Source organism: Apodemus sylvaticus, chromosome 4 (genome assembly GCF_947179515.1).
Source record: "Apodemus sylvaticus chromosome 4, mApoSyl1.1, whole genome shotgun sequence".
Lineage (NCBI taxonomy): Eukaryota > Metazoa > Chordata > Mammalia > Rodentia > Muridae > Apodemus > Apodemus sylvaticus.
The window spans coordinates 64,419,165-64,491,253 of record NC_067475.1 but is presented as its reverse complement, the minus strand read 5'-3'; positions in this window follow the sequence as shown (position 1 = coordinate 64,491,253).

Here is a 72,089-nt window from a genome sequence, read left to right as displayed (position 1 = left end):
GCTGCTATGAACATAGTAGAGCATGTATCCTTATTACATGGTGGGGAATCCTCTGGGTATATGCCCAGGAGTGGTATAGCAGGATCTTCTGGAAGTGAGGTGCCCAGTTTTCGGGAGAACCGCCAGACTGATTTCCAGAGTGGTTGTACCAATTTGCAACCCCACCAGCAGTGGAGGAGTGTTCCTCTTTCTCCACACCCTCTCCAACACCTGCTGTCTCCTGAATTTTTAATCTTAGCCATTCTGACTGGTGTAAGATGAAATCTCAGGGTTGTTTTGATTTGCATTTCCCTAATGACTACTGAAGTTGAGCATTTTTTAAGATGCTTCTCCACCATCCGAAGTACTTCAAGTGAGAATTCTTTGTTTAACTCTGTACCCCATTTTTTAATAGGGTTGTTTGGTTTTCTCGAGTCTAACTTTTTGAGTTCTTTATATATATTGGATATTAGCCTTCTATCTGATGTAGGATTGGTGAAGATTTTTTCCCAATTTGTTGGTTGCCGATTTGTCCTTTTGATGGTGTCCTTTGCCTTACAGAAACTTTGTAATTTTATGAGGTCCCATTTGTCAATTCTTGATCTTAGAGCATACGCTATTGGTGTTCTGTTCAGAAACTTTCTCCCTGTACTGATGTCCTCAAGGGTCTTCCCCAGTTTCTTTTCTATTAGCTTCAGAGTGTCTAGATTTATGTGGAGGTCTTTGATCCATTTGGATTTGCGTACAAGGAGACAAGGATGGATCAATTCGCATTCTTCTGCATGCTGACCTCCAGTTGAACCAGCACCATTTGTTGAAAAGGCTATCTTTTTTCCATTGGATGTTTTCAGCCCCTTTGTCAAGGATCAAGTGGCCATAGGTGTGTGGGTTCATTTCTGGATCTTCAATCCTGTTCCATTCATTGATCTGCCTGCCTGTCACTGTACCAATACCATGCAGTTTTTAACACTATTGCTCTGTAGTATTGCTTGAGGTCAGGGATACTGATTCCCCCAGAATTTCTTTTGTTGCTGAGAATAGTTTTAGCTATCCTGGGTTTTTTGTTCCAGATGAATTTAATTGCTCTTTCTAACTCTGTGAAGAATTGAGTTGGGATTTTGATGGGTATTGCATTGAATCTGTATATTGCTTTTGGCAAAATGGCCATTTTAACTATATTGATTCTGCAGATCCATGAGCATGGAAGGTTTTCCCATTTTTTGAGGTCTTCTTCCACTTCCTTCTTAGTCCTGGAGTTCTTGTCATACAGATCTTTTACATGTTTGGTAAGAGTCACCCCAAGATACTTTATACTGTTTGTGGCTATTGTGAAGGGAGTCATTTCCCTAATTTCTTTCTCAGCCTGATTATCCTTTGTGTATAGGAAGGCCACTGATTTGCTTGAGTTGATTTTATAACCTGCCACTTTGCTGAAGTTGTTTATCAGCTGTAGGAGTTCTCTAGTGGAGTTTTTTGGGTCACTTAGGTAGACTATCATGTCATCTGCAAATAATGATAGTTTGACTTCTTCCTTTCCAATTTGTATCCCTTTGACCTCCTTATGTTGTCGAATTGCCCGAGCTAGTACCCCAAGTACAATATTGAAAAGATAAGGAGAAAGGGGACAGCCCTGTCTAGTCCCTGATTTCAGTGGGATTGCTTCAAGTTTCTCTCCATTTAGTTTGATGCTGGCTACCGGTTTGCTGTATATTGCTTTTACTATGTTTATGTATGGGCCTTGAATTCCTGTTCTTTCCAAAACTTTAAGCATGAAAGGTTGCTGAATTTTGTCAAATGCTTTTTCAGCATCCAATGAAATGACCATGTGGTTTTTTCTTTGAGTTTGTTTATGTAGTGGATTGCATTGATGGATTTCTGTATATTGAACCAACACTGCATCCCTGGGATAAAGCCTACTTGATCATGGTAGATGATCGTTTTGATGTGTTCTTGGATTCGGTTGGCAAGAATTTTATTGAGTATTTTTACATCGATGTTCATAAGGGAAATTGGTCTGAAGTTCTCTTTCTTTGTTGGATCTTTGTGTGGTTTTGGTATCAGCATAATTGTGGTTTCGTAGAAGGAATTGGGTAATGTTCCTTCTGTTTCTATTTTGTGGAATAGTTTGAAGAGTATTGGTTTTAAGTCTTCTTTGAAGGTCTGATAGAATTCTGCACTGAAACCATCTGGTCGTGTGCTTTTTTTGGTTGGAAGACTTTCTATGACTCCTATTTCTTTAGGCGTTATGGGACTGTTTAGATGATCTATTTGGTCCTGATTTAATTTTGGTATTTGGTATCTGTCAAGGAAATTGTCCATTTCCTCCAGATTCTCCAGTTGTGTTGAGTATAGGTTCTTGTAGTAGGATCTAATGATTTTTTGGATTTCCTCAGTTTGTCTTGTTATATCCCCCTTTTCATTTCTAAGTTTGTTAATTTGGATACTTTCTCTGTGCCCTTTGGTCAGTCTGGCTAAGGGTTTATCTATCTTGTTGATTTTCTCAAAGAACCAGCTCCTGGATTCATTGATTATTTGTATGGTTCTCTTTGTTTCCGCTTGATTGATTTCAGCCCTGAGTTTGATGATTTCCTGTCTTCTACTCCTCCTAGGTGAATTGGCTTCTTTTTGTTGCAGGACTTTCAGGTGTGTCATTAAGCTGCTAGTGTATGCTCTCTCATTTTCTTTTTGGAGGCACTCAGGGCTATGAGTTTTCCTCTTAGCACTGCTTTCATTGTGTCCCAAAGATTTGGGTATGTTTTGCCTTCATTTTCATTAAATTCTAAAAAGTCTCTGATTTCTTTCTTTATTTCTTCTTTGGCTAAGGTGTCATTGCGTAGGGTATTATTCAGCCTCCATATGTATGTGGGCTTTCTGTTGTTTTTGTTGCTATTGAAAACCACTCTTACACAATAGTGATCTGATAGGAGGCATGGGATTAGTTTGATCATCTTATATTTGTTGAGGTCTGCCTTGTGACCAATTATATGGTCGATTTTGGAGAAGGTACCATGAGGTGCTGAGAAAAAGGTATATTCTTTTGCTTTAGGGTGAAATGTTCTATAAATATCAGTCAAATCTAATTGGTCCAAAGCTTCAATTAGTTTTACTATGTCCCTGTTTAGTTTCTGTTTTCCTGTTCAGTCCATTGAGGAGAGTGGAGTGTTGAAGTCCCCCACAATTATTTTGTTAGGTGCAATGTGTGCTTTGAGCTTTAGTAAAGTTTCTTTTACGAATGAGGGTGACCTTGCATTTGGCACATAGATGTTCAGAATTGAAAGTTCTTCTTGGTGGATTTTTCCTTTGACCAGCAAGAAGTGTCCCTCAGTCTGTTTTGATGACTTTAGGTTGAAAGTCAATTTTATCTGATATTAGAATGGCTACTCCTGCTTGTTTCCTGTGACCATTGGCTTGTAAGATTGTCTTCCAGTCTTTTACTCTAAGGTAGTTTTTATCTTTGACACTGAGGTGTGTCTCCTGTATGCAGCAAATTGTAGGGTCCTGTTTCCTTATCCAGTCTGTTGGTCTATGTCTTATAATTGGGGAATTGAGACCATTGATGTTAAGAGATACTAAGGAATAGTGATTATCACTTCCTGTCATTTTTGATGTTCTTATTATATTTGAGTGGTTATCTTCTTTTGGGTTTGATGAAGGAAGGTAACTATTTGCTTTTTCCAGGGTGTAGTGTCCCTCCTTGTATTGGAGTTTTCCTCCTAATATTCTTTGCAGAGCTGGGTTTGTGAAAAGATATTGTGTAAATTTGGTTTTGTCATGGAATATCTTGGTTTCTCCATCTATGGTGAATGAGAGTTTTGCTGGGTATAGTAGTCTTGGCTGACATTTGTGTTCTCTTAGAGTCTGCATGAGATCTGCCCAGGATCTTCTAGCTTTCATGGTCTCTGGTGAGAAGTCTGGTGTGATTCTGATAGGTCTTCCTTTATATGTTACTTAGCCTTTTTCTCTTACTGCCTTTAATGTTCTTTCTTTGTTTAGTGCATTTGGGGTTTTGATTATTATGTGATGGGAGGTATTTCTGCTCAGGTCCAGTCTGTTCGGAGTTCTGTAGGCTTCTTGTATATTCATAGGTATCTCTCTCTTTAAGTTAGGAAAGTTTTCTTCCATAATTTTGTTGAAGATATTTGCTGGCCCTTTCTGTTGTAAATCTTCACTCTCATCTATACCAACAATCCTTAGGTTTGGTCTTCTCATTGTATCCTGGATTTTCTGGATGTTCTGGGATACAAGCTTTTTGCATTTTGCATTTTCTTTGACAGTTGAGTCAATGGTATCTTCAGCATCTGAGATTCTTTCTTCCATCTCTTGTATTCTGTTGTTTATATTTGCATCTATGGCCCCTGATTTCTTCTCAAGGTTTTCTATCTCCAAAGTTGTATCCCTTTGTCATTTCTTAGTTGTTTCTACTTCTGTTTTTAGATCCAGGATGGTTTTGCTCAGTTCCATCATTTGTTTGTTTGTGTTTTCCTGTAATTCTTTAAGAGATTTTTTTTTGTTTCCTCTTTCATGACTTCTGCCTCTTGACTCAAGTTCTCCTGCATTTCTTTAAGTTTTTTTTTCATCTTTATTGGCTTCTATCTCTTGAGCCTTATTCTCCTGCATTTTTAAAGTGATTTTTCTGTTTCCATTATACAGGTTTCTAGCTTATTCATGTTCCCCTGTATTTCTTTAAGAGATTCATTTATGTCCTTTTTGTGTTCTTCTAGCAGCATCATGATCAGTGATTTTAAATCCAAATCTTGTTTCTCTGGTGTGTTGGCATAACCAGGACTTGCTGATGTTGGAGAGTTTGGTTCAGATGCTGCCATATTGCCTAGATTTCTGTTAGTAGCGTTCCTGCATTTGCCCTTTGGCATCTTGTTCTCTGGAGCTAGATGGTCTTGTCTCTGGCTGGTGTTTCAGCCTCCTGAGAGGCTCTAGGGCTATTTCTGCAACACTGGATGGCAGGGTTTCCCCTGTTGCAGATTGCTGATGTGCTGTCCTCCTCTTGGGTGCCCTTGCAGCCCTAGGGTTCTTTGCCCCAGATTGTGTCTGTGAACCAGATGGTGCCCGTTTGCCCCTTCAGGGAGTGCTGAGGGTGTATGCTGCCGGGACCTTTTCTGTGTGTTGATCACTCTGCTGGGCAGCGGAACTCCCAACCGGGTTGGTGCACACAAGGCTAGCCTAGCTGCTCAGTCCCTGAGTCTAGGCAAAAGCCTGGCAGGCCAGTGTCTGAGCAAAGTTCCCCTCAGCTGTATGTGTTAATTGGGTCTGTCAGGTGGCCAGGATGGTGGTGTGCGTGTGCTCCCTGAGAGTGCTGGGAGAGTCTGCTGGGCTAACAACCTCCTGGCCTGGTCAGCACACAGATGGCCCACCGAGCAGCCCAGGGCCTGGGGGCAGTCCAGAGCCTGACTGTCTTAGACTCCAGCTATGTCGGCCTCGGGCTAGCCTGTTAGCAGGTTTTGCATGCTAGGACTCTCTGGCTTCCTGTAGGCAAAATGGCGCCAGCGCTCGCACTGGCCCGGGCAAACAACCTCCTGACCAGGTTTGCACACCGGTCGCCCTGAACAGCCCAGGGCCTGGGTGCAGGCCGACGCCCGTCGGGCTTAGACCCCCCGCGATGTTGGTCTCAGGTTGTATTTGCGTACCTCAGTCTGTCTGATGTCTCTGGCATCCGAGAACCAATATGGAGGCCTCGTAACTGACTGGCGTGAGGCAGAGTTCTGATGTGGCTTCTGTGTGGTGAAAGGCGCTGTAAGTCCTTCGCTGCTTGCAGCCTGGCTGGCCAGCGATGGCCAGTGGTCGTGGGCACAGGGTCTGCCTGGACCCTGTCAGCTTGGTTCTCCTGCTGATGGCCCTTCCTCTGGACCAGCTGCTGCTGCTGTTGCTGCTGTGGTCGCTCGCTGCTCCAGCCTCAATTCTTCATAGAGCTAGAAAGTGCAATTCACAAATTCATCTGGAATAACAACAATAACAACAACAACAACAATAACAACAACAAAACCAAGGATAGTAAAAACTATTCTCAACAATAAAAGAACTTTTGAGGGAATCACCATCCCTGACCTCAAACTGTACTACAGAGGAATTGTGATAAAAACTGCATGGCATTGGTACAGTGACAGGCAGGTAGATCAATGGAATAGAATTGAAGACCCAGAAATGAACCCACACACTTATGGTCACTTGATATTTGACAAAGGAGCTAGAACCATCCAGTGGAAAAAAGATAGCCTTTTCAACAAATGGTGCTGGTTCAACTGGCAGTTAGCATGTAGAAGAATGTGAATTGATCCATTCTTTTTTTTTTGTCTTTTTTTTTATTTGATATAATTTATTTACATTTCAAATGATTTCCCCTTTTCTAGCCCCCCCCCCCTCCCCGAAAGTCCCGTAAGCCCCCTTCTCTTCCCCTGTCCTCCCTCCCACCCCTTCCCAGTTCCCCGTTCTGGTTTTGCCAAATACTGTTTCACTGAGTCTTTCCAGAACCAGGGACCACTCCTGCTTTCTTCTTGTATCTCATTTGATGTGTGGATTATGTTTTGGGTATTCCAGTTTTCTAGGTTAATATCCACTTATTAGTGAGTGCATACCATGATTCACCTTTTGAGTCTGGGTTACCTCACTTAGTATGATGTTCTCTAGCTCCATCCATTTGCCTAAGAATTTCATGAATTCATTGTTTCTAATGGCTGAATAGTACTCCATTGTGTAGATATACCACATTTTTTGTATCCACTCTTCTGTTGAGGGATACCTGGGTTCTTTCCAGCATCTGGCAATTATAAATAGGGCTGCTATGAACATAGTAGAGCATGTATCCTTATTACATGGTGGGGAATCCTCTGGGTATATGCCCAGGAGTGGTATAGCAGGATCTTCTGGAAGTGAGGTGCCCAGTTTTCGGAGGAACCGCCAGACTGCTTTCCAGAGTGGTTGTACCAATTTGCAACCCCACCAGCAGTGGAGGAGTGTTCCTCTTTCTCCGCACCCTCTCCAACACCTGCTGTCTCCTGAATTTTTAATCTTAGCCATTCTGACTGGTGTAAGATGAAATCTTAGGGTTGTTTTGATTTGCATTTCCCTAATGACTAATGACGTGGAGCATTTTTTAAGATGCTTCTCCGCCATCCGAAGTTCTTCAGGTGAGAATTCTTTGTTTAACTCTGTACCCCATTTTTTAATAGGGTTGTTCGGTTTTCTGGAGTCTAACTTCTTGAGTTCTTTATATATATTGGATATTAGCCCTCTATCTGATGTAGGATTGGTGAAGATCTTTTCCCAATTTGTTGGTTGCCGAGAATTGATCCATTCTTATCCTCTGTACTAAGCTCAAGTCCAAGTAGATCAAGGACCTCTACATAAAACCAGATACTCTGAAAATAATAGGAAAAAACTGGGGAAGATCCTTAAGCACCTGGGCACAGGGGAAAAATTCCTGAACAGAACACCAATAACTTATGCTCTAAGATCAAGGTTTGACAAATGGGACCTCATAAAATTGCAAAGCTTCTGTAAGGCAAAGGACACTACTAGTAGGATAACCTGCAACCAACAGGTTGTGAAAAGATCTTTACCAATCCTACATCTGATAGAGGACTAATATCCAATATATACAAAGAACTCAAGAAGTTAGACTCCAGAGAATCAAATAACCCTATTAAAAAGTGGGATACATTTTGTAATCGTGGAGGGACAAAGAAGGATCCTTGAAAATCAGTGGGAAGTCAGCCTAGCTGAATCATAGAATTCCAGGTTTAATTGGAGATTCTGACTCAGTAAATAAGGTAGAGTACAGCTGAGGACAATCACTCACTCATAATATTATAATGTAATATAATATACCATTATACATTACTTATATTTCAATTTGCTGTATGTTCACTCAGCATAGCAGGCCATTGATGCCTATAGGCTGATGACCAGTAATTTCTCAGAGTATATGCAATCATAAGAAATCAGTAGAAAAATATAACAGTGATATTGCTGCCTATGGACAGCTTAAGAAATATGCCTGCTATCTGCCCTTCAAGGGTCAAAAACAGCTATTTACAATACAATGCAAAATAAAGCTGTAAAGGTTTCTTCCTCTTCCTGGTCTTCCTTGCTTTGTTTTTGAGACCTACTTTCAGTTAATAGGCATGTATCACTATGCTCAGTTTATGCTGGGAACTGAACCCACTACTGCCAGCACTCGCAGCCACTGCTCACCTGGTGACTCTAGGTGCTATAAGATAGAAGACTGCACACCAACAAGCAGCATTCCTTCATGGCTTCTGCATCAGTTACTACCTCCACATGGTTACTTCGAGTTCATGCCATGACATACCTGGATGACAGACTACTGGCTTTAAGATGAAATGAACGCTTCCTTCCCCAAGTTGGTTTGGGTTGTGGTTTTTAATGAATGTAGAAGTAATCATAACACTTGTCCATTGCTGGTGGGATTGCAAACTGGCACAACCACTCTAGAAATCAATCTGGAGGTTCCTCAGAAAAACTGGAAATAGATTAACCTGAGGACCCACCAATATCACTCTTGGGAATGTACCCAAAAGATGTACTACCATTCCACAGGGACATGTGTTCCATTATGTTCAAAGTAGCCTTGTTTGTGATATCCAGAAGCTGGAGACAACCCAGATGTCCCACAATAGAATAATGGATATTCATTATTCTAGAAAATGTGGTTCATTTGCACAATGGAATACTACTCAGCTATTAAGAATGAGGTCATACTGAGTTTTGCAGGCAAGTGGACATAACTAGAAAATATCCTGAGGTAAATCAGACCCCAAAGGACATGCATGGTAGGCACTCACTAATAAGTGGATATTAGCCAAAATAAGTACAGGATACTCACAGAACTAAAAAGGGTCAACAAGCTGAAGGGCTCAAGTATGAACACCTCAGACCCACTTTGGAGGGAGGGACCTGGGAGTGTGTGGCGAGGAAGTGGGGAACATGATCTGGTTTTGGGTAGTCGAAAAAGACTGAAGACCTGAGGACCAGCAGAATGAATGGAAACAGGGAACTTTAGGACATAAGAGGCCGGGGGGGGGGGGGGAGGGCGGCAGGGAGAGTAACCCTCCAGAATGTACCAGAGACCTGGGAGGTGAGAGACTCTCAGGATTCAAAGGGAGGGACCTTAGATGAAATGCCCTACAGTGAGCAGACAGATCTTGTAGAGCCCATCTCCAAGAGAAAGACAGGGATGTGGTTGACACTGTGGAGTCAAAACTCTGACCCATAATTGTTCCTTTCTTAAAAAACTACATGGATTGAAATGGTGAAGAGCCTGAGGAAAAGAAGGTTCAGGAAGAGGCATAAAGTGGAATTCAGCTCAAGGGGAGGCCTCAAGGCCTGACAATATTACTGAGGCTATGGAACACTCATTAAAATGGACCTATTGTGACTGCCCTCCAAAACACCCCAAAACTGACCGAGTCACATGCAGATATATGCACCCAACCAAAGAACAGAAGATACTGACCCCTGTGATTGAGTCAGGGAAAAGTTCAATGAAGCTGAGGAGGAGGGGGCCCCAAAATGAGGATCAGTATTCTCAATTACCTGGGACCCCCGTGGTCTCTCAGACTTTGGACAACCAACCAGGTAGCATACACCAGCTGATATGATACACCCCCAATGCATATATAACAAAGGGCTGCCTAGTCTGGGTTCACTAAGAGAAGATGCAACTGACCCTCAAGAGGCCCCAGGGAGTGGAGAGGTCTGGTGGGGCAGGGGATAGGGTGGAAACATCCTCATGGAGACAGGGGTGTGGGGAGGAGGTATGAGATGTGGATATTAGCCCAGAAGATTGGAATACCCAGGTAACAATTCACAAATCAAATAATGCCCAAGAAGAAGGAAGGAGGGGCCCCTGGTCCTAGAAAGGTTCAGTGCAACAGTGTAGGGGAATACCAGGATAGGGAAACAGGAAGGGGTTGATTGGGTAACTGGCAGAGGGAAGAGGGCATATGGGCATATAGAGGGGGGAATCCTGGAAAGAGGAAATCATTTGAAAATGTAAATAAAGAATATATCGAATCAAAAAAGAAAACAATTAGGACAGAAATTTATAGCTGTACAACAGAAAGAACTGTGTCCTGGCTAATTTCATGTTAACTCTGTACAAGCATGAGTTTCCTGAAAGGAAGGAACCTTTATTGAGAAAATGCCTCCAAATATCAGACTGTAGGCAAGCCTACAGGACATTTAATTAATTAGGGATTGATGGATGTTAGTCCCATCCCATTACAGGTAGTGTCTTCCCTGTGATGGTGATCCTGGATTTTATTAGAAGGCAGGTTGCTCAAGCCACAAGGCACAAACCAATAAGTAGCACTCCTCCATTGCCTCTGCATCAGCTCCTGACTCCAGGTCCCTACCCTGCTTGAGTCTCTGTTCTGGATTTCTTTGTTGAGGAAAAATATTGTGGAATCATAAGCTGAAATAACCCTTTTCTCCCCAAGATTATTTGCTCATTAAGTTTTATCACAACAATAGAAACCCTAACTAAGACAGTTGGTACCAGGATAATGGGGTATTGCTGTGACAGACAAGACCATGTTGTTTTGTGGAGGACTGTGGAAGAACTTTGGAACTTTGGGCTAGAAAAGCCATTGAGTGTTGAAAGCTCAGTGACCTGTTCTGTAAAAGCATGGAAGATAAAAATATTGAGAGTAATATAGATAACATAGACCTATGACATAGAAATGTAACCCTTCCTCCTCGAGTCTCTTTTGGCTGTGGTGTTCCATTGCAGCAATTGAATCCCTAATGAGGTCAAGATGTGATGAGGACAAATTCTTATCTCTGCAAGTGGCAGAGCAATATATCCAAATCAAAACTATAATAGTTATTAGATAAAAGATTCTTGCTTGTGGTATGTGCTAATGAGGTGATTCAACTGAGTAAAAATGATGTGATTCATATATATATATATATGTGTATAAAACATATGTATGTAATATATGTTAATGTATATTAATGTTAGTAGGGTGTAGGAGGTATGAATGGAAAATATTATAAGGGCCTTAATTTCACTTATCAGAGGAGAGAGAGTGAGCAAAGGAGACAGACTGACAGACAGACAGACAGACAGACATACAGATAGATAGATAATAGATGATAGGGATAAATATATATACATATATGCATATATACAGAGAGGAACAGAGAAAGAGAGGTATACACACACACACAGGCACACACACAGACACACACATACACACACACACACACACACCGAGAGAGAGAGAGAGAGAGAGAGAGAGAGAGAGAGAGAGAGAGAGAGAGAGAGAGAGAGAGAGACTGTATCAAGTAGAATAAGATAGCTGGGCAAGGAAAGCTTGTCTTTCTTATTGCTGAACCTAACACAAGAGAAGTGGAACTGTTTCTGACGAGTTATGTCCACTGTAAGGAAGCTCTAGGCCAGTGTGAGGAATGGCAGTGGCTTTATGACTTATCAAGTAAGAACCAATAACAATAGATATCACTGTGGTCTTAATAAGTTTGGCATACGTTTTACACATTTGCAATGTGTTTCATTAATTCGAAAAATTTATTGAAGATATGGCAATTTTTAAACTTTAATAGATGAAGAAACATGGCACATGAGGCTCCACTATTTTTCCCAAATCTCAGAACTGAGATATTTATTATAGTCAGATCTTGAATCTCAATTTTACTATGAAAAAAGGGAAATAAAAACAAATCACCAAACCAAACCAAGATTCAAACGTGCAAAAAGTAGAAATGAAGTTGTCAAAGATGGATGCTGAAAATTAGTTTGTCAGCCAATCACATTGACCTCACTCCAGTGACAAACTAGTTTACTAGATAATTCTCATGGCCTAGTATTCCCCATCTCTGGTCCCTCACACATATTTTGTTTTAATGCATTACCAGTTTACTAGTATTTCTTTCTGGTTATTTCATTTTTCCTTTCTCAAGAATCTTTAACAATTTAAATATGTTCTGTTTTTTCCCCCTGGGGTCATAGGAAGTAGGGTGGTAAAGGTAACAGGGTACTGTGAGGTTTGGAACCTGGCAGCCCCATACTTACATTATATTTGCCACTTACTAACCATTTAACTATTTAACAACCAAACACACACATAACTTGTGAATCATATTTGCCTTCTAGTGTTCTGTGACAATAAGATGACTTTCATTCAGTGGTGAAACACAGTGAGAATTTCTTTTCATATCTCATACTTTATTGATTCAAAATAATTATTTTGAATCCACAGTAAGAGACAGAACAAGTCAACTGGGCAGGGATAGTTCTTGTCTGTACACGCTGGGAACTTTTCATTTTGAAAACTATGAGGATTAATATTGATTATCAGCTTTACAGGGTCAAGAATTATCAAAGAGACAGGATGTTGGCATATCTTGATTAGGTTAAATGAGATGGGTAGACCGATTTCCAACAGGAATGGGTAACGCTACTCCCTGGATTTGGATTCTGGACTCAACCAAATGGAGAAAGATAGGCGAGTATCAGCATTCATCTCCCTCTGTTTCTAGACTGTGGATACAATGTGATCAGCTGTCTCAAGTTCCTGCTACAGAGACTTTCCTAACATTATATACTGTTAATTAGAACTATGATCCAAAATAAGCAAACAAATCACATATAGAATCAAAACACTTTTTACTTTAAGCTGTTTCTTTAAAATTATTTTATCACAGCAAATATACAATTAACTAAGAATAGTTATACCGAGAAGGTAAACTCGACCAGGTGGCTCTTGGGACATTGGAATTGGTTCATATGAGGGATGTGGAAGAATTTGGAACTTTAGGCAAGAAATACCTTCAGATACTGTTATGAGAGCTTTGAAGGTGACTATGATGGAATTCTGGTAGACCAGAAGGCTGAGAGAAGAGCAGACTATGTTCATCTGGCTTGTGAAGTCTCAAGAAAATAAGCATTCTATCAAGAACTGGACTAGGATGCATTTATAAGATATTTTGGCCAAGATTCAGGTTTTTAGCTCTGTCCATAATCTGAGACATTAAGAAAAATTAAATTTAAAGATGATGAACTAATTTACTTGGCAGAGGAAATTTCTATACAGGAGTGGATTCTTGATGTGACATGGTTACTTTTTACTATGTGCATCCAAGTCCATAGTGAAAAAGAGCAAAAGGCTATGCAGAAAGATAAAAAATGCAGTTTGTCTAGATGGGAAAAAAATCTCAAGCAAATTAAAAGTTGCACCCAAGGTACATGCTGGGAAATCTGGCACACATTTAAATGGAATATCTGGCCCTGCATTGGAACAGTAGGAAGGTGCCTTATGGGCAGGAACTTGACTATCAAAGGCTTTTACTTGTAAAACTTAAACTTATTTGAAAGGAGACCAAATAAACTGTGAAACTGAAAGGGGTTACATTCTCCTTGAAAGCAAAGCTTTAGGGAGGTGTTTCTTCAGGTCTACCACACAGACACTAATGAAACTATGGTCCAGTGAGGCTAGGGTCAACCCCACTGGCAACAGAATTTGCCATTCTCCTTCCTCTCCTCAAGGTATTGTTTTTGTAGGCATAAAAGATAAATGGTAGGGTCAATCCTGAAGTATTGTACTAAATATGCAGACAGGCACTGGGGCCACATAGTGTGTGGCCCTCTATGGAAGTCTTGAGAGACCATTGGGTAAAGCTGTGAAGGTGAAACATTGGAGATGTCATGATGCTAGATGCATGTTAGGTGATGTTAGAGATGCCAGCACTGTGGAAAATCCCTAAGGGATGCTGTGGGCATGGAGTGGAGCCTGTCTGAGAAGCTACAGGCATCAGAATTGGAAGAGCTGTGATACCCATGTCCTTTAGAGCACAGATGTCAATATATGAGTCCCAGATGACATGCAAGCAATTGCAGGATTTGATTTCTTCTCTTGTGGATTCCAGTCTAATCAATCATTACTATTGCTATCCTTTTCACTTGAAATGGAATCTTTACTTTGTGCTGTTGTGTAATAGTTGCTTTTAACTTGTAAACTTAATTTTACAGGACTCACAATTAAGAGATTGTCTTGAATGTCAAAGGGGACTTTGACCTTTTAAATAGTGTTGGAATTGTTAAAGGCTGGGGGGCTCTCGGTATTGGAAAGCGTATATTTTGTATTATGAAATGATTATGAGCTTATGGGGATGAAGGGTGAAAAGTTATGGTCTGAAAATGATACGTTTGGATATCAAGTTGACAAGAAGTGGGCTTGTGATGGTAATATTGTATGTCACCTTGACAGGACAGAATTTCTTGATTAGGTATGGGGCCACATAGAAAGCAGAAAGTCTTCAGCATTCACCTTTCCCTGCTTCCTGCTTGCAGCACAGTGTGACTGGCTGTCTCACGCTCCTGTTGACATGACTTTCTCACTATGATGGACACTATCTTGGAAATGTGAATTAGAAAAAAACATAGTTATGATTATATAGTGGAAGAAAACCCTGTTAATTTATTGAATAGCTTTTACAAATAAATCTGTTACTTGTGACTTCAAAGTTGTAAATCTTTTTTTTGGGGGGGGGGGTGTTCAAGACAGGGTTTCTCTGTGTAGCCATGCCTGTCCTGCAACTCACTCTGTAGACCAGGCTGGCCTCGAACTCAGAAATCTGCCTGCTTCTACCTCCCAAGTGCCTGGATTAAAGGCGTGTGCCACCATTGCCTGGCTTAAGTTGTGAATCTTAAAGAATATTTTCAGATCTCTGTGGCAACTATTATTTTACTTGAAAACACCCGTGTTTTTTGCTGGTGTGAAAGCTAGATGTGGTGGGTCTATGAGATTCCTAAGGCTTCCAATACACTACAGACATAGCAACTTAAAGTAAGATGATCATTTTCCCTCAGTCTTGGAAGCTGGAATTACAAACTCAAGATGTTAAGGATTGTGCTCCCTCCTTTCCCCCAAGCCTTTGCAAAGCATGCTTCCTGCCTCACCCAGATTCTGGTGTCCCTGTGACTTTTGTGACTCATGGCTATGATACTCCAATCTCTTCTATTATCTTCATATCTCTATACCTTTAATTACGATACACCTCAGGATGTCTTAAATGGTATATCCCCATCACAAAATGCTGCAACTGTGGATCTGTTAGGGCTAGGCTTTCCACAGAGAAAGATGCAGAGGAATCCATGCCAGTGACCATGTTGTAATCTCAGGGTTTCAATCTTTAAACGTCATATACAACACTAAAACAAATAACAGTGATTTTATTTTTTATATAATTATTTCTATTCCTTAGTCCTATTCCTTAGTCCTAAATTCCAAGGCAATCAACCATTTTCAGCCCCTTTCAGTAACATTTACCTCTACACTCATTCTTTATTGGTATTGGGTACTGCTGACTGTAGTAATAAGGGGTTTTAAATGCTTTGACTCTCTTCTAACCCATCATTCAAAGGTAGGGGAGAAAAGATGGTAAATAGGACAAGGGGATGTGAACCTGAGTGAAAGTAGTATTTTTAACCCAGATGTCCTTCAACAAAAGAATGGATACAGAAAATGTGGTACATTTACATAATAGATTACTACTCAGATATTAAAAACAATGACTTCATTAAATATGCAGGCAAATAGATGGAACTAGAAAATATCCTGAGTAAGGAAACCAGTCACAAAAGAACACACATGGTATGCAGTCACTGATAAGTGGATATTAGGCAAAAGTTCAGAATACTCACGATACAACTCACAGATCATATGAAGCTCAAGAAGAAGGAAGACCAAAGTGTGGAGGTTTCAGTCCTACTTAGAAGGGGGAAGAAAATAATCACCAAAGGTAGAGGAAGGGAGGGGCCTGTGAGTGAGAGGAGGGGAAGGGAAAGGGGGGGCAAGATAAGGTGTGGGAAGAGATGGGAGACGTACAGAAGGTCAGGAAATTGAACGGAGGTGTGTAGCAGGAGGGGATGGGGAACCAGGGGATAGCCACTAGAAAGTCCCAGATGCTAGGGTCCTAAGAGGTTCCCAGAACCCAACAGGGATGGCGTTAGTCAAAATACCCAATAAAGAGGAGATAAAATCTGAGGAGACAAAACCCAGTGGTTAGGCACAGCCCCTGGTTGAGGGAAGGGGCCACCCACTGATCTCAACAATTGCTCTAGTCTCAAGGAAATGCAGAGACAAAGAATGGAGCCTGGTAGATAGCTGTCTCCTAAGAGGCTCTGCCAGAGCCTGACCAACACAGATGTGGATGCTAGCAGCCGACCATCAGACTGAGCATGGGGACTCCAATAGAGGAGTTAGGAGAAGGACTGAAGGAACTGAAGGGGTTTGCAACCCTATAGGAAGGACAACAAAATCAATCAACCAGACCCTCCCAGAGCTCCCAGGGACCAAACCACCAACCAAAGAGTACACATGTAACAGAGGATTACCTTATCTGGCATGAATGGGAGGGTGGGCTCTTGGTCCTATGGAGGCTCAGTGCCCCAGCATAGGGGAATTCTAGGGCACTGAGGCAGGAGTGGGTGGGTGGGTGGTGGGTTGGTGGGAAAACACCCTCATAGAAGCAGGAGGAGGAAGGATGGGATAAGGGGTTTATGGAGGAGAAACCAAGAAGGAGGATAGCATTTTAAATGTAAATAAGTAAAATAACCAATAAAAGTAGTGTTTTGGGGGCGATTCTAATCTGTTTGTCCAGATATCAGCAGTCCAGTTCATTAGTGTCTGGATACAAAACATGAACCAGCAGTGGTGGTACAATCCAGCAGAAATTCCCAGGCCTCCACCAAATCAGCATGAGTCAGCAAAGCAGCGAGGTCCAGCTCACCACCAGAAATTCTGGGCCACGCCTCTCTCAACAAAGTTATTCAAGCGCCCCATCACTGTCAGTTGAGTCCTGTTTACACTCTCTCCAAACAACACTTGTCTTCCTATGGGTCTTGCTTCAGCAAAATACCTCATGAGTCTGCATCACATGACACTACCAGAAACTTCCAGTTCATATTGCCCTTTTATGTTTAAAAATTGTTCTTATAGCATTACAGTAGAAATAATTTTAAGAACCATAAAACTAGAGTTTTACACAGCTAGGTACTACTGATTTCTTTAGGTGAGTGGAAATAGAGGCCCTCTTCATACTCCTCCTTTCTTTTTATTCACTTACTACTGCTATACCACAGTTTTGAGCTAACTACCACTCCCTGTCTTTCTCCTGTGCTGGGAATTGAACCCATGACATACTAGGCAAGCCACTGAACTATACCTGCAGGCCTACACCACAATTTTTGGTTTAATTACATGCTTGCATGCATTATGGTCGCTATTATATGAATATTGTTTACTTAAGATCCAGGTAATGTTGCTGGCTTATACTTTTATATAAAAGCTTGGCTATAGTATACAGATACCTGAGTTAATGATTACTTCAAAAAGGATCTTTATTTTGGTAAGACTTTAGAGTTGCTGTAAAATATCAAGCAACTGGGGTTTTATGTACTCCTTACCCACTTTGCTCTAGTATTATCTAGTGCTATGTCTATACATTCCTAAAGCCAGGAAGACAGTGTTGACTCATGACTGTCTTGTCAAGGAAGGCCCTTACTCTTCTTCTCCAGAATTCTTTTTCTGCTGGAATCCTGTCCACTGTGCCACAATGTACTTCTTTGTCCTGCCTCCTTAGGCAGCTCTGGTCTGGAGAGAATGTTGTTTTCTTTCCTTGTTTAACATGATTTTGATAGTTTCCTGTTTATTTTTTATTTATGTTCTTATTTCTTTATTCATTTATTCTTCTCTCATACGATACATCCTGAATACAACTTTCCTCCTCCCCAGAGACACAGGGTCTCCATTTCTGAGGAGCAATCATCATCCTACCACGGTAATCTACAGAGCCTTTTTGACACATGACTTTTACATTTTAATGCTTAGACATTAATCTTAGAGTCAGCGTCTTAATAAGGTGTGGGATTGAAAGATAACATTTGAAATAAAACTTTAAATTTTATGTAGGTTTTGATGAAAACCTCTGTACCTTCCAGGGAAAAAAAATCAAGATGAGGTATTTAGTATTTAAAAAGACTCTGTTTAAACATCTAAGTGTCTCAGCCTAGGACTTCTGCTGCTTTCTCACAATCGCTATGGTGAAAAGGAAAGTGTGAGCAGCACCTTTGCTCTGCTTATGCTCAAATATTTTATTAATTTTTGAAAATTTATATGACTATACATTTACATAATACCCACTATCCTCTTTCCAATGACTCCCATTGTCCTCCTTCAAGCTCAATGCCACTTATTCTTTACCTATTATTATTATTTTTATTATTATTGTTATTATAATATCCATTCATAAATTTAACATGCTGAGTTCATTATTTAGGGCCTATAACTTGGGATCACCTATCAGGGGGCTCATTGATAGTGCAAACTGCTTCTCCTCCTCTCAGCAGTTATCAGTCATCTGTAGGTCCTCACCTGGGAGTGGGGCCTTGTGAGATTTCTCCCACCTACGCTGGCATGTCACTTGGTGCTGTAATTCTTCAGGTCTTATATAGACAACCATATTGTTGACATTTCATGGGTGGAGCCTCCCTGTCCTGCACTGAAAACACCACCTCACAGCTTGTCTTCGTTTTCTGTAGAAAATAATTTTTTAAAAACAATACATTGTGATCATGGTTCCCTGTCCCCAAACTTCTCCCAGATCCTCTCCACCTCCAACTGGCATGTCTTGCTTCTTACTCAAGCCATCTGTGGTTGCTCAGAAGGGTCATGCCAGCAAAAAAATAGCCACTGAAGGGAGATCCCGATATTTACTGAGACTTTTCAGGGGTGTGCTAGAGTCATTGGTTGATGTCAAAAATCTTGTAGAGTGGGGAACTGGGAGAAAGAGTGGAAAGCAAACGGGCTCTGTCAAGTCTGACATACATTTAATAACTTGTCCTCCAATTGGAGTGACTAGACGTCCCGAGGAAAGTGTTTTGAGCGTGAGTAAAAATGAGAAGGGAGTTAACAGCTCTTCTGAATTATCCAACATAAGCATTTACACACAGGCACTTAATTCTGAGTAATTAATGTCTGTCTGAATAACGCAGCGGCTTAATGAGGTGGGGTGCAGCAGAGGCACACTGAGTCACTGGAGAACCCCTTAGGGCTGGCTGTGAACACAGCCCCTCAGCTTGCCAGGACTTTTGGTAATAGCTGGAGCATTTTTATAGGCGCATCATTACAGAGTTCCAGTGAAGGCGTACACGCTGTAGGCAAGGTTTCATGTCCCCTATTAGACTGCACATGTTTAGCTTCATCACGACAATCATCTCCTTCAGTCTTTGTACAGGAGTTTTGAAAGGCTAATGATCTGCAGTAGACAGGCTGGGCTGAGGGAGAGACTTAGCCTCAAGATCAGTCATCAGCTGTATAACTTGTCTTGCCTAGCTTTATGGGTTATTTCTTCCACCTTCAAGAAAATCCTAGGACATATTCTCCAGTCTCCAACATTTTTATCTGATCCAGGTTCTTTTTAAAAGACACACTTTAATAGAGTTTTGGTAATAATTACTGATCGTTACAGGTTTCCACCAGAGAGAATTTCTATTGAAAGTGCTTCTTAGCAAAGGCATTCAACATACACACACGTAGAATCTCAGACATTAGGCTCATTCCTGGAATGTCAATGGATGCTCTGCTACACACATGCCAGTTGTTTGAGAAGTGAAAATGGGTAAGAGATTTTTCTAGATTTTGAGATATTTCACGAGAGGAGAAACATAAAAGCAGTTGAGTAATAGATCATGATCAGTTTCAGTCACAGAATCAAGGTGACCTGGGGATTTATTAGACATGGACCAATGAACTACAGTGGAGAAAATCACAAGCTTCATGGGGAACGTGTCAATAGTCTAGTAAGGTAATAATTATGTGATGTGTAAATGTAATGTGTCTGAAAGATGAGGCCTGACATTGTCTGGGAAAGGCAAGAATTCTGGGCCTTGGGATTCCCCTAAGCTCTTGGAAGATTCTAGAAGATGAAGGTCTTACTCTTTGAAGGTCTTCAAAGCAGCAAGGAGAGTGGCTAAACCAGAGGCAGAAGTGACTGAGAGCAGAATCTCTCACTTTACTTCACTTTCTCAAAGAGAAACAGCAATGTCCATAACATTGAAAATGCTGCACAGGCCCCTGCTCCTCAGTACTCCCCGCCCTCATAAGTCCAAATTTATTAAGTGCACTAAAGAGATGCTGCCAAAAAGGAAATAACTGGAGGACTTTCCGGAGCCAAGGCGGGCAGAATATGTAGTGATGAGAAGTTGGAAAGGCATCATTATCATTTTCCAGACTGAATTTCATTTTGTTCCATTTCGAGCAATGGCCACCTTGGTCCAACACAAAATTTAAAAAAGACCACAAGAGCCTTGGTTCCAAATGAGAAGATGGAAAAGTAACAAATACAATGGGAACAAGAAAACCCTTCTGCAAGCCTGTTGGCAGGGCAAAGTGCAGGCATGGGGAAAGGTAGAGAAGTGTGGGGCGGAGCCTGGCATTGGAGGCTGCAACATTTCACTACGTCAAGGTTTCAGTGAGATGTGTGATGGTTTGACTGTAATGGTGAAAGGCACAATAGCTGATTGTTCCTTCCCATGGGACTGATTTTGTTCTGGCCTATTTATGCTGGAGAACTGAAGTCTTCCTTCTGAGTGTGAGACAGCCAGCAGAGATGAAGACACGTGGCAAGAGTCTAGTGGGAGAAGGGTCTATGATTTTAAATTTTAGTTTGTGATATATGGATTGTATATTTTCAAAAGCCAATGAAGAATCCAAAATAGCTTATTCACCCTTTTCTATGTTTGGGAGTAATTTGCCAAGTAGTTGCCTTTTTGTGTGTGGGGACAGTCAATATCTTAGAGAAAAAGGTTTCTATAAAAAAAATGGACACATTTTTGCATGCCCTGTATGCCTACCTATGCTTTCTAAACCAAGCTAAGTCATTTTGTGTTAGTACAATTTTTGGTGCTTTTATTGTGTTTATTTTTGCCTGGATAGTTTCATTACATTTTTTTTTAAAAAGCTTGACTACATTTAAGCACTATCTTTGCCATGTAAGATACTATGAACAATTATCTGAGTTGGGCTGTGCTTTCAAGCTCCTTGGTGTCTAATAAAGAAGTAAGTGTAGAACAAGAGGGAAAGGGATATCTTTACATATGGCTATTCTGCAACATCAAATAGAAGAAGGTTCACTGCATTTATGGTGTTTGGGAGTAATTTTGTGGTTAAAGAAATACCTTAGTTTGTCATTAAAAATCTAAGTATGATATATGTTGATGGGCATTCTGTAGGAAATTCACTTCATTGAAGGCCAATATGACACAGTGCATGTGACAATGAGTAGACAGTGACATTGGAGGAGGGGTGTCCAATGGGGAACTAAGGACGCCAGTAAGGTGAGGAAGATTTTGAGTAGTAAGATCACAGGATTTCAAGCATGTGTTAGAACAAATAGGAAAAGTCAAGGGCTATAGCTCTGTTCACACTGCATGTAAGTGTATGGATGCACGGTAGAGAACATTTGTAAACTATGTGCCTGATTAGGGTTTGTAGTTTCTCATATATTGGATATATACATTTTTATTTCATTATGTAGGACCATCTTGACCTCTAATATTAATCAGTCTTTCTGCACTTAATATTGTTTCTTAAGCACGTTTGGTATACCAGATTTCTGAGCATTACTTATTTTGCATATCTGAAGTTTAATAGCTTTAAACTAAATAGCTCTGCTTCCTTCTGCCCAGTTACCCAATGAACACATTCTACACAGACACTGTTTCTATGGCACTATCTGCTTTATTGACCTACTTAATTTTTTACATGTGTATCTATGTCCATGGGTGCATGGGTGTAGGGAGAGACTAAGGGTCAGCCTCCCATATCCTTCCTTAGCACTCTCTGCTTCATATTTTAGTTTATTTTTTGAGACTGGCTCTGCCCCTGACCTGGAGATTGGCACGTAGGCTAGGTTAGCTGGGCAGCAAGCCCCAGGGCTCTGCCTATCTTTGCCTCTGTAGCAGTGGTACTGTAAATATATGCCATCATGCCTAAGTCTTTTTCAAAGTGTGGGTTTTGGGGCCCAAACTGAGCCTCTTGCTTTCCGGTCAAGTGGCGTATGAGCAGGACACTTTCCCTGGCCTTGCACTGGTTATTTCAGACATCACAGTGTTGGTGACATATGCAGTGCTTTTGCATTGCTGGCTTATTTCACTCAGCAAAAATCTCTTCAGGTTCATCCATGTTAGAATCCTTTTAAAGCACTGGTTCTCAACCTTCTAATGCTGTGACCCTTTCATGCAGTTCCTTATGTTGTGGTGACCTCCTATCATACAATTATTTTCATTGCTAAATCAAAACTGCATTTTTCAACCATTATGAATTATAATGTAAACACTTGTGCTTTCTGATAGTCTTAGGCAACCCCTGTGAACCATGGTGTATGTCCCAACCTTCTTTCCCCTACCCATTTACAGACATTACATGGTTTCTCCTTCTCAGCTGATGTGAATGTTGCTTCATAATAACATGAGATTCTAATTTCAGTCTTGGATAAAAAAAAGTATGAAGTGAATTTGCTAGAATTTTTGGGCGGGTTTTTTTGAATTTAAATCTTTGGGGATCTTCCTCTGTTCTTTTCACGATGGCTCTGTCAAGGTCCACTCTCACTAGCAGCATGGCAGAATCCCATTTTTTCCGCATCACCACAAACACTTGACTTCTGTTTCCTAACAGGTGTGACTAATTGGCTACATATCCCTGATGATTAGTGATATTGCACATTATTTTGTATATGTATGAGTCACTTGTATCCCTAGTTTTGAAAAATCTATCATGTTCTTAGCACAGTTGAATTGGATTATTTTAAATATATGTAAAATATTTTATGATTGAATCATAGTTTCCCATAGAGTTTAGAGATCAATCAGGTATATAGTTTGCAAATGTTCTCTATCATCTCATAGATTGTCTTTCACTCATCCACTGGAATATGGGCTTGAAACAATGGAAGGAGGCATACCCACAATAATTGCCCCCCCTGCCAGCTAATCCCTCTGTGCACAGAAGCGGCAATGGGCAGTCAGATCACAGACCACCAACATTTACAGGACAAGGTGGGGTTTGCCCACTCTGCTTCACCCATACTGTCTACAAACTTCTCTTGGAATAGCCATCATCACTTGAACGATTGCAGAGAACAAGCTGCTAAGACTATACTAAGAGATGAAATGTACTGAACTTACAGCTTTCTCTCTTAGCCTTTCCTGGGAAGATACAAGCCTTCAATAGGTGATAGTGCTTAACCTTTAACAAATTATTTCAGTGCAACTTTTATAGAGGTGAAGGAAATTATTCCTTCTACTTTCTATTCTACCACCTTGCCAGAATCTTCTACTTCTGTTTGTGTGTGAAAGTGTTCATCTTATTTTCATTCCGGAAGGATCATCTCCTGTGAACCTTATGGTAGGTTGAAATGTTTTGCATTGAATGCCTTTAATGTATCTTTTCCATGATATTCTGATGAGCTCCCCCCTGAGCATCATATGCTTCCTACTGCTGCTTTCAAAATTCTTGGTTTTTATTGTTGTTGCTGTTTTGTTGTGTTTTTTTTTTTTTTGTTTTTAATTTTGACAATTTGGTTATAGTCTGTCTCAAGAATCTTTAAGTTTATCTTATTTAAAGTCTTTAGGATTCCTGTATCTGAATTCCATTTCCATCTTCATTCTGGAATTTTCAGTTACTGACTCTTTGAATAAACTTCCCTGCCCTTTATCTCTCTTCTCTTTATTGAACTCATGGGGTGTGTTCATTTTCCTGCTTTATGTTATTTCCTAAGTCCCGCAGACTTTCTTCAGTTATTTTCATTCTTATTTTGTCTGTTTTGTTCTCTTGGGTAGATTATTTAATGAGTCAATTATTTCTTTGTTTATGTGTTTATGTGTGAGAAAGAGAGACAGACAGAGATGGAGGGGAGAGGAGGAGTATGCATGAGTATATGAATGTGTGGAGGTTAAAGGTTGACTGTGAGTATCCTCTCTCTCCTCCCACCTACCTTCATTATACCTGGAACTTACCCTTTTGCTTTAGACTGCACTTTAGTTACAGGCAGCCACCACCATGTTGTCTTTTCATGGATTCCGGGGATTAAAATTAGGTGCTCATGTTTGTACCACTAGACCACCCGACTAGTCCCTTAAATAGATGTTGTAGATAACCCGTCTTGAGCTGGCTGTCTCCTACCTCTTCTGGCTCTAGCTTGTTGTCATTGCCACAGTCTTAGAAATGTCATGGTCTAGTGTTGCATTCCTCAGCTCCAAGATTCGTGTTTTGGACTTTTCAAAATGAGTTTTAAAAAAAAATCACATTTTTATTTTATTTGTTTTTGTGTATGGTATGTTTCTGTGTTAGTATATGTGTATGCACATATGTTTGAGTGTATGTGTGTATATATGTGTGTAGTTTAGAAATTGATGTGATGGATCTTTAGTCATTCCTTTCACACTTAGTTTTTGGGTCAGGGTCTCTCCCTGAACCTGCAACTCACCAATTTAGCATTTTGCATGGCTAGCTGTCCATGAGCTTCTGAGGACCACCTGTCTCTTTCTCTCTAGCACAGAGGCATCCATTCACATCTGGCTCCTTATGTTTGTGTTGGGGATACAAATTCAAGCCCTTATGCTCATGCGGCAAATACTTTACCACTGAGCCAGCTCTCTGGTACCCAACTTAATTCTTTAAAAGTTTTACAAAAATCTTTATTGAAACTCTTACTTTGTTTAAGGAACATCCTTATGAACTCATAGTTGTTTCCATTGATAAGTACTGTGAATTTTCTACCAGGTGACTTATGTATCTCCAGTTCCTTTAGGGCTGGTTCACACAGTTTTATTTTCTTCCTTTGTTTGCATATATTTCTTCATTTCCTCCATTGTGTGTGTGTGTGTGTGTGTGTGTGTGTGTGTGTATAAAAGGAGTAAAAACAAATTGCTGCCACTTCTCTTAGTCTTCAGAGATCAGATGCATGCAGAGGACGACCTTCACAGATCAATCTGTGGCCTCTAAACCCTCTTCTACAAACCATCTTCTTGTCTTTGGTACTGTTGACCTTCAGCTGTGTGTACAGTGTGCTAAAAGTTTTAAAAGATTTACTTTATTTTTAAAATTTTGCATGCATGTTGGGTATTGATATGTGTATGACCACATTCAGCCAATCAGAACTCAGCTGATTCTCAATAAATGTAAGTGCTTCAGACACTTGTAGCAGGACAGGGAGTTCTCTGGAGATGGGCACTCTCAGCAGTTTCTAGAGCCTGAACCTCTTGCCTCTGGCAGGGAGCTCACCTGAGGTGGAGAAGTCTTCCCACACCTAAGGCTTCTTCTGCCCTGGGTAGGTTGTTTCTTGGAGTCAATTTTTAGGATTCAATCACTGGCTATAGGTAGAGACACATTCCTGCCTCAGCCAAAAGAGACGTGTTACTCCTATCTTTGAGGACTGTTCCTACTATAGCTGGCGACCTGCAGTGTTTCTCTATAAGGTACTTTTCTCAGCTGGCACCCCCAAACTGGCTGAGCACTTACAGCTGGAACACTTGTCCTCTTTCAATGGGTATCCTTTCATTACCAAAGTCTCTGAGTTAGTTTTCACTGAAATCATTATTCCCACACAACAAATAGAATTATCCTGTGTTCCTCTTTGTGCTCTTCCCACTCCATTCTTAGAGGAGGGCAAACATCTTCTGGGACAAAAGATCATCTCCAACCACCAACTGCTTCAATATGTGCACCAAAACCTTCCATTCTTTCCATTAAGGGAAGGTCATAGAAACTTTCAATTTTTAGGACATGCAAATTATGATTTGTATAATGTATTTAACTCTTTCTTCCTTCAAGCATATAATTATAAGTATAAATTCAAGTTTCCATATTCATCCATTTCAAATATTGTCTCATGGAAGTTAATGTTTTTTCACATATCCAATAAAACTAGCGGTATTGGCTCCAATTCCTTAAACATGTATATATGATGGCTGGAGTGTCAGCTCAGTAGTTGCTTTCCATCTAAGACTACTTACTGGCTACTTGTCCAGAGGATTAAAGATTTCATTCCGGGCACCCACATGGAGTCCCTCTTCTGCCTCTGAGTTCACCAGACTTGCTTATGGTGCACAAACATACCCATGGGAAAAACACCCAAACACCACAAAATAATGATGAAAATAAATGTAGAGTACAAGGCAGTTTATACATAGGAATGTAGAAATGTAGTCTTATGATTAAACTGCAGGTGAAAATAAAGTATCTAGTCAAAAGTTTGGTGGCTGGCAAGTTGGCTTGATGGTAAATCCTTTCTAAATAAGCCTGAATACAACCTGAATTATCTTAGCTGGATTCCTGGAATCCACATGAACGGGGAAAGAAAAAAATGATCCCCCAAATGGTCCATTCTTATCTCAACAAGCATGCACACAACAATAATAAGATTCTTTTTAAAAAGTTTTCTTTACTTACACTAGTTAATCATAAAATGAACAGGCAAACATTTGAATATTGGTAAGTCTAGATCTGTACCAAGAAAATTAATGCAATTTAGCTCTCAGACTCCATTTTAAAAAAGTAGGATTAAAAAATCAGACTGGAAGTCAAACATTGTGGCTTATCCCTATGATCCTACCCCTTGGGAGGCTGAGACTGGAGGATCACAATTTTCAGATCTGTCAGAGCTACATAACAAGACACTATGAAAAATCAAAATAGAAGAAATCAAATCAATACTTTGAAAGTATGGGGATTACAATGTTTAGTCAGCCCAGTTACTGCAGAATGATATTAGATTTTCTTCAAGTTTCCACTTTATAAATAACAAAACATTTAGGTACAGAAGTGATTTTAATCTGACTTTCTCTCTGGAAATAATCATGTCAGTCTGTTCCTCTGGAGGGGAGTAGGCTCACACTCCTTCTTGTAACCAGCCTCTAGCAGCCCCTTCAATATGACCAAGACCTTTACTGAAGTGTCCCTGGGCCTGTCTTTGTATCTATCACCATTTCTCCAGCATTCGCCTTCTGAAGACTGTCCTTTGATGATGATTTTTAACAGTTTTTAAGTACTCTTGACACCTATATTTATACCGCCAGTCTAAACATCTCAAAAATAGGATGTGTACAACCCTTTGTTTATTTGATTTCTTAGAGAAATTAAAAGATACTTCAGGTGTGACAGGTTCAGGTCTCCCCTAGAACCATGTATTTCATCAACTTCTTTATCACTTGGCCAGGACACAAGACAAAAATATTGTCATTACCTCCTCTGTTTCTGCTGCATTTAAATGGTCTAGCACATTCTTGAGTCCTAGTTTGGACTCTACCTAGAATTCCTTTTTCTTCTGTGACAACATCAGAGCTGCAGTCATTATCATGTCTTTTCAGGTTCCTGCAGTGCTGTGTCTTCCTGATCTCCATGTTTCTTTCCCACCCATATGTTTTTGAAGCAATTCCTAGGCAGAATGAATTGTCCATAGAGAGTGAAGGAGCAGGCTTCTCACTTGCTCTGCAGATGTGACCCACCACATTCAGTTCTGGTTGAAATGCTAGGTCTAGATTGGGTGGCTCGGTGCCCAGAACAGTCTGGATTTACTCACTAATAGCAGCTTACAGATCCATTTGTACTATCAGAAGAAAATGTACGGAATGCAATAGGTAAGGATTGTAGAATTCTTTCTAGAACCTTCCATGGGTGACCAGCTGGAATTTGCTAATTCTTTGAAGCTAGACTATGGAATGGGTAGAAGGCTTTAAGAGTCTGTGCCTGTTTGGTGCACTTACATTCTTAAAATGTTTTCATTATCTATTATCTGGTGTCTTATACCTGTGGCATAGGATTATTTTATATATATATATATATATATATATATATATATATATATATATATATATATATACACACATATATATATATGTTTATTTTCTATATTCTTTGTTTACACTCCAAAAGCTTTCCCCTTTCCCAGTTCCCCCCTCCCCATATGTCCCATAAGTCCTCTTCTCTCCATCCACTCTCCTATCTTTCCCCCTCCCTTTTCTCTATCCTGGTACTCCCCTACAATGCTGGACCAAGCCTTTCTAGGATTGGGGCCCTCTTCTTCCTTCTTCATGGGAATCATTTGATAAACTAATTGTATCTTCAGCATTCAGAGATTCAGGGCTAATTAATATCCACTTATCAATGATTGCATTCCATGTGTATTCTTTTGTGATTGCATTACCATGCTTAGGATGATATTTTTCAGTTCCAACCATTTGCCTAAAAAATTCATGAATTCATTGTTTTTAATTGCTGAATAGTACCCGACTGTGTATATATACACCACATTTTCTGTATCCATTCCTCCTTTGAGGGATACCTGGGTTCTTTCCCGTTTCTGGCTATTATAAATAAGGCTGCTATGAACATAGTGGAGCATGTGTCCTTACTGCATGCTGGTGAATCCTCTGGGTATATGCCCAGGAGAGGTACAGCAGGGTCCTCCGGAAGTGTCATGTCCAGTTTTCTTAGGAACAGCCAGACTGATTTCCATAGTGGTTGTACCATCTTACAATCCCACCAGCAGTGAAGGAGTGTTCCTCTTTCTCCACATCCTCACCAACACCTGCTATCTCCTGAGTTTTTAACCTTAGCCATTCTGATTGGTGTGAGGTGAAATCTCAGGGTTGTTTTGATTTGCATTTCCCTAATGACTAATGATGTTGAGCATTTCTTAAGGTGATTCTCGGCCATCCAAATTTCTTCAGGTGAAAATTCTTTGTTTAGATCTGTACCCCATTTTTTAATAAGGTTATTTGGTTCCCTGGGGTCTAACTTCTGGAGTTCTTTGTATATATTAGATATTAGTCCTCTATCAGATGTAGGGTTGGTGAAGATCTTTTCCCAATTTGTTGGTTGCCATTTTGTCCTTTTGACAGTGTACTTTGCCTTACAGAAACTTTGTAGTTTTATGAGATCCCATTTGTCAATTCTTGATCTTAGAGCATAAGCTATTGGTGTTCTGTTCAGGAACTTTTCCACTGTGCCCAAGTCCTCAAGGGTTTCCCCAGTTTCTTTTCTATTATTTTCAGTGTGTCTGGTTTTATGTGGAGGTCCTTGATCCACTTGGAGTTGAGCTTAGTACAAGGAGATAAGAATGGATCAATTCACATTCTCCTGCATGCTGACCTCCAATTGAACCAGCACCATTTGTTGAAAAGGCTATCTTTTTTCCACTGGATGTTTTCTGCTCCTTTGTCAAAGATCAAGTGACCATAGGTGTGTGGATTCATTTCTGGGTCTTCAATTCTATTCCATTGGTCCACTTGCCTGTCCCTGTGCCAATACCATGCAGTTTTTTAACAGTATTGCTCTGTAGTATTGCTTGAGGTCCGGGATACTAATTCCCCCAGAAGTTCTTTTACTGTGGAGAATAGTTTTAGCTATCCTGGGTTTTTTGTTATTCCAGATAAATTTGAGAATTGCTTTTTCTAACTCTGTGAAGAACTGAGTTGGGATTTTGATGGGGATTGCATTGAATCTGTAGATTGCTTTTGGCAAGATGGCCATTTTAACTATATTAATCCTGCCAATCCATGAGCATGGTAGATTTTTCCATTTTCTGAGGTCTTCTTCAATTTCCTTCTTCAGAGACCTGAAGTTCTTCTTGTATAGATCTTTCACTTCTTTGGTTAGAGTCACACCAAGATACTTTATATTGTTTGTGGCTATTGTGAAGGATGTCATTTCCCTAACTTCTTTCTCAGCCTGCTTATCCTTTGAGTATAGGAAAGCAACTGGTTTGCTTGAGTTGATTTTATAACCTGCCACTTTGCTGAAGTTGTTTATCAGCTGTAGGAGTTCTCTGGTGGAGGTTTTTGGGTCACTTAAATATACTATCATGTCATCTGCAAATAGTGATAATTTTATTTCTTCCTTTTCAATTTGTATCCCTTTGACCTCCTTTTGTTGTCTAATTGCTATAGCTAGAACTTCAAGTACTATATTGAAAAGATATGGAGAAGGCAGCCTTGTCTAGTCCCTGATTTTAGTGGGATTGTTTTAAGTTTCCTTCCATTTAGTTTGATATTGGCTACCGGTTTGCTGTATATTGCTTTAACTATGTTTAGGTATGGTCCTTGAATTCCTGTTCTTTCCAAGACTTTTAGCAGGAAAGGATGCTGAATTTTGTCAAATGCATTTTCAGGATCTAATGAAATGATCATATGTTTTTTTCTTTGAGTTTGTTTATGTAGTGGATTGCATTGATGGATTTCCTTATAATGAACCATCCCTGCATCCCTGGGATGAAGCCCACTTGATCTTGGTGGATGATTGTTTTGATGTGTTCTTGGATTCGGTTGGCAAGAATTTTATTGAGTATTTTTGCATTGATATTCATAAGGGAAATTCTCCTTAAGTTCTCTTTCTTTGTTGGATCTTAGCGTGGTTTTGGTATCAGTGTAATTGTGGCTTCATAGAACGAGTTGGGTAGTGCTCCTTCTGTTTCTATTTTGTGGAATAGTTTGAAGAGTATTGGTGTTAGGTCTTCTATGAAGGTCTGAGAGAACTGTGCACTGAAGCCATCTGGTCCCATGCTTTTTTTGGTTGGGAGACTTTCTATGACCCTTTTTATTTCTTCAGGTGTTATGGGACTGTTTAGTTGATCTATTTGATCCTGATTTAGTTTTGGTGTCAGATATCTGTCTAGGAAACTGTCCATTTCCTCCAGATTCTCCAGTTGTGTTGAGTACAGGCTTTTGTAGTAGGATCTAATGATTTTTTGAATTTCCTCGGTTTCTGTTGTTATATCTCCCTTTTCATTTCTAAGTTTGTTAATCTGGATACTGTCTCTGTGTCCTTTGGTTAGTCTGGCTAAGGGTTTATCTATCTTGTTGATTTTCTCAAAGAACCAGCTCCTGGATTCGTTGATTCTTTGTATGGTTCTCTTTGTTTCTACTTGATTGATTTCAGCCCTGAGTTTGATGATTTCCTGCCATCTACTCCTCCTGGGTGAATATGCTTCTTTTTGCTCCAGGGATTTCAGGTGTGTCATTAAGCTGCTAGTGTATGCTCTCTCCATTTTCTTTTTGGAGGCACTCAGGATTATGAGTTTTCCTCTTAGCACTGCTTTCATTGTGTCCCATAGATTTGGGTATGTTGTGTCTTCATTTTCATTGTGTTCTAAAAAGTCTTTGATTTTTTTCTTTATTTCTTCCTTGACCAAAATATCATTGGGTATTGTCTAGTTTCCATGTGTATGAGGGCTTTCTGTTGTTTTTGTTGCTGCTGAAGAACACTTTTACTCCAGAGTGGTAGGTGGTATGGGATTATTTCGATCTTCTTATTTTTGTTGATGTCTGTCTTGTGACCAATTATATGGTCGATTTTAGAGAAGATACCATGAGGTGCTGAGAAAAGGTATATTCTTTTGCTTTAGGGTTAAATGTTCTATATATATCTGTTAAATCTAATTGGTCCAAAGTTTCAGTTAGTTTCACTGTGTCCCTGTTTAGTTTCTCTTTTCCTGATTGGTCCATTGAGGAAAGTGCAGTGTTGAAGTCACCCACAATTATTGTGTTAGATGCAATGTGTACTTTGAGCTTTAGTAAAGTTTTTTTTTTTTTTTTTTTTTTTTTTTTTTTATGAATGAGGGTGCCTTTGCATTTGGAACATAGATGGTCAGGATTAAGAGTTTTTCTTGCTGTGTTTTTCCTTTGACCAGCAAGAAGTGTCCCTCAGTGTCTCTTTTGATGACTTTAGGTTGAAAGTCAATTTTATCTGAAATTAGAATGGCTACTCTGGCTTGTTTCCTGAGCCCATTTGCTTGTAAATTTGTCTTTCAGCCTTTTACTCTAAGGTAGTGTACACTGAGGTGTGTTGCCTGTATGCAGCAAAATGTAGGATCCTGTTTACATATCCAGTCAGTCTATGTCTTTTGATTGTGGAATTGAGTCCATTGATGTTAAGAGATATTAAGGAATAGTGATTATTACTTCCTGTCATTTTTGATGTTATCTTTTATATTTGATTGGCTATCTTCTTTTGGGTTTGATGAAAGAAGGTTACTATCTTGCATTTCCCAGGGTGAAGTTTCCCTCCTTGTATTGATGTTTTCCTCCTATTATCCTTTGTAGGGCTGGGTTTGTATTAAGATATTGGGTAATCTTGATTTTGTCATGGACTATCTTGGTTTCTCCATCTATGGTGATTGAGAGTTTTGCTGGGTATAGTAGTTTTGGCTGGCATTTGCATTCTCTTAGAGTCTCCATGAGATCTGCCCAGGATCTTCTAGCTTTCATAGTCTCTGGTGAGAAGTCTGGTGTGATTCTGATAGGTCTTCCTTTGTATGTTACTTGGCCTCTTTCTCTTACTGCCTTTAACATTCTTTCTTTGTTTAGTACATTTGGGGTTTTGATTATTATGTGACAGGAAGTATTTCTGTTCTGGTTCAGTCTGTTTGGAGTTCTGTAGGTTTCTTGTATATTCATGGACATCTCTCTCTTTAGGTTAGGGAAGTTTTCTTCCATAATTTTATTGAAGATATTTGCTGGCCCTTTAAGTTGTAAATCTTTACTCTCATCAATGCCTATAATCTTTAGGTTTGGCCTTCTCATTGTGTCCTGGATTTCCTGGATGTTCTGGGTTAAAAGCTTTTTGCATTTTGCATTTTCTTTGACAGTTGAGTCCATGGTTTCTATGGTATCTTTGGTATCTGAGATTCTTTCTTCTATCTCTTGTATTCTGTTGTTGACATTTGCATGTATGTCCCCTGATTTCTTCTCAAGGTTTTCTATCACCAAAGTTGTCTCCCTTTGTGATTTCTTAGTTGTTTCTACTTCTGTTTTTAGATCCTGGATGTTTTTGCTCAGTTCCTTCACTTGCTTGTTTGTGTTTTCCTGTAATTCTTTGAAAGATTTTTGTGTTTCCTCTTTCATGACTTCTGCCTGTTGATCAAAGTTCTCCTGTATTTCTTTAAGTGATTTTTGCATTTCTTCCTCATTGGCTACTATCTTTTTACCCATATTGTCCTGAATTTCTTTAAGTGATTTTTTTGTGTTTCCCTTGTAAGGGCTTCTAGATTTTGATCATTTTTCTCTTGAATTTCTTTAAGAGATTTATTTATGTCCTTTATCTGTTCTTGTAACAGCATCATGACCAGTGATTTTTAAATCCAACTCTTGTTTTTCTGTTGTGTTTGGGTATCCAGGACTTGCTGTTAATTGAGAATTGGGTTCAGATGCTGCCATATTGCCTTGATTTATGTTAATAACTTTCCTACATTTGCCTTTTGCCATTTAGATCTCACTGGTGTTAGTTGGTCTTGTGGTCAATGCAGGACTCACCCTTGCAAGCTGCCTCCCTCCAGCTGCCTCTGGATGCACTGCTGGCCCTCTGCACTGCCTGGGGATGGGGCGCGTGGCCCAGGCTGTTACTGATCCAGAGGTGGTGACTGAAAGGCTTCAGCCAGTGGCCCCTGGACTGGATCCTCTGCTCCACCGGGTAGGATGGACTCACAAGTGCAAACTGCCTCCTTGCAGCTGGCCTCCAGGTGCACCGCTGGCCCTCTGCACTGCCTGGAGACTGGGCGAGTGGGCCAGGCTGCTCCTGATCCAGAGGTGGAGACTGGAAAGCTCCTACCAGAGGCCTCCAGACTGGATCCTCAGCTCTGATGGGTCAGACGGACTCATCACTGCAAGCTTCCTCCCTGCAGCCGGCCATCCAATTGCACTGCTGGCCCTCTGCACTGCTTGTGGTATAGGATTATTAAAACTGCCTTTTATTTTTCTGAGCACAAACACCTATGCCAGTATATTCTCTTGATAAATATTCTCAGGACAGGGAAGATTATATTTATTTCTTATCCATCTCAATAAACTTGAAGTCTATGGGTATACTATGTTCACCTAGTTAGGGGCTGATGTATTAACCCTGGGATGATAACTGTGCCCTTCACCCTCAACAGGAGCAGTTTACTTTGCATAGCCCCTTTGAGGTGTGCTGTCAGGTGCTGGAAAGTGGATATCAATAAATCAAATATTTATTGAGTGCTTACTATGTGCCAGGCACTGTGCTAATCTGGATTTAATCAGAGTATTAAGAGGAGGCTAAGGGAAAGACGTTCTTCACTTAGAAGGTCTCTGAGGCTCAGTGACAGGGAAGGAGAAAGCCATGGGGAATAATACTCTTTCAAAGTCTGGAAAATTATGAAGTATGTATTTTCATCTCTGTGTATTCCTCAGTTCCTGTCTCACTATCTCTTTTAATCTCATTTCTTCCTCTTATATAAAACTCAAGCATTTTATAGTTTCCTCACCCTCACTGCCCAGAGCTAGCCTGGTTCCCTGAACCTGTATTTAGATTTTTAACTCCACTTACATTTATCAAATATCTCATTGTGTTAGTGCCATCTCTGAGTTACAGCTGACTCCGCAGGTCCATTTATATAAATCAATGCTCACAAGTTCTTAGTGCATTTATCTTCCAGGGCCATTGACATTTTAAGAGGCATCGTATACGCTGTAATGTTTTCTTTAAAGAAAAATTCAAGCTCTCGTGTTGGTGTTAAGAGTGCGTTAGCAGATTACTGAGGGAGATTTGGATTTTCAGTAAGTGGTCCTTCTGGAAACTCTCAGATCACACGTCTGCTGGCAGGCCCCTATTTTGTTCAGAGGTAAAAATCAACCCTATTCATGACTCATTTACTTTTCCCATGGATTCAATTTAAAAGGAACTTGCGACTGCTTAAATTACCTAATTTCCCCTTCACACTTTAATTTAGCAGGTTGCTGAAAAGGAAAATTTTGTGTTTTAGACTCCAGGATGAACATACATACATACTATATATGTATGTATGTATACACACACACACACACACACACACACACATATATATACATATATATATGTATATATATATATATATATATATATATATATATATATATATATATATATATATATATATATATATATTACATGTGCCCCAAATCAAAAGAATTCTTAGCTGAAGGCTATATTGAAATATTGGATAATTTTCTCAATATTGGCTTATGTTTAAATTTTCTTGTAGTTTTAGAAAAAGAAGAAAAAAAAGAAACAGCAAAGAAAGCACAAGTTAGCTCCCTGGATGAGGATGAAGTTTCAGGATAGCAGTAAGCCACCATCTGAGAGCACTGACATGCGCACTGCTCATCCACCTGTCTCCCACAAGATCTCTCTGTGCTTGAGGTCTGGGCCTGCTCCACTGCTGATTGAGGACTGAGCAGGGACAGAAACGGAGCACTCTTCTGACCAAACCACAGCACCAAGAGAGGCCAGCACAGCCTGGAATACAGAAAAAGCAATCAAGAGTTTTTTCCTTTCTTTCCTTTTTTTTTTAATTGGATATTTTTAGTTTACATTTCAAATGTTATCCACTTTCCTGGTTCCCCACTAGAACCCCCTATAACATGTTCCCTCCCCCTGCTTCTATGAGGGTGTTCCCCCACCCATCCACTCTCACCTCCCTGCCCTGGCATTCCCCTATACTGGTGTATCGAGCCTTCACAGGACCAAGGGCCTCTCTTCCCACTGATGGCCAACAAGGCTATCCTCTAGTACATATGTGGCTGAAGCCCTAGGTCCCTACATGTGTATCTTTGGTTGGTGGTTTAGTCCCTGAGAGATTTGAGGGGTTTGGATGGTTGATGTTGTAGTTCTTCCTATGGGGTTACAAATGCCTTTGGCTCCTTCAGTTCTTTCTCTAACTCCTCCATTGGAGACCCTATGCTTAGTCCAATAGTTAGCTATGAGCATCTGCCACTGTACTTGTCAGGCTCTGACAGAGCCTCTCAAGAGACAGCTATATCAGGCTCCTGTCAGTAAGCACTTCTTGGCATTCACAATAGTGTCTGGGTTTGGTGACTGTATATGTGATGGATTGAACATAGTATTACCTGAGGACCCAGCTGTACCACTCCTGGGCATTTACCCAAAAGATTCTCCAACATATAACAAGGACACATGCTCCACTATGTTTATAGCAGCCTTATTTATAATAGCCAGAAGCTGGAAAGGACCCAGATGTCCTTCAACAGAGGAATGGATACAGAAAATGTATATTTACACAATGGAGTACTCAGCTATTAAAAACAATGACTTCACGAAATTCTTAGGCAAATGGATAGAACATGAAAATATCCTGAGTGAAGTAACCCAGTCACAAAAGAACACACAAGGTATATACTCACTGATAAGTGGATATTAGTCTCAAAGCTTGGAATACCCAAAATATAAGAAGGAAAACCAAAGTGTGGATACTTAGGTCCTTCTTAGAAGGGAGAACAAAATACTCATGGGAGAAAATATGGAGACAAAGTGTAGAGCAGAGACTGAAGGAAAGGGCATCCAGAGACTGCCTCACATGGGGATCCATCCCAGATACAGTCACGGAACCCAGACACTATTGTGGAAGCAATCAAGTTTTAACTGAAAAAAAAAAAAAAAGAATGGAAGAAGGCTTGTTAAAACAGGTTTAAACTGTTGAATTTCCACAACTTCACTCTGTCTTTATCCTATAGCCAAAAATCCTCAAAGAAATCCAGAAATCTGGGGAGACATTGTGCCGGTCACACAGATGACATGTCCCTGAGAAGATGAGCCTAAACACTTTTAACACCAGTGCGAGAGCTTGAATTTTTCTGCAAAGAAAACATTATGGTGTATATGATGCCTCTTAAACGTCAATGGCCCTGGAAGATAAATGCACTAAGAATTTGTAAGCTAATATTAGCAATAAGAGACTGAGAACAAACAATGGAACACGACCGGGTACCCTGTTTGCTTTCAATCAGTCTGTTAGGAGTAAGCGCTTAAACACTGGCAACTTTATAAAAAACCTTGCAACCGCTGCATTTCTCTGCTTCACACATCACTATGATGTTGGACATAGACTCACAAACCACAGAACTTTTCCTTCCAGGCAGTTGAAGAATCAGAGGGAGGACAAGAGCACTCACTTTGAGATTCTAATTAGTAAGTAACAGTACACACTTTCCACTGAGCATCGCTAGAGGCAAAAATCCCTGCTGGACACATTTTAGGTACAAATTTGCAAAATGTAGAGCTTTCTTGTTAGACAGGAAAGCATCCTGGCAGCATGGTGCTTGTGGGTTTGCAGATGGTTGACACTGACAGTATTTGTTCTTGCAGGGGAGTTAAGACTAATGTCGTATGCATTAACATATGTGCTTTTAATTCCCTTCTCATAGTCTTTAGACCATGGGTCAGAAATCAGCACAGCCTTCATGATGGGTGTGCCACTGGCTTAGAGACATGCTCATTCTGAGCAGCCAGTTATTCTTGTGATTGAAGAAAGAAAGGATTAGCTGCATAGAGAAGAGCTTACTCCACAGCTGGATTTGTGGGCTCGTAGGTACAGTGCTTGTGGTAAGTAGTGGAGTTGATCCTGACTATCACCATCACCACCACCATCTACACAATTACTACCACCACCACCATTAAAACTACCACCATTACCACCACAACCATCACCACACAATCATCACAACAACAAAGCAACAACAACAACAACAACAACAAAGCAAACCAACTAACCAAAATAAACGAGGTCAAAACAAGAAGAAAATTAATTAAAACATGCTATTTACAAGTTCTTTATGTGATTAGTGAGTGCAAAGAATCTGCCCATGAAGTGGAAGATCCTTTATCCAGCAGGTTGTTTCAATTACAGAATATGATCAGAGTCAGCCTGGCACACTTCTTGCAGTGTAGTAGCTTCTCAATTATTACAACAAAACCAACCCATATTAGTCTTTCATTTTTAACCTTTCATATTGTCATATTAGAGTGTCCCATATCCCCACCTTTTCTTCAGTAATTATAGGCAAATCTTTGTTACTATTGTACTCCTGGTTTTAACTTTCCCCAACACCTAGAACATTCTTCCTATTTATTTTCTTGCTTCAAGAAACTGCTTAAGTTGCCTTCCACCAGAAAGACAAGGAAGGACAGTGAGTATCACAAGAAAAGCCTTTATGACCCTCCCAGTGTCACCTTGCAGGAGGAAACAGAACAGTAAAGAAACGGGTATTCCCATTGTTGAGGTTTTATTAATTGCATTGTTGATGTTTGGTTAAACCAGTAAGACTGAGAGAGATTGCAAACAATTATCGCTGTACTGTGTTCTTGAATAAAGGTGCTTTCAATATGAGCAAAACTGTGTTAATGCTAATATAGTATGCCAGAAGCCACTTGATTTCCATCTGAATATCCAGTCGGAAAATGCCTCCCTCCTTCCACTAAAGCAAACTGCTGGCGTAAGAGGAATACAATATGCGGGAGCTATTTTCTCTTGGCACACATTGTTTGCTTCATTCTCATATGTAGAACAGTCTCATATGTGCATGAACTTCTTATTCTGTGAACTCTGAAAAGACAAGAACTGTGAATGTTAACTTTGCAAATTTTCCTAACACAAAGTCGAAGACAGACAGACAGACAAACAGGGAAAGTATTTTGTTGAGATGCTCTCTGAATGGATGGTTTTCTTACTGTTATATTTACTATTGGCTATCACTAAACATCATCTCTGTTCTGTGGACATTTTCAAACTTAATTTATTCGACCAACATTTATCCAAGGGACTCAGAAAATCTTATTTCTGCCTTTGGTCATTGTCTTATTTTCATCAGGTGCCACCAAGAAGCACACAGGGGTCAAATGGAGGCACTTATGACCTCATAGGTCATAAGGAGAGAGCAGACGTCTCAAGTTAGTATTTGTGAACTAGAATCCACAAATTATATAGTAGCAATTCCCATTTTCTTTTTTATGATTATGACCTTTATAGAGTCAAGCAGAACTGGAAACATGAAGTTAGATAGATATAGCTTCATGTGTATAGCTTGCTCTGCCACCTAAGGCCATAGTGAAGTCCAGGTTCTTACTGCTGTTAAGGGTCATATTTGGGTCCATGGCCATGTAGTAGCAAGGTTTGTGTTGATGTCCATGGGTCCTATTACCACTAAAAGCCATGCAGGCATCCCTGATCTGGGATGTTGCCTAGGACAATGCTGATGTCTAAGGATTGTCGAGAGCTAGTCCCACCCCTTACTGGCTTAGAAGAGTGAGCCTTGCGGCTTGACCAGAGGGCATGAGAGAAGGAAACCTGGCCCTGCTTTATGCTGTGTGGCATTAGGTGAGCTAGCCAGAGCAGTGCTGATTAGCCAAATGATCCAGGGCTTTGAGTGAGCCCACTCCAATATCTTCCTCACCTATGAACTGCTGGATATATAAAAAGCCTGGTCTTGCAGCCCCAAAGCTACAAGATCTCTATGACACATTGCAATAAGAAGATATTTAAGAGTCCAGGTGAAAATCCAGTATTGATAGAATAGCAGAAGCCAGAGACCTGGAATCAGACCGATAACTCATTTCAATGAACATTTGTAGTAAAGAAGTATGAACAAAAGAGTATACTATTGGACACACTGTGACACGCTACAGCTTCCATGATGACACAGTTTGTTTGTTTGTTTGTTTGTTTGTTTGTTTGGGTGGGTGGCTTTGGTTTTATTCATTTTTAAACATTTTTTTTAAATTGCTTTTAATTTTTTGGGGATGAGAGATTACAAGGGTGAAGGGTGGATACAAAGGGATAGAGGGATGAGTGGGATTGGGATACATGCTGTAAAATTCAATAAAACATTAAAAAGGAAATGTTAAAAAGAATAAATAAATATACAAATAAGTAAACAAACAAACAAACAAATAAAATATGAGGTCCATTCTTTATTCTGTTTGGGCCTTAGTTTCTCCATGTGTTAAATGGAGAGTCAATGCTTAACTCACAGGACCACTGTAAAAATCATATGAGCTAATAGAGTTAGAATGCTTAGACAACTGGTTAATGTGTTTAAGTTCCAAGTAAGAGAGTGCCATTATCATTATATGGTGTATCAAATAATAGTAAAGAGTCTTCCAATAGTCATTGCTGTCTAGCTTTGGAAGAAAGAGCCCCTGATAATGTGTAGTAGTTAGCTCTGTCTCTTTAAAGCAAGTGCTCATTTCCAAATGGTAGAGGATGACAGTCCTTTTTGCCCATCATTATAGACTGTCATTAGAAGAATATTTACAAAGAAATACACTCTAATGAGTTCAGATTTCAAGAGTTTGAATAGAAGTTGAAAACCACTTTATTACTAACATTAAAAAAATCACTCAAAATAAAAGCCATGGAGAAATTATTCAGACACAGAGAATTCATATATATATTGATATTGCAGGATATTTGATCATACTGTGAACCCCAAGATTGTTTTATTTTCTGGAAAATCCTGTTTCTAGTTGTGGTGTGGATCAGCCTTAGCACACACCTTTAATCCCAAACAATGAAGATAAAGTTGGTTGTGAAAGAAAGCACCATGTTTGAACACAACGTCTAATTGAGTGGCAGACAAAGTGATAAATGAGAGAAAGATTTAACAGAATAGCATATGCCCAACTTTTACAAGAACAAATTGAAAAGAGAGGCTACTGAAGGGAGAGCAGTTGTAGAGAGAGGAGACAGTTTTACTGGGAAAGTTGTACAGAGACAGGTTGCAGAGAGAGAATAAGCTAGACACAGATAAAGACAGAATGAGTCTGAGAATGAGAAGAAGCTAGAAGATTAGAATATATTGCCAAAGTTAATATGAGGCCAAGCAGGAGACGCTTAGAGAATTAAGATTGACTCAGTCAGCATGAAGAGGAGTTTGAGCAAAAAACAACTGAGTTGACCAGGAGCCAGAGTTCAGAAAAAGCTATAAAGGGTAAGCTTATTCAGCAGTAAGTCTCAAAGGCTGAAAACATTCTAGGATAGATATGATTATACAGAGGCCAGAAGCTTCCAGGATGAAGCCTAGGTTGGCAGACAGAAGCAGTAGGCCTCCGAGATGACAATTATATCTGGTGAATAAGTAATAGTTTTACATGCTAATACTTTTTTTGATAAATCTAGTTATAAAAACAAGTTAGCAATAATCTGAGGATATTTTGTCAAAAACTCACTTCGAAGGAAGAAGAAATAAAACACAACAACTTAAATTAGTGTTTACAGAATGATTTTTCTTAGGTGAAAGTATGTGGGATTGGAGAAATGGCTCAGCCTTTGAGACCATGCACTTTTGCAGAAGACCTGAGTCTGATTCCCAACACCCACAGTGTGTGGCTCATGTCGTACCTCTATTTCCAGGATTAATGGTGCCTTCCTCTGGCCTCCAGAGGTACCTGCACTCTCTGCACAAATTCATTTCTATACATACACACACACACACACACACACACACACAGATATATATATATATGTATGTATATATATATATATATATATATATATATATATATATATATATATATATATATATATATATATATATATAATTTTGTGTTCTAGATGTAGACTGGAAACAGCTATCTTCTAACTCTTTTCAACAATGTATTCTACGTTGGCTTTATGAGAACTGAGAAATCATATATCATAGATAGAAATAAATGCCTTAAGGCAGAGGCACAGTGAGGACTCATGGGGACTGAGGAGAAGCTAGCAGACATTGGAAATCACTGCACAGTAAGTCTAAACTGCCTGTTTGAGCTTCCTAAACACCCCAAACAACTCATAGTTGCAATGTTCTTTTTGAATAAGTAGAGCACAAAGACCCTCAAAAGGCAAGGATTCCTACCCTTGACATCATAGGAAAATTCCCCCAGTGGGTTCTCACAAAAGGGATATGAGATAAGGCAGTGGACAATGTTTACAGTATCATAGCAACCCTAAACTAAGTAGCAAATGTTATAAAGGTCATAAACAAACTCACTTTAATAGATACAACTCTGCAAGAGACCAAAGGAAGCTGACTGGGGTGCATGTGATACTCTGCCTGGGTGTCCTGAATGCTCCAGCTTGCAGCCGACCTTGGGCATGGTGTCTGTCCTTCTACCTAAGTGGAGATGTGTTTATATGATGGCACGCACTCTTCTCATCCAGGTCTCCCTAGAAGCCAGCTGCTGCACTCAGACTCTAGAGTAAATGAACTATGAGGCTTCTGATGTTTGGCAAAGGTTAACAAGGAGCTTAGGAGGAGGTCAGGAAATAGACAGAAGAAGCCAGTGATGTTCATGGACCTGTGTTGCTGGCAGATCTCAGTTTGGGGCTTTAGGCTCCAATTGCCTGTGTCTGGAAAGAGCTAACCCAGTTTAAAGGGCCGTGAGCCTTGTGTCACTAACCCTCCATTCTCGTTAAATGTGCCTGGAAGCTTAAGGTTCTGTCACCTTTGACTTTCACTGTCAACTAAGAAAGAAGATGGGAGGAGGTGAAAAAAATTCAATCCATGTTTGTTCAGTTTGCATTACGACAAAAAGGCTTATTTGTTTATTGTGTATCTCCAACCATAAGACCAGAAGTTTAATCCTTGACCACATATAGATTATGACTGTGGGCAACTGACTACATCAGGCTTTAGCCATGTGTGTATTAAAAAAGCAGAGTATCTACTCTAGTTATTTGTTCTTAGGATTCAATGAAACATTCTGCATATAGTGTTTGGAACAATAGTTTCCCAACACTGTGACAGTCAACATCAGTCTCATGTGGGAAGAGTTTTGATACCAAGGGAACCCTGGGAGATATCCTCCACAGATAATGTTTATAAAAGTAAGCAAAAGTAAGAGTACATCTGAATGTTCTGGTGAATTATTTATTTTGACTGCTACTTTTCTATTGCTGTTACAAAACACTATGACCAAAACAATTTATATATATAAAAAAAAACCTTAAAATTATTGGGCAAAGATTTTTAAAAATAGAAACATTAAATAATTAGATTATCAAATTTCCAGTAAATTTTAATAACCTAAGCTAACTAAAGAGCATTTAACTGGGCTTATGGTTTTAAAGGATTAGAGTCCATGGTTCTGGAGCAAAGCCACGGCAGCAAGAACAGCTGAGAGTTCACATCTTCATCTGCAAGTAGGAGAGAACAATGGGATGGATGGCTTTGGAAACCTCAAAACCTACCCTCAATGACATACCTCCTCCCACAAGGCCACACAGCCAAATCCCACCCAAACCATTTCACCAACTGAGGACCAGGTACATATAAGCCTATAGAAGCCATTCTTTAATTCAAGGAGACACACTGCACCAAAAGAAATCTTTATTTTCTAGAGTCCAAATTCCACCTTAGTTAAAATTAAAATTTATATATTTTTAAAAACATCTACTCAATACTATTCAGCCATTAGAAACAATGAATTCATGAAATTCGTAGGCAAATGGATGGAGCTAGAGAACATCATACTAAGTGAGGTAACCCAGACTCAAAAGGTGAATCATGGTATGCACTCACTAATAAGTGGATATTAACCTAGAAAACTGGAATACCCAAAACATAACCCACACATCAAATGTGGTACAAGAAGAAAGGAGGAGTGGCCCCTGGTTCTGGAAAGACTCAGTGAAGCAGTATTCGGCAAAACCAGAACGGGGAAGTGGGAAGGGGTGGGTGGGAGGACAGGGGAAGAGAAAGGGGCTTATGGGACTTTCGGGGAGTGGGGGGGCTAGAAAAGGGGAAATCATTTGAAATGTAAATAAAAAATTATATCGAATTAAAAAAAACATCTACTCAAGATGAAACTGCAAAGTAAAATAGCTATCATATATACTGTACTATGGAAAATAGCAAATCATTATAGCAGTTTATTATACTAAATGGGAAAGGTGGATCAACTTACTAAAAGAAAGAAATAATTCATTTAAGTTAAAAATTAGAACTTGATTATAATTTATCTACAAGCAATAATTATTACTAAGGGAAAAATGTAATCTCCAAATATCTGAGGCACTACTTTAGTATGTATGAAGAAATGAATACCTTTAAAGTATTAATTAGGATACAAGAAGTATTGAAAACAAATGAGTGAGTCACCCAAGTTGAAATTCTAGAAGAAGTCCTAGAAGACAAATGAATAAATGTGCAGCACTCAGCCTTGGATTATAAAAGTTGTGCAGCTGAGACACACGAGTCTGTGCAGAAATGAGGGAGAAGTAGGGGGATAAATTCCAGACAGGACATGAATGATCAGAGAGAAACATGAAGAGGTGTTGAGAGGGCAGCTGCTACAGCCTGTGGATCTGATGCCCCTCATTGCTGGTGGGTGTAAGGATGAGGGTTGGATGAGGTTTCCTATATAATAAGCATGTAGGTCTTCCCCATATACAGCAGATACCATGTAATTTTTTCTCATATGTGGGTACTAAATCGAAAGGAAGAAGTGTGTCAAAAAGAATGTTTAAATACTGGGGATATAGAAGGAAATGGGAAGAAAAGCAGACAAGAAAGAGAACAGAATGGGTGGATACAAAAAACATGCTTATATGGACTCTGTATGATTGGCACACACTAGAACAGCACTTACAACAATATTAACACATTATAAAAATAATGCATTCTTAGTATCAAACATGGTAACAACCATAAATAAATACAGGGGAAATATTATTACAAAGAATACAATAACTACAACTGCATTTACTTGGGGGACATTTAAATTAGAGCTAAACCATTTTATTGAAGGGTATTAGTTGTGCATTAAATCATTTGTCATAGTCCATTTTTGGAGGTGGAGAAATTAGATGGTTCAGTGGGCAAGGCACTTGTCAAGCCTGATGACCTGAGTTTGATCTCTGGGACCCAAAGAGTAGGAGATAGCCAACTTATACAAGTTGTCCTCTCATTTTAATGCTTGCACATTTGTGAACACATGTGCACACACATGTGCGCATACATGTGCACACACACACACTGTTAATAAGACAAAATTATAGAAATATAATGATCTAGAGAGTGGATCTGTCCATCACCACCATGGTGAATCATAGCTACAGGGCCATATGTTCATGACTGGACACAAGTAAATTTGGTCATTAAACTATAGATTTCTGACTCCTGATTTTAATGAATGACATGGCATATCACATCATTGGGTAAATAAAACGGACAACATACAAATGCAACTTCTATAAAATAGTGATTAAGAGCAGAGATAATGGTAATGGAAATGCATAGAAATAGCTTCTTTTTTGGAAATAAAAAATTCAGAACAACTGAAGAGAAAGCCCAGACATAATTTCTATTTTGAAGGGGATGGGTTTTTATTTCTTAGTTTCATTCTCCAAGATCCTATTATGAACATTAAATTGTTTATAATTTGTTTTTAAGCTACTCAGCATTTAGTGCTATATTTAGAGCTATATTTCATATACATTTACTAGGGAAAATGCAGCTTTTCTATTTTGTTTATGGACAGGGAAAGAGAGCCAGATGAGAAAACTGAGTATCAATAGCTAGTATTTTTAAATAGCTAATATTTGTCCATATTAGTATTGAAGATCTCAGAAAAAAACATCTAGTCCTGCTTCAAAAGGAGACTCCTCTATGTTTCAAAGGCGACTATTTATGTCTTTTCAAAGTTGTTGTGTCATCTCCAGAGGCTGACTGTGATGTTAATTGGTTAGAAGCATTTTCCCATGGTGAATAAACTTACTTTTGCTTTGTTTCTGACTTTGGTGGTCCCTTCCTCATTATTTGTGCACCCAGTTACCCCAACAGGTATATTTTTGTTACTTACTAGTTTTATATACTATTGAGTTGGTATTTCATTTTATAAGGTGATGTCTTTATTTATCTATGGAGGAATACATTTTTATATAACCTTTTGAGGATACAAAGTTCTAAAAGTCTTAGATGCAAAGAATGTAGATAAACTATCAGTGGATTAGTAGACAAACTATATGTGGATTATGCCCATCAGAAAACACATATTTCTGATGATCTTAGGAAAGGAGCTCAGTTATAAAATTACAGCTATTAAGCAGCAACAAAAATAATTTTATGGTTGGGGTCACCATACTCCAAGGAACTCTATTAAATGGTTGCAGCATTAGGAAGGTTGAGAATCACTGAGCTGGGGAGGGGGGTGCTCAGCAGTTAAAAGTACTTGCTGCTCTTGTGTTAGACCAGAGTTAGGTTCCTAGGACCCATCTTGTGTCCTGCCACTCTCTATAACTCCAGTTCCAGGGAATCTGATACCCTTTTCTGGATGGGTACCAGGCATGCATGTGGTACATGTACATATACACAGACATTCACACATACACACAAAATAAAAATAAGAACATCTTTAAGAAAGATGGGTATTTATATATAAATTACTTAGCCACAAAAACTGCAGGACACAATTACTTGGAAGGCTGTGGATGCAGAGAGATGGAAGGACATTAGGTACAGGCTCACACATATTCTGTAAGGAGAAAAGTATTCATAATAAAAACATCTCACTTATGTAAAAGTTTATTTATACACCTAGAGGTGTCATTAAAAATATTTAACATTCAATATGACACAGGTACAGACCAATCACAATGGACACTGGCTGACACATAGCACAGGTATGTATTAACTGAGCTGGTGACATTTCCTTACATACTCATGTTGTTTCCTCAGGATAGATGCCTCAGCCTGTGATAGCTGTCTCACAGTGAGCGCTTTTCTAATTTTAATAGAAATCACCAGTCGTTGTCCAATAAGACTGTAATAACATAACTTTTCCAGTGAGGCATAAAAGCTTTCACTTTTCCCACATCCCAGGGACAGCAAAAAGCACACCTCCCAACCCCCTTGTGCTGGAAGATGTATAAGATGTCTCTCAGCTGGAAGTCTCAGCTGTTGAAAGAAGTGAAAGGGGCTTGTGGTTTCCAGGAAGGTCCCAGGCATTCTAATCTTAAACTCTGAATGCTTGAGGTAGAATGTTGTCCAGCTGCTGCTGCCTTCCCCTGGGGTAATCCATACCAGCTCCAATTTAGACATTGTCCCTTCTTCCTAGGCCGAGGTGATAATTTTATTGCAGCGGATGTTCCTAGCTTTGAGGTATGTGTTGCCATTTAAAGCCTTTATCACTAACCCTGGAATTCCATGGTCTCTTTAACAAATGGATGCCATTATAACTTACTATATTTAATAAACCCAAGCTCAAATCAGAAGACTGCTAGCGTGAGCACACTGATGAGGGTAACATTGATTGGTGGTGAACTTGTATGAAAACAGCAAAGAAGAGAATCATCTCTCATGGGATATGAACATTCAAAACTCTTTTGTGAATTCAAGATGCTGAAAAGTGGGGACAGATGCGGAAGAATCAGCTATGAGAACTCTCATCATGATCAAAGGCATGAATAATTGTATACTTAGTGCAGAATGATGATTTATTCCTTTTTCAATAAAAGAAAAAATACGTTAATCTCAATTGCGAGCAATGGGTTTCACCTCTTGAGAATTCACTGTATTCTGTGTTCTAAGGGTGATTACAGAAATATCACAGTCCTGGCACTGAAGCTACATCGTTTAGAGCTTTACACAGACAGTCCAATATGTTGCATGTACTTAAATTATACACTGATGCATAAGAAAGGGGATAAAGATGCTGCTTATCATGAAGGGTCTCAGGACTCTTGCAGGTAGTGGCAATACTGAGTTTAGTCAATGTGAGTGCAGATAGGTTGAAGGAAGGGCTATTCTATACAGAAGGAAAACTGCACAAAGGCAGGACAAGTAGGGCAGGTGTGGGAAACACCTTAGGGATCCTTGGAGTGTGAAGTGAATACAGTCACGATCAGTGGGGGACAACCTAGGTCATGCTTAGGAATCTTGGGGTTTATCTTGTGGCAGAGGTGAGGACTCATTAGTGATAAAGTAGACAGAGTGGTGATAACATTTGTCTTCAAAATGTATCAAAGGCTTCTGGAGGGGAGGTAGATGTGAGGAGTATTGGGCTGGAGACAGAGGCTCTGGTCAGTATATCTGGAAGCACCAGAAACATCTCAGCGAGGCAGGAAAGAGATCCTTCAGATAGAAGTTAACATTAGACCACAGGGACATGGTGGCACTTGGGTACCTGTATGTCAATCCTGGTCACCTCATTTGGCTCATTGCGTTTACTCTCCAGGTTGCCCTTCCTTATCTCTTCATGTTTCTACCCAGCAAAGCCTGTCTTCACTAGACGTTGGAGCAAGCAACCAATTTTACAGTAAGGGTAAATGACTTGCAACTTCTTGATAAGAAGCATTTAATTCTAAATTCTAAATTAAGGCATATCAGTAAAGTATTTAGTTTAACGGCACACCTTTGAACTAAGTGAGGGTGCTATTCATGTTTTATAACTAGATACCTTCTCTGCCTTCTCCTAAAACCAACCTTGTGAGGTCAGAAGGAACAAGTAAGGTTTTCTTCCCCAACTTTTGTGAACTAAAAGGAAATGGTTAACTGAAGAGAAAATGAAGCTGTTCAGGACCAGATGGGGCAAGCTTCTGGGAAAACCATGTGACATCTTCCAGAGTCAAAGAAAAGTTGAGTAAATAGCCTAGAGGAGTCAGCAGCTACAGCAATCTTTGAGAAAGAGCAGATGAGTTGCCCTTTTGGGATGCTCCCCTTTTGGGATGCTGCCCTGGAGGTGACTTAACTGGGCTCTCCCTTTAGGTTCCAGAGGGAAAACAGTCAATTGGCTTTGCTTGCTTAATATCCCCATTCCTTGGCAAGGCCCAGGGGAACAGGAAAGGGAAAGCTGTGACTGTCACCAGAAGAGGAGTGTGACAGAGGCTGAGCAGACACGCTAGCATCTTGCTGATGCATAAATGAAGGAGAAAAGGAGGCTTTAAGTCTCTCTCCTTTGAACTATGGAATTAGCAATGAAAAGCACAGTTCTCATCTCAATGGAGAAGATGAGAAAATTTTTCTGTAGCCAAATTTTAGTGACTGTAGCCCAGGAAAATGGATTTAGATAGCCTCCAATAGCAACTTGAATTTTTAATTCATTCCTGATTCAGTGAAATGATTTTTATTATGAATTTATGATTTTCTTGAAAATCTAAATAGAAGGTTATATGTGCACACTTGTGGGTGTGTATGTGTGTGCATGTGTGTGTTTTACACACATAAGGGTGTGGTACATGTGTCCATGTGCATACATGCAGAGGCCAAAACAGCATGCTAGATGGCTTTCTTTATCACGCCCAACCTTATTTCCTTGAGATAGGGTCTCTTACTGAATGAGAAGTTAATCATGTTCCTCCCATCCACTAGCTGGGCTGGTCAGTGAGCTCTTGTGATATGCCTGGATCTATGCCTTCATGCTGTCATGCCTGTGACAAGCACAGGCAGTCATACTGACTTTTTATGTGAGGTGATTGGGAGGTGAACTCCAGTCTTTATATTTACAACTCTAACCTGCTGAAACATTTCCCTAAGCCCTCAGAAGCTCTTGTTTTTAAGATTTATGTGTGCTTGATGTGTGTGAGCATTTGCCTGCATGTGTGGGAACCTAACATGTGTCCTCTGCATAAATAGCAAGTGCTGTTATCTATTTTGCCATCTCCCCAGCATCATATATATATATATATATATATATATATATATATATATATATATATATATATATATATATATATATATATATATATATATACCAGTACATCTGGAAGCACCAGAAACATCTCAGTGAGGCAGGAAAGAGATCCTTCAGATAGAAGTTATCATTAGACCACAGGGACATGGTGGCACTTGGGTACCTGTATGTCAATCCTGGTCACCTCCTTTGGCTCATTGTGTTTACTCTCCAGGTTGCCCTTCCTTATCTCTTCATGTTTCTACCCAGCAAAGCCTGTCTTCACTAGACATTGGAGCAAGCAACCAATTTTACTTGGTTGGAACAAAAGAGAAAGGAACAAAAGAGAAAGGAACAAAAGAGAAAGCCCAGCTTCCTGGTAGCAGAGGCAATTGCAAAAATTAGCTTTATTTAAAATACATGGAATGTTTGGCTTTTAAGATGTGTGTTCTTTATTTTCCCATTTCAAGACCAAGAATGCATTTACTAATACAATTATTTAAAAGTGAATGTTTTCATGTCTAGTTAGAAAAAAAAGGGAGTTACTTGTAGTTGAAGATCAAATTTGGATGTGCATTAGTTAACCAGTTAGTTGTGGCAAGGGCCATAAGGCTGTTTACAGACAGTTCTGAATGTGTTCTCCATGGTCCTCAGACAGCCAGAATCTGTGGCTGGCTACAACCCTGGCAGCAGCCTTCCCTCCTCTTTCACAGCAATAGCAGATGCTCGGCGCCAGACGATGCGTGCCACCATAAGTTTCTTTCTACTCAAAACCATAAGATGCTTTCTGGCTGGGTTTCAGCTTCATCATGGAAAACCTCCTCCGTTAGAGATGAGCTGAAGCCCTCGTGATCTGAATTCTGGCTTTGATTTGAGAAGTAAATCTCCAGGAAAAAATGGACTGTGTGCCTTTGGAGCCATAACTTTTCATTTGTGTGTGTGGCTAAAATTGAAATTATAACCTTCAATGATTTCCCCCTTGAATGAGTTTTGACCTGTTTCTACAAAGTGGGAAAATAAACTAACCAGCATGAGAAAACCGGTCGGCATTGGAAAGCCATGTGGAAGAGTGAATGGAAAACTAACTTCTACGGCTCGTAAAAATTAATGGCAGGGTGTGGCACACAGCTGCCTAACTGATGAGAAGAAAGCTATATTGTGAATTGCTGGGGAATTAACTGCTGTAAGAGGAGACAGATGCATGGTAAGGATGGATTTGAGCTGGGAACATCAGTGCAGAGTAATACCTACGCTTTTGCCTGACAGCAAGTGGCACTCTCTGATATGGTTTTTGCTGTGGAAATATTTACATAGTAATGGTTACAGTAGGTATGACTGTAGTTGTAGTTAGACAGGGACACTAAAATATTCTTGGGAAAGGAAGGTAGAGATTGGAGACACTTTGTTTGAAAGGATTACATTTTGATTGGCATTTCCATGATGATTAAGGATGTTGAACATTTCTTTATGTGCTTCTTAGCCATTGGGTATTCCTCAGTTGAGAATTCTTTGTTTAGCTCTATACCCCATTTTTAAAAATAGGAATATTAGGTTGTCTGGAATCTAACTTCTTGAGTTCTTTGTATATATTAGATATTAACCCTCTATTAGATGTAGGATTGCTAAAGATCTTTTCCCAATCTGTTGGTTGCCATTTTGTCCTATTGACAATGTTTTTTGCCTTACAGAAATTTTGCAATTTCATGAGGTCCCATTTGTCAATTCTTGATCTTAGAGCCTGAATTATTGGTATTCAGGAAATTTTCCCCTGTGCCCATGTGCTTGAGGCTCTTCCCCCCCTTCTTTTCTATTAGTTTCATTGTATCTGGTTTTATGTGGAGGTCCTTGATCCACTTGGACTTGAGCTTTGTAGAAGGAGATAAAAATGGATTGATTTACATCCCTCTACATGCTTACAATAGTTATACCAGCACTATTTGTTGAAAATGCTAGGGCTAGAGAGATGGTTCAACGGTTAAGAGCACTGAATACTCTCCCAGAGATCCTGAGTTCAATTCCCAGCAACCACATGGTAGCTGACAATCATATGTAATAGGATCTGATGCCCTCTTCTGGTGTGTCTAAAGACAACAATGTACTCATATTAAATAAATAATAAATAAGTAAACAAATCTTTAAAAATCAATTTAAAAAAGAAAATTCTGTCTCTTTACCACTGGATGGTTTTAGCTCCTTTGTTAATGAACAAGTGACCATAGGTGTGTGGGTTCATTTCTGGGTCTTCAATTCTATTCCATTGATCTACCCATATGCCATTGTACCAATACCATGCAGTTTTTATCACAATTGCTCTGTAGTACAACTTAAGGTCAAGGATGGTGACTCCACCAGAAGTTCTTTTGTTGTTGAGAAAAGTTTTCTCTATCATGTTTTTTTTTTTTGTTATTCCAGATGAACTTGCAAATTGTTTTTTTTCTAACTGTATGAAGAACTGAATTGGAATTTTGATGGGGATTGCATTGAATCTGTAGATTGCTATTGGCTAGATAGCCATTTTTACTATATTAATCCTGCTATGAAGATATTTCCATCTGAGATCTTTGATTTCTTTCTTCAGAGACTTGAAGTTCTTGTCATAGAGATCTTTCACTTGCTTAGTTAGAGTAACAAGGTATTTGATATTATTTGTGACTATTGTGAAGGGAGTTGTTTCTCTATTTTTTCTCAGACTGTTTATTCTTTGAGTAGAGGAAGACCACTGATTTGTTTGAGTTAATTTTATATCCAGCCACTTTGCTGAAGTTGTTTATTAGGGTTATGAGTTCTATGATGGAATTTTTGGGGTCACCTAAGTATACTATCATATCATCTGCAAATAGTGATATTTTGACTTCTTCCTTTCCAATTTTTATCCCTCTGACTTCCTTTTGTTGTCTAATTGCTCTGGCTAGAAATTTGAGTACTATATTGAATAGGTAGGGAGAGAGTGAGCAGCCTTGTCTAGTCCCTGATTTTAGTGAGATTGCTTCATGTTTCTCTCCATTTACTTTGATGTTGGCTACTGGTTTTCTATATGCCATCTCACACCAATCAGAAAGGCTAAGATCCAAAACTCAGGTGACAGCAGATGTTGGTGAGGATGTGGAGAAAGAGCAATCCCCTCCATTGCTGGTGGGATTGCAAGCTGGTACAACTACTCCGAAATCAGTCTGGTGGTTCCTCAGAAAATTAGGCATAGTACTACCTGAGGACCCAACTATACCACTCCTGGGCATGTACTCAGAGGATACTTCAACATGTAATAAGGACACATGCTCCACTATGTTCATAGTGGTCTTATTTATAATAGCCAGAAGCTAGAAGGAACCCAGATGTCCCTCAATAGAGGAATCGATACAGAAAATGTGGCACATTTACACAATGGAGTACTACTCAGTTATTAAAAACAACGAATTCACAAAATTCTTAGGCAAATGGATGGAATTAGAAAATATCATTCTGAGTGAGTTAACACAATCACAAAAGAGCATACATGGCATACACTCACTGATAAGTAGATATTAGCCCAGAAACTTGGAATAGCCAAGATTCAATTCACAGACTGCATGAAACTCAATGAGAAGGAAGACCAAAGTGTGGATACTTCATTCCTTCTTTGAAGGGGGAACAAAATACCCATAGGAGGGGATACAGAGACAAAGTATGGAGCAGAGACTGAAGGAAAGATCATCCCATGACTGCCCTACCTGGGGATCCATCCCATATGCATTCACCAAACCCAGATACTATTGTGGATGTCAACAAGTGCTTACTGACAGGATCCTGGTATAGCTGTCTCCTGAGAGGCTTTGCCAGTGCCTGACAAATACAGAGGTAGATGCTCTCAGCCAAACATTTGACTGAGCACAGGGTCCTCAATGGAGGAGCTAGAGAAAGGACCCAAGGAGCTGAAGGGTTTTGTAGCCACAGAGAAGGAACAACAATATGAATCAACGAGTACCCCAGAGCTTCCAGGGACTAAACCACCAACCAAGGAGTATACATGGATAAACTCCTACCTCCAGCCACATATGTAGCAGAGGATGGCCTTGTAGGTCATCAATGGGAGGAAAGGCCCTTGGCCCTGTGAAGGCTCAATGCTCCCAGTGTAAGGGAATGCCAGGCAGTGGAGTAGGGAAGGGGGAGTGGGTGGGATGGTGAGCAGGGGAGTAAAGGGGATGGGATGGGAGTTAGGAGGGGAAACCAGGAAAAGGGATAACATATGAAATGTAAATAAAGAAAATATCTAATAAAAAAGAGTAAGAAAAAAAAAAAGGATTTTATTATAGACATGGGAAGAAAATCAGGTCGATATTTATTCTCTGGCACCAAAAACCTTTGAATGAGATAAGTCAAGGATGGGAAAAGAAAATCAAAGAAAGATGAGGTGGATGAAAGTCACTTTTCTGGGAAAGTTCTTTTATTACTTATGTTTACATCCATTGCTCAAGAAGTGACATGTGACAAAGCCTGAGGTCAGCATGAGGAAATAGGCTCCTCCTGCTAGTTAGTCTGGTAAAGGCATTCAGTAAGGAGTTTTGAATAAATAGTGCTATTTATTAATATCACATCATTGAGATAACTTCTTAAATTATAGACTCTGTTGATTCCTTTCACTAATAATTCCATTTCTCTAATGTAATATTAACCTTCAAAAATCTCTTAATTCGATTTTAAACAATTAATTTTAATATCCCCTATGTAAGGACTGAGCCTGGCACTTCTCATTTTAGCTCCCTCTCACAGGTTTCCATATGAAGAATTCCATTATCATTCCTTTCTAAACGCTTCCTAATCTCTCTTATGATTTCTTTGATCTGTCGACTTCGGTATTTTTAGATCTGTGCATTTATTTAACATTACTCATTATGCTCTTCAAACAGACTGTATCCCTAATCAGGTTTCATACTCAACCTGTCATTTCTGATAGAGATGTGCTTAAATCATTCACTGTGAATCTGGCCTTGTGGTTTTCCTCCTTATGGCTGTCCATTCTAAAGATGTGATATGGGTTGTGCTATAACTGGCATGTGAGGAAGTTGCCGGCTTTTTTGGGGGAGGTCTACTCTTGTCATCATGACTTTCTTTACCTCTGAGACTATCTCATGACTAAAAGCACATTTTGTCTAACACCCATCTGTTCACCGTAGCTTTGTTTCACTTGGCATATGTTTATGTTCTCTCGTTTTGATGTTTTCACACTGTGCTTCAAGGGCTAGTTTTATAGCCAGGTTTGACTATTAAGTTCCAGCTAACATTTCTTTCAATTTAGTTGGTTCATTTGCAATTATTGTAATTGCTGTGCATCTGAATTTTTGGCAGCACGTCCCTTCCCTTTGTCCTTGGTTAGGATCTGAATGTGAATGGGAACAATCAGCTCCTGTGAGTGGCACTGGCTGGAGCACACAATATTAATTTGTGCCATTCTTAAGCAGAGAGTAGATTTTGTTGCCAGCTTCTCCTTTTAATAGCGTTGTTTCCTATGGGAACCCAAATTCGCTCTTCTCAGGTTTTTTCACAATCTCATTTCCTGTCCATATATGGCTGTTGCAATACAAATTAGTATGAGGCTGATGAATAACCCAGAGTCCCAAAGATCACTTTCAATTTTAGCTTCCTTTGCCTTGAGCCCTTGGATTTTATTTTTATAAAGACAGACTTTATTATGGCAGAGTTTCTTTTTAAAAAAATTTATATTATTTTTAATTTTGTGTATGTTCATGAGGCCTGAGATTAAGTGTATGTCCAAAGGCCTCAGATCCCCCAGAGATGAAGTTACAGGTGGCTACAACCCTCCTGACATGGATGGTGGAAGCTAAACCCAGGTCCTCTACAGGAACATTAAGAACCATCTTGCTAGCCCCACTGGATGTCTTATCATGGAGTCTCACTTATAAATAAAAGAGTGGGATTTTCACTTTCCATGCCTTTGTGAGTGTTGTGCTCATGGTATTTCTGTGCTATGTCATAAGCACTATGCTTCTGAAACTTCCATCAGTATTTTTAAATTGCAAGCAACCATATCACCTTCTCCCCTGTAGTATCTGATATATGCACACCCTGTAATTCATTTTTATTCTAGCTACAGGTCCTGGATTCTAGAGAAAATAATCTAGCTACAAGTGCTAGATTATTGAGAAAATAGGCATATCATTTTCTCCCCAAGGATTTAACCAAGTAGAAGAATAGTAGTACACACGAGCACTTGTCAATCACAGAAAGATCTCTGTATTTCTACTGTTGGTCTAAATTTGTACTTTAGTACCATGGCTTAACTGTAGTATAAACTTTGCTATTCCAAATGAATAATATTGTAAGAATACCAAAATCTGAACTGCAAAGTGCTAAAAACATAATTGCTTTTATAAATTGAATCACACATATTCTGGTTTTCCATATACCAATGATTTACTTTCCATTTAGGAATGGGAGAGCCTGTGAATGCTGTCCTTAAAAGGTATTATGAACGGTTGAAATTTACATCTTTGTTGGGGAATGGGCTGAAGGTCACTTTTAATACAATAGAAGATTCTAGCAATTACTACCCAAGATTTACTTTAAATGAAATGTAATTGTACTGGTTTAAGTGAGAATGCCTCCCCATAGGTTCATATGTTTGAATGTGTATTTCTCAGTTGGTAGAACTATTTGGGAAGGGTTGGGCTGGGTGGTCTTGTTGAGAAGATGTATTACTGGGGGTGGATTGTGAGGTTTCAAAGCCCATGTCATTCTCAGCTCTCTTCCTGCCTCCTGCCTGGGGATCAGATACATCAAGCTCTGTATCTGATCCCCAGGCAGGTTTCTGTACATGCATACAAGAGCCATGTTTGCTTGCCTGGTGCCATGCTCCATGCCATAATACCATGGACTCTAAATCCCCCGGAGCCCTTGAGTCTCCAGATTAAACACGTCCTTCTATAAGCTGCTTTGGTCACTGGATGTCTTCACAACAATAGAAAAACAACTAAGACAGTAATGTTGAAATTTAATGAACATCAATAGCAAATATAACAACATCTATTAACAGATTCTTATATCAAAATAAAATACTGAGATTTTTAGTGAAAGGCAAGAAGATAGTGTATAAGTTTACAAGGCACAGTAAATTGTCTACCCTTCTGTTGTATTAGACTCAAACTTGATCTATTGGTTTCATGAGAGCATCAGCTTCATAGATTAACAAGCATTAGTAGGTACCAGCACCTTGACCCCAAGTACATATTTTGGCTATATAAATTACTGTGTGGCTGTTCTATGCCAAAAAGAGCATTTGATATATCTTACCCATTTGTGACCCTGCAGATCAGGAAAAGTAGTTCAGAGAATGTAATGAATGTATCCTTCTAAAAATCAATTGCTCAAATTTTTGAAGATACTCATATTTGATAGAATCCCTAGGGATTTTAGCCTTTTAAGATTTATTTATCAATTTGATGATTATGCTTTTGAACACCCACCTCACTGTCATTATTTATTTGTAGATGGGAAACAATGAAAAATGTTATATTTATGATCTTGGACTGTTTCTATTATCCTAATAAAATGTAATAAAGTAACTTACATACAGGCAACCAAAAAATATTTCTCAGTGAATAGGAGCCTGGGAAGTCCCAAAACTGTTGATATATTCAGTATCTGGTGAGAATCCATTTCCTCATATAAACCTAACTCTATATGCCCTATGTCTATTGCTAGAAGCAGAGTGAGTTCTCTCTCATAATGACATTAATCCCACTCACAAGGGCTCTGCCACCATAACTTTATCCTGTCCCAAAGACTCTGCTACCTAATGCTACCATTTTGAGGATGAAGATTTCAGCATCAAATTTAAAAATGAGTTAATGAGCATTAGTTGTACATACTCTTAGGGTTCTTAAGGAACACACCAAAGGCCAAATATTGTGCCCACTTTTGCTCTAGGGGAGAAGTTCTGGGAAAGAATCTCTTCTTGGTTTAAGGAGGAGGGCGACCCATAGAAAGACCAGCAGTCTTAACTAGTGTAAAGCCAAGAGATCTCTCAGACACTGAGCCACCAACCAGGCAGCATACAAGAGCTGGTCTGAGGTCCCTGGCACAGATATAGCAGAGGACTGCCTGGTCTGGTCTCGGTGAGAGAAGATGCACCTAACCCTAGAGAAACTTGAGGCCCCAGGGAATTGGGAAGCCTGGTGGGGTGGTGGGAATGGCTGAGGGGAGACTATTTCAGGCTAAAACTTGTTATATTATTGTTTCTATGGTGGAATCAAGGTTGGGACCTCCACGATTTTGATATCATTCCTTATTTAATTGCTGATAAACTTTTATACTCTGAAGTTGTTGAAATTGTAAACATAACAAGAAACTTGTTGGCTAAGGGGAAGGTTATATAAACAAAGCTTATACTAGGAGAAATTAATCAGTGCGAAATTATTATACCTATGATTAGATATTTACTCCAGACCATTTACTATTTTATTTTAAAACCAACAGTAACTTTGGAAAGTCTAAAAGAACCCTAACACATATATGCAGAAATAACAAAGTTTCAAATTATATGTTTTAGTAAGTGGCTAGTCATATAGATGGTTAGACAGGTATATTTCTTCCTAAGGGTGCACCCAGTGCTTGTTTATATATTTATTTTCACAAGCTCCACTGACAGGTTTTGGTCAATGATCTGAATTTTGACATAGATCATCTTGCATCTGCCATTTCATGTTTTGTGATCATGTGGATTATAGAACAGGATTCTGTCAGATTAGCCCTATTATTATTAACAGATTTTTGGTTTAAAGTCCCAAGTCTATGAAAAGAGGTTTTTACTCTCAATTAAGTGATGATTTTGATCTGTCATGGTACTTTCATAAATACCATAAACAGGAGTTTAAATGCAAGTTTCAAGTTCTGCTTAATAATTTGAATGTCTCTTATTTGAACTACTTCAATATATTAACTTTTCTGTTTGTAAGTAAAATGTATGTTTTTAAGATTGTAAAAATCAATACTCACATTTCAAAACAAAATAGTCTTTACTTTTAAAAATTTCAGTTTTTGGATAGTTGGAGAGATGACTCTGTGGTTAAAAGCACTGATTAAAAATATGTATTTCTTTTTAATTTTAAAAAATACGCAGAGGGAGTGACTCCCCGCGGCCATCTTCACTGCCTGTTGGGGCAGAAAAGCATCACTAGGTACTGAATTATCCTGAACTTAAGATCTCTGGGGGTGCAAACTGCCAGGGGTCTGCCTGTGCCCAGGATCTGAGCACATAGGCAGTTCATTTGCCAGTCAGCCTATCATGGGGACTGTGTCCTACGTGAGGATCAACAGAGGGAATGACTCTCCACCGCCATCTTCACTCCATGACAGAGCAGTTGGGGAACACTTGGTTCACTGAGACAACCCAAATATAATATTGCTTGAGGCAAGACTCAGCAGGGCTCCAAAGGCACAAAAGAGGAAGACAGCATATCATCAATCTGTGCCAGATGAAACCTAGTTATCCAGTGTCACGGAAATAACCTTAAAGGTTCACAGAAGCTTGAAGCACCAGCCAGTGACAATAAGACCATCTAACATCAGTGAGAACCAGATAGCTAAAGGCAAATGTAGGAACGTTACTAACAGAAACCAAGACGTTATGGCAGCATCTGAACCCAATTCTCCAACAACAACTAGTCCTGGATACCCCAACACACCAGAAAAACAAGAGTTGGATTTAAAATTACTGGTCAGGATGCTGTTAGAGGAACACATGAAGGATATAAATAAATCTCTTAAAGAAAATCAGGAGAAAAATGATCAAAAGCTAAGAAGCCCTTACAAGGGAAACACAAAAATCACTTAAAGAAATTCAGGATAATATGGATCATAAGTTAGTAGCCAATAAGGAGGAAATGCAAAAATCACTTAAAGAAATACAGGAGAACTTTGATCAACAGGCAGAAGTCATGAAAGAGGAAACACAAAAATCTCTCAGAGAATTAGAGGAAAACACAAACAAGCAAGTGAAGGAACTGAACAAAAACATCCAGGATCTAAAAACAGAAGTAGAAACAACTAAGAAATCCCAAAGGGAAACAACTTTGGAGATAGAAAACCTTGGGAAGAAATCAGGGGCCATAGATGCAAATATCAACAACAGAATACAAGAGATAGAAGAAAGAATCTCAGATGCCGAAGATACCATAGAAACCATGGACTCAACAGTCAAAGGAAATGCAAAATGCAAAAAGCTTGTATCTCAGAACATCCAGGAAATCCAGGACACAATGAGAAAGCCAAACCTAAGGATTATAGGCATTGATGAGAGTGAAGATTTACAACTTAAAGGGCCAGAAAATATCTCCAACAAAATTATGGAAGAAAACTTCCCTAACCTAAAGAGAGAGGTGCCCATGAATATACAAGAAGCCCACAGAACTCCAAACAGACTGGATCACAACAGAAATACTTCCTGTCACATAAAACCCCAAATGTACTAAACAAAGAAAGAATACTTAGGGCAGTAAGAGAAAAAGGGCAAGTAACATATAAAGGAAGACCTATCAGCATTACACCAGACTTCTCACCAGAGACCATGAAAGCTAGAAGATCCTGGGCAGAGCTCATACAGACCCTAAAAGAACACAAATGCCAGCCAAGACTACCATACCCAGCAAAACTCTCATTCACCATAGATGGAGAAACCAAGATATTCCATTACAAAACCAAATTTACACAATATCTTTCCGCAAACCCAGCTCTACATAGGATAAAAGGGGGAAAACACCATTACAAAGAGGGAAACTATACCCTGGAAAAAGCAGGATATTAAACTTCTTTCATCAAACCCAAAAGAAGATAACCACACAAGTATAAAATTAACATAAAAAATGATAGGAAGCAATAACCACTACTCCTTAATATATCTTAGCATCAATGGACTCAATTCCCCAATAAAAAGACATAGACTAACAGACTGGATGCATAAACAGGACCCTACATTTTGCTGCATACAGGAAACATACCTCAGTGTCAAAACAAAAGCTACCTTAGAGTAAAAGGCTGGAAGACAATTCTACAAGCAAATGGTCTCAGGAAAGAAGCCGGGGTTGCCATTCTAATATCAGATAAAATTGATTTTCAACCTAATGTCATCAAAAGAGACATGGAAGGACACTTCTTGCTTGTCAAAGGAAAAACACACCAAGAAGAACTCTCAATCCTGAACATCTATGCTCCAAATGCAAGGGCACCTTCATTCATAAAAGAAACTACTAAACCTCAAAGCACACATTGCACCTAACACAATAACCGTGGGTGACGTCAACACTCCACTCTCCTCAATGGACCGATCAGGAAAACAGAAACTAAACAGGGAGACAGTGAAACTAATTGAAGCTTTGGACCAATTGAATTTAATATATATATAAAACTTTTCATCCCAAAGCAAAACAATATACCTTTTTCTCAGCAACTCATGGTACCTCCTCCAAAATTGACCATATAATTGCTCACAAGACAGACCTCAACAAATATAAGAAGATCAAAATAATCCCATGCCTCCTATCAGATCACTATGGAGTAAAAGTGGTCTTTAATAACAATAAAAACAACACAAAGCCCACATACACATGGAAACTGAACAATACTCTACTCAATAATACCTTGGTCAAGGAAGAAATAAAGAAACAAATCAAATATTTTTTTAGAATTTAATGAAAATGAAGGCACAACATACCCAAATCTATGGGACACAATGAAAGCAGTGCTAAGAGGAAAACTCATAGCTTTGAGTGCCTCCAAAAAGAAATTAGAGAGAGCATACACTAGAAGCTTAATGGAACAACTGAAAACCCTGGAACAAAAAGAAGCTAATTCACCCAGGAAGAGAAGAAGACAGGAAATCATCAAATTCAGGGCTCAAATCGAGCAAGTAGAAACAAAGAGAACCATAGAAAGAATCAACAAAACCAGGAGCTGGTTCTTTGAAAAAATCAACAAGATAGATAAACCCTTAGCCAGACTAACCAAAGGGCACAGAGACAGTATCCAAATTAACAAAATTAGAAATGAAAAGGGAGATATAACAACAGAAACTGAGGAAATTCAAAAAATCATCAGATCCTACTACAAAAGCCTGTACTCAACACAACAGGAGAATCTGGAGGAACTGGACAATTTCTTAGACAGATACCCAATACCAAAATTAAATTAGGATCAAATAGATCATCTAAACAGACCCATAACCCCTAAAGAAATAGAAGGGCTCATAGAAAGCCTTCTGACCAAAAAAAGCACAGGACCAGATGGTTTTAGTGCAGAATTCTATCAGACCTTCAAAGAAGACTTAAAACCAATACTCTTCAAACTATTCCACCAAATAGAAACAGAAGGAACACTACCCAACTCCTTCTACGAAGCCACAATTATGCTGATACTAAAACCACACAAAGATCCAACTAAGAAAGAGAATTTCAGGCCAATTTCCCTTATGAATATCAATGCAAAAACGCTCAATAAAATTCTTGCCCACTGAATCCAAAACCACATCATAACGATCATCCACCATGATCAAGTAGGCTGCATCCCAGGGATGCAGGGATGGTTCAATATACAGAAATCCATCAATGCTATCCACTATATAAACAAACTCAAAGAAAAAAACCACATGATGATTTCATTAGATGCTGAAAAAGCATTTGAAAAAATTCAGCATCTTTCATGCTAAAAGTCTTGGAAAGGATGGGAATTCAAAGCCCATATCTAAACATAATAAAAACAATATACAGCAAACTGGTAGCCAACATCAAACTAAATGGAGAGAAACTTGAAGCAATCCCACTAAAATCAGGGACTAGACACGGCTGTCCCCTCTCTCCATATCCTTTCAATATAGTTCTTGAAGTTTTAGCTAGAGCAATTAGACAACATAAGGAGGTCAAAGGGATACAAATTGGAAAGGAAGAATCAAACTATCACTATTTGCAGATGATATGATAGTCTACTTAAGTGACCCAAAAAACTCTTCCAGAGAACTCCTACAGCTGATAAACAACTTGAGCAAAGTGGCTGGTTACAAAATCAACTCAAGTAAATCAGTAGCCTTTCTATACTCAAAGGATAAGCAGACTGAGAAAGAAATTAGGGAAATGACTCTCTTTTCAATAGCGACAAACAGCATAAAGTATCTTGGGGTGACTCTAACGAAACAAGTGAAAGACATATATGACAAGAACTTCAGGTCTCTGAACAAGGAAATCGAAGAAGACCTCACTCAGAAAATGGAAAAATCTTCCATGCTCATGGATTGGCAGGATGAATATAGTTAAAATGGCCATCTTGCCAAAACCAAACTACAGATTCAATGCAATTCAGATCAAAATCGCAACTCAGTTCTTCAAAGAGCTAGAAAGAGCAATTCTCAAATTTATCTGGAATAACAAAAAACCCAGGATAGCTAAAACTATTCTCAACAGTAAAAGAACTTCTGGGGGAATCAGTATCCTAGACCTCAAACATTACTACAGAGCAATAGTGATAAAAACTGCATGGTATTGGTACAATGTCAGGCAAGCGGATCAATGGAATAGGATTGAAGACCCAGAAATGAACCCACACAAATGAAGAACCGACAAATGAACGGTCACCTGATTTTCAACAAAGGAGCTGAAAGCATCCAGTGGAAAAAAAAGATAGCCTTTTCAATAAATGGTGTTGGTTCAACTGGAGGTCACCATGCAGAAGAATGGGAATCGATCCATTCTTATCTCCTTGTACTAAGCTTAACTCCAAGTGGATCAAGGACCTCCACATAAAACCTGACACACTGAAACTAATAGAAAAGAAACTGGGGAAAACCCTTGAGGACTTGGGCACAGGGGAAAAGTTCATGAATAGAACACCAATAGCTTATGCTCTAAGATCAAGAATTGACGAATGGGACCTCATAAAACTACAAAGTTTCTGTAAAGCAAAGGACACTGTCAAAAGGACAAAACGTCAACCAACAGATTGGGGAAAGAATCTTCACCAACCCTAAATGCGAAAGAGGGCTAATATCTAATATGTACAAAGAACTCAAGAAGGTAGAACCCAGAGAAGCAAATAACACTATTAAAAGGTGGGGTACAGAGCTAAACAAAGAATTTTCACATGAAGAACTTCGGATGGCTGAGAAGCACCTTAAGAAATGTTCAACATCATTAATCATTAGGGAAATGCAAATCAAAACAACCCTAAGATTTCACCTTATACCAGTCAAAATGTCAAGATCAAAAAATCAGGAGACAGCAGGTGTCGGCGAGGATGTGGAGAAAGAAGACCATTCCTCCACTTCTGGTGGGATGGCAAGATAGTGCAACCACTTGGAAATCAGTCTGGCGGTTCCTCAGAAATCTGGGCATGACACTTCCAGAGGACCCTGCTATACCACTCCTGGGCATATACCCAGAGGATTCCCCAGCATGTAATAAGGGCATATGCTCCACTATGGTCATAGCAGCTGTATTTGTAGTAGCCAGAAGCTGGAAAGAACCCAGGTGTCCCGCAACGGAGGAATGGATAAAAAAATGTGGTATATTTACACAATGGAGTACTATTCAGCCATTAGAAACAATGAATTCCTGAAATTCTTAGACAAATGGATGGAGCTGGAGAACATCATACTAAGTGAGGTAACACAGTCTCAAACGATCAATCATGGTATGCACTCACTGATAAGTGGATATTAGCCTATAAACTTTGAATAGCCAAGACATAATCCATATATTAAATGATGTCCAAGAAGAAAGAGGAGTGGCCCTTGGTTCTGGAAAGACTCGGTGCAGCAGTATAGGGCAATACCAGAACAGGGAAGTGGGAAGGGGTGGATTGGGGAACAGGAGAGGGAAGAGGGCTTATGGGACTTTGGGGGAGTGGGGAGCCAGGAAAGGGGAAATTATTTGAAATGTAAATAAAGAATATATCAAATATATAAAAAATAAAAAAAAATATGGTGGCTGGAGAGATGGCTCAGCAGTTCAGAGCACTGACTGTTCTACCAGAGGTCCTGAGTTCAATTCTCAGCAACCACATGGTGGCTCACAATGATCTGTAATGGGATCCAATGCCCTCTTCTGGTATGTCTGAAGACAGCTACAGTGTACTCATATAAATAAAAAATAAGTAATTTGGGGATGTTTGGGTAGATTGCTCAGTGGTTAAGAGCACTGAAAGCTTTGGTAGAGGAGCCAAATTTAATTCCAAATTTAAGGCAGCGTCTCTTGTTGGTCACTGCAAATACCAGGCTAGCTGGCCCTGGAGCTTACAAGGATTCTCTTGTCACCCACCTACCATTTGCTGTTGGAGCACTGGGGTTATAGATTTGTGCCCCTGTCTCCAGCTTTCTATGGGTCCTGGAGACTGAACTTCAGGCCTCATGCTTGCTCTAAGTGGACCCACTGAACATGTCTATGGTCTTGTGATATGTTTATTTGTTTTTATTTTGGTGTGTGTGTGTTTGTGTGTAGGTGTGTGCTGCAAGTTAGTTTGTGAGAAGTGACTACACTGACTGGCATGATAAGAAAACAGATCATAGGATTCCCAGGCAGTAAACTGCATAGACTTCCCCATGTTCAGGACAAACAAAAGATGTAACATTTACAAAGTTGTTTTTCTTGTGGTTTAGCCTTATTGATAGGATTTTCTGGAAGACTCATAAAGCATTATGGTGCACCAAAGGTCAGGGGGAGCATGTTTTACAATCCAATGTCATATAAACAACAACAACAAAATCAATTATGGCTAAATGTCTGACCATTCCTCTGGTATTGGCTGTTTTCATAGGATTTGGATTAAAAAAGTTCTACCCTAACAGGGATACCTGTAGCTGCAACTTTCTACATGTCAGTGTAATATGTCATAACATGGATGCTCTTGAGTTAATGGCTGATGTATCCCAGTTGTAAACGGGTCTTCTTTATAGTTTATACCACACTAACCCTTCATTCAACTTTATATTTTGCCCTAAAATGCCTTTCCAGTGCTTAAGGTGACAGTTTTAAAAGTCCCACATTCATCGATGGAGTCATGTTACATTGATTCTATCTCTGTATGCACGTCTGTCCCATGCTTTTATGAGACTAGAATATAAACTCCTCCACATCCTATCAACTTGGTCCTATATGCAAAGTATGTAGCAGAGAGTGCACTGCATACCTTCTATCAAAGTCTCAGAATGTAGACTTAAAACTCACATCTCTACCTGACTGACAGTAAACCAACGCTAACCTCCTTGTGCTGAATTAGTCACAAACACCTTACTTGAAGAATTTACAACTTCATTAGCCATGTGAGGGGCAGGCCATGGGTGTGGCATTCAGACTCACTGTATAGATATCTAACCATGATAGTTGCCACAATGATCAGCTGATTTTCAGTTAGTACATGTCTCCAGATTAAATGTTATACTACAACTTATATTTGGAAGTAAATCTCCACTAGCGTCTTTTATTTTTCTTACAAAAAATCATTTAATTGAGGACTTGCTTACAGTTTCAGAGGTTTAGCCCATTATCATCATGACGAGGAGCATGAAGACACAGAAGCAGATATGGTGCTGGAGAAGTAGCTGAGAGTTCTATAACCTGATATGCAAGCAGCAAGAGGAAAGAGGCTGCATTGGAAACCTCAAATGCCACCTTCCTCCAACAGGAATCCAACCAACCTCCTACGCCCTGGTGACTAAGCACTCAAATAGATGAGTTTATGGGGCCATTCTTATCTAAAGCATTAGGTATTCTGTATATTAAAAAAAATGGGAAAGGGGGACAGGGCTATAAGATGTTGGTTTGCTATTTCTTACAGCTGCCAGGACTCAAGGGAAGAGATTCAAATTAAAACTATGCTGAAAAGCATTTTCTGGGATCCAAAACGTGGCACCCACAGGCAAGAAACTGACCAGAAAAAAAAAAAAGAGAATGAAGCAGAAGTATTAGAAGATATTGATGAATTTCTAAATAAAAATTTTAAAAATGTTAATGTTGTACTGGAGTGCCCTGGAGAGCTTTAAAGTTTGAGCAAATGGTCATTGAAGAAAAGTTGTCATAGTGTTCACTAGTGTCTTATTAGGGTTTTACTGCTATGAGCAGACACCGTGACCAAGGCAACGCTTATAAGGACAACATTTAATTGGGGCTGGCTTACGGTTCAGGGGTTCAGTCCATTATCATCAATGTGAAAGCATTTCAGTGTCCAGGCAGACATGGCTCTAGAGAAGCTGTGAGTTCTACATTGTACTCTGAAGGATGCTTAGGAGAATAGCCCCATGTGGTTAGGAGAAAGGTCTCATTTCCTAATCGTGCCAGTCCTGGGCCAAGCGTATTCAAACCACCACAACTAGTATTTTTCAAATACATTTTAGGATGTATGTGTTCTTAAATTTACAGAGTATATCTTTAACCTCTTTATTCAACATCTTTCAAATACAAATATCCACATTCTCATTAGTTGAACCTTAAGTTGGCCCCCTTTGTAAGTCATGAATCAAAAAAAGCAAAGGCCTGTGAAGCAGATGTGTGGAGCATGTGCAGACATGAAATGTTTCATACTCCCTTGACAGTATAACTCTATGGTTGCCCATAGTCGTAAGATATGGGAGAAAATGCAGAGGGAGGCAGGGCACAGGCATGCTGTGTCTTCCGGGTTCAAAGAGCAGAACATCTCTCCTGTCTACACTGACATGTCCTCCAGAAGCTCAACTGGAGCTTCTGGGAAAGTTTTGTAATGGGTAAAAACACAATATGAATGAAAACAAAGTGTATGAGAGGCTAGGAGGAAGGATTTGAAAAGTACCTCAGGACAGACTTAGGGAGGGCGGGGCTCTCCCAGAAAGGGCGGGGCTCTGAAGGATGGAACTGGAAAAACTGGGACAGCTCTGGCACAGCCGCTCTGACTTGATGGGAAGGGTGGTCTTCTAAATTGGGCTTTGGGGACATTCTCAGGAAGGTTGGAAAGGTTCCGATTTCTCCTCCCAAAGATGCGGCTGAGAGGAAAATTCAAGACTCACTCCCCACGGTGTTCTCACTTTCACGAAGAGAAAGAAAATACAGTTATTTGTGAAGTGATTTATTTTGTTTATTATAGTATAGTGGAACCGTGGGATGCTGGAAGGATGCACAGCAGGGCCCGTGACCTGAGGAGGAAAGGACACGGTATCCCACAAGGAGGCAACTTTGAGAAGACTATGCTTGAGTTGATCTGTGAGCAATGTTTAGGAATTAGAAATAGCCACAGCTGCGTATATGAGCGGAAATTTCCATGCAAGAGGCACAGCACTCACAAAGGGTCTGGTTCTGAATACAGAGGGACACAGGAGAGAAACCGAAAGGTGGCCCTAGAGCAGAAGGCACACCCTGAAGCTAATAGATGCCAAGTTGCTCTACTTGTTACAAACATGAAATTGTTTTGACACTTTGAGAACACTGAAATACCTCATCGGCTGCTCTTACTCCATTCACTTCCTGTTTCTCAATAACGGCCTGGAATAGCTAACTGCATCAACCACAGGGATCACCCACTCATATTTAGCATTAAAATGGGGGTTAGTTGTTGTTTTACAAACCCAGAGAAAACATGAAGCAGGAGAGCTTCACAAAAAAGATTAGAACTACCACATCTCTGAACTCTCTTTTATATAGATGAGATTGAAACCAAAGTCAAACAAAACAAAGATGCATTTATTAAGAAAGGAATTATAAAAGAAATTTTAGGAGGAGATTTTGTGTATATATTCCAATATCATCCATGGTGTTGGTCAAATGTCAAGCTTTAAGGATTGGCAGAACAAATTATGGGATGGCAAATTCTTCACTTCTGAATGCTAATATATGGGTGAAGTTTTCTTTCTCCATCTCTTAAGAAATTATAAAAATCCCAAACCATGAGATCTTGGCTATTCCTATTCCCATAGCAACCCTCCCAGATGCCTCTCAGCTGCTGTTGGGTAAGTACTTTTCATTTGAATCTGATACTTTGTCTCTGTCCTGCCAGGACATTTGATGTGTCCCACTTGGTGAAAGGAAAATTGTAAATACCACGGTCTCTGTGAATTGCTGGTGTGGGAGTCCCCTGCCTGTGTTTACCTAGCAACTCATATAGTGTGGCTACTGTGGGGGTTGCCTCCTGTGAACTCTGTGACCAATAGCAGAACTCAGCAGCCTCACCTTTAGGGTCAAGATCCAGTAAATGCCCTAAGCTCCCTCTTTGTCTGAGAGTTCATAATGGAGAGCAGAATAGATTATCCCAGTGATACAAACCACATTAAAGACAAGCTCCGCTCTGCTAATTCAGCAGGGGAATGACCTACAAGTGTGTATGTCTGTGTGTGTGTGTGTATATATATATATATATATATATATAACATTAAAACTGTTGATTCAGATATCAACTAATCTTTGCTTGTTTGTTTATTTGAGATAGGGTTTCTCTTTGTAGTCCTGGCTGTCCTAGAATTCTTTCTGTAGAACAGGCTGGCCTCAAACTCAGAGACTGGACTGTGTCTGCCTCCTAAGTGCTGGGATTAAAGGTGTGGGCCACCACCATCTGGACAGATGAAGTAATTTCAGTGACATCCTTTTTTTCTCTTACCATTTAACTGAATTGGCTTCCTCAAATGCTATTTAATTTTTTACCAGATTGTTTTTTTAAAATGTGTGTGTGTGTGTATGTGTGTGTGTTTTCTCTCTGTGTGTGCATATGTGTGAATGTATGCACATTTGTGAATTTTTTCACATGTGTGTATGCCTATGGAATCCAGAGGTGGGCATCCATGTACCCTTGAGCTGATGTGTTAAGGTGGTTTTGAACGTCCTGGTATGGGTGTTGGAAACTGAACTCCAGTCCTTCGTAAGAGTTCTTAACTTCTAAAACATCTGTCCAGCCCCTTAAGTGCTATTTAAATCAAGTTGCTCAGACTGATAGATAGTTCAGTGCTGTCACAGAGGGCCCAGTTTGGCCCCTGAAACCTCATATGACAGCTCATGACCATCTCTAACTCCAATTCCAAGGGATCAGATACCTTCATCTGGTCTCTTAGGTAGCAGGCATGCAAGGGGTACACATACAAGCAAAATACTCATTCACATAAAATAAAAATAAATAAATCATTAGATCAGACTGTTTTCCTTCAAACCTGTTAGTGGATTGTGTAGTCTGTAGTGTACAGAATAAAGTCTGAATTTCTTAGCAAAGATGTTCGGCTTTTTATGTTCATTCTTTATGAACCCAGCTATTCCTTTCAAGCTGTAACACACACACTTTCAGTATGTTTACATGGGTAAAATCCTGAGTTAATTTGAATTTTGGAAGTTAAAAGAAGAAACAAGGGTGCTGTGCCAGAGAAGGTGGCATGTCTAAATTAATAGGTTTGTTGTTGTTGTTGTTGCTGTCGTCGTTGTCATCTTTGTTGTTGTTTATGGCACCTTGTGAGTTGGGAGAAGGTGTGTGATGAGATACTGTTGGTGATAGTAAGAGTCAGTATAGCATTTAGTCATTCCCCCAAACTTCAGATGAGAGTGATTACAAGCAGAAGATCAATTTTAACTGTCTTTAAAAATGCTCTCTACTCTCCGAGCAGCATCCATTGGCTATATTATCATACACGTGTTTAATTGGCAGAAATGCCTTCCCCCACAATAGAGTTGTACACATGTATTTAAAACAAGGACTGTTGTGGTCTGGAGCATCTGCTGACAAGTGGTCACCAGAAGGCACAGCACTAACTCCGATTGGCATTGATAATTATCCAAAGATCCTGTAAAGATCAGAAAAAGGCACTCATGGTTGATTGTAAATGTTTGTTTTTCAAGGTATAAGTTAGTTTTAGAGGGTATTTTAGTTTATATTCCATGGCCACAGCAATATTTGAGACCAGGGGATCTGTAAATGAAAGTCGTTATGTTAGCTAACCATGCTAAAGGCTAGGAAGCCTGGGGTGTAGAGTCCAAGCAACTCCATTTTTGAAGAAACTCCATTTTGTGTGAGAACAGGGGCTAAACTCCAATTCCAGGAAGAAAATCAGAGTCTTTCTGAGTAAGCATCCTATGGCACCCACAATCCCATTTAGCAACAGCAAGTTAGGAAATAATAGCAGGGTCAAGGTATATATAGATAAGATATCTTGCCGAGAACAGATAACTTAGTCATCCTGTTTGTCAGGTGTTTTTGTCCCCATGTCTACTTCCTGAAGATTATACCAGAAATACAATTTCTAAAAATATTATCTTGCTGACCCATATGAAAACCCCCCGTTTGCTATAACCACAATAAAAATTCTGAACCCCTAGAATCTGAGCTTTCATTCTGACTCATTGTGGTGGTGAGAATCTGAGACACCTTACTCACGAGCACGTAATAAAGACCTTTACTGTTTTACACTGAAATTGGCTCCTTGGTGGTGGTCCTGCAATTTGGGCTTAACAAGGGTATCTGCCTGGTCTCTGGTGCTGCTCCTTAAGGGGTCAAAAAAGCAGAAGGGTAGCCTGGCCCATGAAAAGGGGCAGCCTCAGCCATACAAAGAGACAGCCTGGACTACTCAAATAGGCAAAGCTCAGGGTGAAGTACTGCTTTTCGACAACTCTTGCCCTGTAACTAGTCTGATCATAGAAGAATTGCATTCATCCCTGTTGCCCCACTGCTAAGATCAAAGTTTGACATTATTATTATTATTATTATTATTATTATTATTATTATTTTGGTTTTTTCAAGACAGGGTTTCTCTGTGTAGCCCTGTCTGTCCTGGAACTCACTCTGTAGACCAGGCTAGCCTTGAACTCAGAAATCTGCCCGCCTCTGCCTCCCAAGTGCTGGGATTAAAGGCATGCACCACCACCACCACCCAGCAAAGTTTGACATTATTGAAAAGCCCTGAGCTCAGATGGATGTAGACTCCCTGACCTGGAGAATTCCAGAACCCACACCCTATACCTGCAGAATGTCTCATAGGTTTGGTTAAGGTTACAGGTTCAACTTCCTTTCTCCCATAAGAACCTGTTCAGCTAGCCCCTGAGATCCCTGGAATGCCTTCTCATGTTAATTAGTCATCTTGATACCTTAGCTTTCAGCCAGTGACCTTTGCCCACTCTAGATATTCCTTCCCACTTAATCCAAAACTATATAACTCTCAAATCATGCCAAGTAAAGTTGATCTGTCTCCCTGAAGCTGGTCCCAGTATGTCATTATTACTGATCATACTCACTGGGCTTCAGAAACTATGTTCATTGACTCTTCTTCCTCTTTCCTCTTGGGCCCATAGCCACAGACCCCCTAGGAGAAGAGAAACCCACAATCCCCTTTTCTAGCCCAGCATCCCCTTAAAGTCGATACCACTTCTCAAAAGTTTGACACTAGTTATTAAATTTCAGCATGCATTGTAGAAAGAACAAATCATACTCAAGCCATAGTGACAGGGAGGTGGACAGAGCCATGTGACAGATAATCACTGTGGGAGTATGGTATGCAAGTCCACAATTCCAGAACCTAGGAGACTCACTACTATGGAGAGATACTATTTCATATAAAACAAACAAAACAAAACAAAGCAACTAATTACTGTTTTAAATTAACTAGTATTAATTTCTGAGAGAGAGAGAAGGAGACAGAGAGAGAGAGAGAGAAGGAGA